General features: G+C 28.6%; 1 protein-coding gene across 1 annotated transcript; it reads right to left on the bottom strand.

Moving 5' to 3' along the window:
- Positions 1–28706: 28706 nt before the first annotated feature.
- On the bottom strand, positions 28707–32525 carry Toll-6 (Toll-like receptor 6). The gene has a single exon (XM_075371408.1). It carries the CDS (start codon positions 32523–32525, stop codon positions 28707–28709), a length of 3819 nt encoding a protein of 1272 aa, XP_075227523.1.
- Between the last annotated feature and the right edge of the window lie 39564 nt (positions 32526–72089).

The following is a 72089-nucleotide window of genomic DNA, read 5'->3' as shown; positions in this document are numbered from 1 at the left end:
AATGCAAAAACTGAGGATCTTACTTCATTATGCGATACAAATATATCAGAATAGCAGACGACTATTTCCTCTAATCTTCCCATGCGGAAGATTGAATGTTTGAGACCCGGGATAAGCACTTATAATTTAACTCGGCTTCTCAATTCTATCTCGATAATCATTTTGTTGTTGAATTAAGATTAATAATTTAAAGTTTCTGATCCATGGTTGTAAAACGCTGCAGGTAAATTCATTTACGCAGAAAATGACCTTAATTGTCTACGAGACCTGAATCAGGAAAACTGCATTACGTTATTTGCGACTTCCAGAATATCATTCAAATCAATCACTTAATTTGAATGCAATTAAAAAATTACATATGTTTGATAATTGCATATCATTCTGTAGAGCATTACCCGCAGATTTTTAGTTATTCATCCAGAAGTTTCGAGATTCGAATAACCTGTAGTTTTGGTATCTTTTAGCAGTTAATAATCTCGTCACGTCGTAACTTTGATTGAGCAATATATACCGCTCAACCTATCCAAGAAAATAAAAAAAGTATATATCAAAAAAGTTTTTATTATAGTTGTTAAATTTCACGTTAATCTAAAATATATTAGTACAGCAAATCAATTTTAATGAACCATAAAGATGGATGATTTTATATTAATCGAGGCTGATATTTTCCTATTTTGTAAATTAATATTTGTAGTAGATCCTTATTTGACGAAAAATAATTTTTTCAACTGATCTATGACTTACGAATTTTCTCAAAATAATCAAAGAAAAAGCTAAAAACCGATCAATTTACCGTAATATTTTCTATGATAAAATTCTGAATGGGATTTTCATATCTTTTATGCGAAATAATTATTGTTTGTTTTAGTCATTGTAACCAAATGTATTTTTCTGAAATAATTTTTTCTTGAAACATTTAAATGTCGTTACAGTTACTCTCCTGGTAAAAGATTTTTGTTTGGGTTTTTTTTATGAAAAAGTACTAGGAAAGTATTTTAATAAACTATTTAAAAGATTATGCACCTAAATTATTAAAAAAACTTGAATTAATAGCAATTAGTAATCGGATAAATACCAATCAGTTAATTTAAACTAAAATATAAAAATGAAAATCTTCAAATTGTAACCACGAAAGAAGTACAAATTAAGTCTTATTTTTTTGTTATGTCCTGCGATTATTATATTGAACTGAAACTTCTTAACGCAGGTTTGGGGTGGGGAGTCAACTGAGAAAAACCGAGCGTCACGAAAAAGCGTCACGCGCTAGCTAATTCCCTCACTATGTCTACCGCGTGTGATGCAATACAACTGACCGTATATTATAGAAAAAATAAGGTCCAACTTATAATAATGATTAAACATTAGTGTTATGTTTATATTTTCTATTATCTAAATAAATATTTTTATATATGTATTTCATTGTTAGTTCATATTTTTTATTATTAAAAAAATTTATCATTTGTGTATATTCCGTATGTTACTTTACACCATTAATAATTCATATTATATTGCGCTTCACTTCCGTCGTAAGTCTACACACCGTCGTACTTGTTTTTATGAAATTCACTCTTGTTCGGAACGAAAATTTAGAAGTCGAAAAATTAATTAACAGTAAAAAAAAATTGTTAATTAGTTCTTTAATGATTAGTAAAATTCATATTTTACCCATTTTACTTTTATTGTATTATAATTTACGTAAACTTACTTTTTGGCATTCTCCCCAGATTAATTTTGAATTTTTCATATATTTTATCAACATGTTTTTAAAAGTTTATTTTGTTTACTTATGCCTATACATCATTTTATTTTAATTTTTTAATCAATTTTACATACATAAAAAAATATTCATATAAGCAGAAAATTTATTATAAATTTTAAAGGTTTTTAAAATAAAATTAAAAATAATTTAATCAAAATTTAATATACCTTATTTTTAACAAAAAAAATCGTGTTTCACACAAATTCTATAAGAAAAACTTTTAGAAAGTTGTTTATTTTAGTTGATGAGAATGCTTTTAGGGTTTATTCTTTAAAGATTTACCAACCTTTGTATATAAAAATATCTTATATACAATGTGTTGGATAGATCAAAGAGTAAGATTCGTAAAAGATTAAATGGATTATAGTTGTTATCAGACAAAACCAGGCTTAGACAGAAAACATTTTTATAAAGAGTGAACTCGGCTGTCACAAGAGAAGGGTAAGTGATATACGCTTCTTATTTGAACCAGTACCATCTCCATCTTACTAAAAAAAAAAAGCTGGGGTAAAAACTCATATCATCACCTTGGGAGGGGGGTAACGAAGTTTGTATAAAATATTGCCTATATCGTTGTCGTACTGTGCTCATAACAACCTTCTACCCTGAATATCCCAGATAAGACTACCATTATCAACTTAAACACTCTGAGCTGTGTGACTTATGACGCACATTCATACCTACACATCTGTTTACCAGATGAGCATGTAAGTAACTAGATATCCGTGACTTTATGTGCTTTTCATTTTCTTGGATTATTAAAAATTATTTAGAAAATATAAAATAAAACCACTACCTTTTTTTCTTCCTTTTTTCTGGCGATTATTTAATTCGTCTTTTACATGAGAATTGCTATAAGGGTTGTATATTAATTTTTTATATTATACTATGTTTCAGTCATTATTATTCCTGTTAGAATGTAAAGCAATTGAGTGAGGTATGCCAGCCAGAGTTTCTTTATCTGAAAGTAAACATATTCTCTAAATGGTCAATTCGTTTGGGTAGTTAAACGAAAGAAAATTTTAGTTTTATTGATGAGTATCAAGTCAAATTTTACTTGGCAAAGCATGTTGATCTACTATAGGATATTAAGCTAAGTTAATTAAACAATGGGAAGTTGTTTCACTTTTGATTTCCTTGATAATACGCGCGTAGTAACTCTTAAATAAAAATGTCGTGTTTTTAAAAATGATTTGTAACTTTTGTCAATTAGCTTAAAATGGTAAGATTATATCATTTACTATCTATAAGTCAGCACAAAATTATAAAATAAGTTAAAGTTCATTAAATTATGTATTTGTCAAATTATGTATAATCATTGATTATTTGATTAGATCTTATGTACTTCATTTTTTTTATTAAGCTTCTCCCGTTCTTCCAGTTTTAGCCTAAGAAATAGGTAAACCTACAAAAACATATGAAAATATTAGTTTTTCAGGTTATAGAGTATTGTCTTACATGTGATAAGTTAAGTTCTTTGGTTTCTTAGTAGAATAAATAAACATTTTATTTTGATATATAAACGTTAGGGAAAGCAGAACTGAAAAGAATATAAGTCTTTAAAGTATGTTGGTACAAAAGGATGTTATTGAGATGTAGATTGATAAAATGAAAAATACAGACGAATAGGGGAGGAAAAATAAAGAAGAATAATAGAAAACAGCATCAAGACAGACAAGTGACTTAAAAACTTAAAAAACTGTAATATTATAAAAAATCTAATGTGGCTACCACATGACTTACTTGTACGCCTGTTAAAGGACATATATATATTTTTTTAAAAATGAAACGTAAAATTTAATTTTATTAACAACTTCTGATATTTTTTCTTATTTTTTTATTGTTATTATTTATTCTAATTTTTTTTTATAATCAAACGTTAATAATTATTAAAAAAAAAAAGTTAAAAAAAGGAGATGAAGTCTGACTGGAACCGGTGTGCCTTCCGATTGTAAGATCGAAATATTACATTAATTAAAATCTTATTTGGCTATAACTCTGAAACCAATGAAAATAAGTACCACTTATTACATATTGTTGAAAAATTCTCAATGAGGCCTTATTACTGCAGTTAAGAAAAAGTCCATTATCTAAATGTTTTGGATTTTGGGCTTTTTTGAACACTTTTGGTCCGCTCGATTACAATAAAAAGGGGAGGTACACAACTAGGTGTTACAACAGTCCTAAATCCAAAATTTTAACATCCTACGGCTAATCGTTTTTGAGTTATGCGAGATACTCACGTACGTAAAGACGTCAAGCCGAAACTAGTCAAAACGGATTTACGGATGGTCAAAATGGATATTTCCGTTGAAATCTGAAAACCGAAATTTTTTGCGATTATAATAGTTCCTTTACTTCATACAAGGAAGTAAAAAGACACTGTTCCTGCATTTTCCTAGAAGAATCAAATAATTCTTTAGGGAAAACTTAACTAAAACAAAAAATACGGAATTAAAAAACAAGAAATTAAACGTACTAAATCCGACATTGTATAAAATAATAAAATTTAATGTAAACTTGATAAATAAATAAAATCAGTGCTAAATAAATACCAATTTGGAACGCGTTAATTGAAATCATTTGTGTAAATACAATCTGTGTATATACGTTAAACGAGATTGCAGAAAATCAGGGATTTTTTAATGGGTATTATTTGAAAACTCATTAACTGAGAAAGTATTACTGGTATTGTATTAAAAAATTTAATTAAATTTTAATTGAATTGGTGAGAATATTTTAAATAGGTCGGTAAGTTCTAAAAATGGCTAAACCAGCATTTTAAGATTTTTTCCGTGGAATAAGTATGAACTGTTACGGTAAAGTAGTTTCTGTTGTTTGGTCTGATAAACTTGAATACAGATTTTTTTTGCGGGGGGGGGGGGGGGATAAATGACAATTTTTTGTAGCAACAGTATATTGTTTTTAATAGTACTTTTTTATGTATATACTCATTTAAAAATTATATATATTTTTTATCTACGATCAACACACTTAAACTAAAATTAAATATCAATTTTGAGAATTTTTTATGTTAGGAGATAAAAAATAAGTTTTACAGTAGCTTTAAAAAATGATTGGCTCGTAAGTAACTTTTCATAACTAAATTGATAATTGAATTGCAGACGTAAATCTATATTTTAAACTCAAATATGCTCCACCAACTTTTCTAAATATAAATTGTAAACTCACAACGGTAAATCGTATTCTGCATTTTGATGAGAGAAATCGTGTTTCAGGATATATGTTTCTTCTAGAAATCCGGGGAGAATATTATATAAATTTTAAAAATTTACATTTATTTTTCTGTGTAGTTGACGATTTGGTCTAAAGTTTACTAATTTGAATATATATTTTTTATTTATTATATTTTTTAGGGATAAGAGTAATATTTTCTATAGTTTTAGATGAAATAAATTTGCTTTTAAAGGTTTTGCTTTTCATAATTAAATTATAAAATCGTTGGGATTTGTTTTTTGATACATAATTTTTTTTTTCTTTTGGAAAATTTTTTATCATGTTTATTAATATTACATGATACTTTTTTTGAAAAGGCATAATTTTGAAAAGTAATTACGATAATGATTCTAATTCCTAATTATAAACTAAAGTGCTGAATTAGAAACATTGTACAGATTAAAGGAAGTACAATTTCACCCGTAAAAAAACTATTATACCATAATAAACTGGAATATTTTATCTAATATTTACTTTATAATGGCCGATATCTTTTTAATTTTTCAAAAATAGCTTTTAAAATATTATTTTTGTTTGTTTATAGGCATATATTATTATTTATAAAACTTGTACTAATTTATTTTAATCAAGATAGTAATAAGGCCTGAAGTTACCTTGTTCAACCGGAATAAACAAAGATTACACTTAAGTAACATCTTTACAAATATGGTATATACTGAATGACCCAGTAAGCAATCGTGAATAATCGGTTAATTACTGGTCAAACAACTATTAGTTCATTTCATAAAACAAACCTAAAGAAAAATAATGTAAAATCAATTTGTATTCTTATATATGGTAAAGTTTGTAACAGTAAAGCTATTAATTAAGAAAAAAATCAATAAATATTTAATATTTAAGGTAATGTTTCATATTAAAAGATTTATCAAAATAAAAATAAAACAGTTTTTATTTCAAAATAAATATATTACAATGTATGAGAAACTATTAAAAAAAACATTTTGTTTTGATCTATAAAAAGATAAACATCGACCGGGGTTAATTTTTTTAAATTAAAACGGTTAACCCAGCCACATACATTTTTATGTAAGCTAGTTTAAAACAGGATATTCATGTAATCATTTCTCACCAAAATATAATAAATCTAAAAAAATGTTTAAACAGTTTATTGTATTATTATTTTTTAAATACTTTAATAGTATTTTTTCTTTGTTCAGCTTTTATCCTGATTATTTTCATCACCTTTGGGAGAAAAATACGGACTTATTTTCAGTTGCATAGTAGGAATCGTGGGTAAAAATTAATCTACTTTTTTTTGTGGCTGAAAAAATTTCCAAAACTACTTGATCAGTTCCATTAAAATTTACTTTTTACTGTACTTTTTTGTTGTAGTAATGTATCTTAAGTTGTGCATGTGAAAATTTTATGAAAATTTTCGAGTTCATCTTCAGTTACGTTCAGTTAAGGATCGTAAAAAAGATTGAGGTTATGTAGACCAAGCAGTGGCATATCTTTTATACGCATTTATGCAGTGAATAAATTGGTGATTGAGTAGAAACTTAATGCTTGCGTGTAGGTTCTAAATGTTAATCGAACGTATGAACTGCGTTCTACTCTGAAAATCAGTGCGTTTCTGACTACGAAATAGTGAAGGGCATCGTAAACGAAAAGTCGGTCTTCTTGCGCATACATGCGCAAGCGATTTTTTTTTTAATATTATAAATAATAAAGAGATATAATAAATTTAAAAAAAGTTACGAATCTTATTACTTCTTTCATGCTAACATTCGAAATCTTAAGAACAAATCTATTTTGTTCTTCCCAGTAAATTTCGGTTTAGGAGAGGAAAAATGATCTATGTGAATTCAACTTAAATGCATTAAAATTAAATCTTTTCCATAGTCTTTATTTACTGTTTGTTTTGAAATGATTATGATGGAATTCTTATTTTAATTATTTGTCTGGTGAAACAGAAAAGTCCTTTACAAAAAAAGTAATTGTTTTTTAAATTAACTAATATTAGATAATAAAATAAATACTCAAAATAAAATATGCTGAAATTTTACTAAAATAAGATAATGAAGAAAGAGTACATTCAAAAATTGTTTATATAAAGAAACAAATTTAAAACAAGATGCCCATTTTTATTCGTAAGAGAAAAATTAAATATAACATTAATGATATGAATTTTATAGATATAAATATTTATAAAGTAAAAAAAAAAAAAATAATAATAAAATTTTTTGTATGGTGCAGGGGTTTTAAAACTAATATTTTGAACTGCTTGGACTGCTCTTAGCGTGTTTGTATTTAGACCTACGATAATAATCTTTTTTATTTCAGATTTTATTTTATTTTATAATTATAAGTAATTATTTTTTTTAATTTTACAAGAATATTTTTTCTTATTTTTTTAAATAATTATTTTTATACTTATTAATTTTTTATTAAAACTGTTAATGATTATTTAAAAATTGAATTATGTACTTAGTTCTTCATTATTATTATAAATATATGTAGTTATTTTATATAAGATCAAACAAAAAATTTTGCGATGTTTTCTAATTTGATTTAGAAGTTTAATTTTGTATGTATCAAGGGCCGTAAACAGTTGAACAACTGTTTATATTATTTTACAAATTATCCTAAAATTGTTTTATTCAATTTTAAACTTTATTAATAAAACAATGTTATAGAGTAAATTATAGCATCCTGTGTATTATAATAATAATTGAAATTTCACTTTGAGAGATTATTTAGAAAGTAAAAATTACAACAAAATTCCAAATGTTATTAAAAGCTATCAAAAAAGAATAACAAAAAACAACCGTTAATTCTGTCTTTTCTACGTGAAAAAACTTTTAATTCAGATGATTAGGTTATTTATGGTCTAATCGTACTGAAATAACCGATATAATTTTTTAAAACATCGTTGTAATTGCAAACTATTACAATAATTTTCCTATTTGAATTAATAGTCGAGTTATTTATCTTTTCTGGAGCATGAAATTTTCACAGAGTATATATTTTTTTAAATTTATTTTTCTGTTAAGGTTTTTCTTTTAAACTATCAAATTCAGTCGTGTGATGGAATTTTTGGTATATTTTAAATAATCATAATGATATTTTATTATTTTTTAAAATTAATTTACGAATTTTAAAGAATAGATAATTTTCAAAACGTAACATAATCACGTAATAATGAATCATAGTAATTAAAACTTTTCCCAAAGTTAAAAAAAAAAAATTGTTTATTTTTCTGATTGATTATTTCCAGTATACTAATGCTACTACTATGAAAATATTAAGGAAAAAAATTGTTTGCATTTTTATGATTTATAATATAGAGAGTTGAACGAGAACACATTTATTATGTAATATTTAAATACTAATTAATTAATCGACATTGATGATACAATCGATATTTCAGTGTTTTTTTTTTTAATTTTATGACTGATGTTTTTAAAATTTGACAACTAATAAAAACAACTTTAGAAAGTCAAAAAGGAATAAAATTCTTTTATACTAATTCTAAAACCTTTTTCTTCTAAGTAAAGTTCTATTTCAACTTTTGAATTATTTAAATTAACTGATCATATAAAATCATACAACAAACTTCCATATTATTTAACCTGATAATTTTAAACAAAGTTCTTTACAACTTATACCTCTAATAATTTCATCCAATTAAATTACCAAATAGAAATTTTAAAATACCTTTCCAAAAAAATAAAATTATTTTTTCCAAATTTACGTAGCTCACTTTGCAGAATCAGAACAAGAATCAATCAACCAAATTAAACAATTGAAAGAATTATCTGAAAAAACAGACTTGAATATCACCTTTTCAAAGACAGAAATGATGAAAAGTGCCGGTAAGTACCCAAAAAAGACAATAGAAAAACTATGGAAAAATTAAGAGCACAAAATATTTTAAATATCTTTGAGAAATAACTAGTACAAACGGAACAGATAAACTATTGATTGTGACCAAAAAGTAAAAATTAGAACAACTAAATTATCACACAAAAAATATTTACAATAAAAACACCTTTCTATAAATGTAAAATTAAGGTATTATAGCAGAGTTGTAAACCACTCATCTTGTGCGGCATGTAAACTGCAAATATAACGAGAATAGAAAATCGACTCGATATTGAAACAAGGATTTTAGAAGGATTTAGGTAAAGAACAACAGAAGAAGGTTACATACTGAGATCAAATAAATAAATATACGATAAAAAATTATATGACCTAGAAGTAACAATAAGAAAACGACGACTAAAATTTTATGGTCACATGGTTCGAATGAACCAATCAAGGCTAAACAAACTAATTTTCAGAAACCTCTGGAACTACAAACGTCAAGTCGGCTATGTTAAACAGATTAAAGAAGAGCCCAAAAAGTTAAACATTAACGAAAAAGACTGTCTAGATTGAAAAAAATATACAGAAAATTTTTATTTTAATTTAGGTTCCTGATGGTGAAAAGAAAAAAGTCAGCAATGGAGAATGGACTGAAGAAAGAAAACCTAAACAGTCCAAAATTATGAGAAATTCTGGAAGAAAAAGAAAAACTATAAAAAATAATATCTGCGAGTCCTTGATGGCCTATCCGCGGTAAAAAAAAAAATACAATTAGATGCGCGTTTTAATAGTTAAATAATTATCTTCAGTAAATGAATTTATAAAAATTTAAAAATCATATAAATGATAGTATAATAAAAAGTAAAATATTTATAACAACACTTGTATGTTTTACAAAGATCAATTTCTTCGTAGTATATATATATAAATACATTATTTTTTTTATGACATTTCTTAACCAATGAGCATATAGTACTTGTTTATAGCGTAGCAAATTTTTTTATATTTAATACAATTGGTTACAAACAAAAACTAAATTCCTTTGATGATATCAGGTTTTTGTAATAATTAGTGCGTAAAATAGTCATTTGTCATGAAGAGAAACTTCTTAAAATAGATTATTTTTTACAGGATGTAAATCTAATCCAATTATTTCAAATATAAACATTTTTATAATGTTGCCATATTTCAATTCTTTTATTTTTAGATATGGAATACTAATATATAGGTTTTATTATAGTTAGGAAGTGGCCTTATCTGTAATAAGGTTAGTCACACCTATGAAGTACCAAATCCAAAACTAAAGTTGAGTCGAATCCCCGGGTTTGAATCCCGGTCAGGCATGGCATTTTCGCACACGCTACGAAAAAGTAAAAGGCGTCAAGACAGGAGTCCCGGTGGGAGAATTTCTACGAGGTCCCCTTATTAGAAGCATGGCGACTAATTAAAGACCGAGTCCCGACTTTCTGGGGGGAACGTCAGTTCTCGACTAGGTAGTTTGAAGCGATGGCACCCCCTGGAGCTGTGTTCATGCTTGGTTTCAGTTCTGGCTCCAGAGGGGGGACGGATAAAAGCTGATAAACTCAAAAAAAAGAAAAGAAGTATCATTAATGAATTAAACACTAATTACTAAAATACGCCGGTTAATGTGTAACATTTAGTAACACAAATCTAATTAATTGCAATGTTATTAAAGCATTTGTATTCTTGGTAATCAATAGGCGTATGCCCATTTGAAGCTATCTTAATATTTTTTTTATTATTATGAAAATTAAGTTCAGAACATTGTAGAAAAGGTCAAGCCTGAGGAAAAGTCGAACCCAAGAATAAAGTTATGACGCTACCACTCCTTCACAGTGGTCGGCAGAATGATTTTCAATATAATAAATAGTTTTCTTAGTATTTAAGATGCGAAAATGATTATCTGTACTTCTTCAGTAATATTTTATAATAACTTAAAAGGGGTTTTAATAATTTTTTTTTTTTTTAATGTTTCATAAAGTGTAATTTATTAGTGCATCGCCGGACATGAACGATCATGATTGAATACCATCTCCGGTCACATAATGCCCAATGATAATTTTTATATTATAGTGGAGATATTACCGTTCTGTGATATGAATATTAATCAGGTTAACGCATCAATTGTTGGTTGGTAATGCAGTCCTCTGATGAAGAAAGTATTAGCTTTTCTAAGCTGTAACTTTTATATTGTTTTGTATTTTTACTGTTTTATATTGTTTTTACCGTGGTCAAAACAGCCTTTAGATCGATTTTAAACCACGCATAATTTTATGTGCGTGTGTGCGCACACATAAAATTAATTGGCGTTATTATAGTATTTAATTTATTATTTTCGTTTGATGAATGGATAGTAAGCGTATTTTATGAAGTAAAATATATTTTTTGTTTTATATTATTTGTCCCAAAAAATACCTGTTAATCATCTGTAAACCTATTCATGTTTGCTTTCTCTGAGAATAACGACGCTACCTTACAGTTTTATCATCATTAGGATTACGAGCTCCTGTAGTGAACTGAATAAAGTGTCATATGTAAAGCCAAATATCATTTGAATTTCGTAATGCTTGACTTTGATGACATTCAGCACAGTAAGAAAAAAACATAACGAAAGACCTAATTTTTCAAAGTAATTTAAGCTTGAGATACATGTTGTTCTTGGAAACAGCATTACGATTTTATGCAATATTTTTCGTCTCTAGTCAAGGTGCCCTATGATCATTATATTATGGCATCCAACACACATGCATATATATATATTTATTTATTATATTAAAAATTGATCAATGTTCTTGGCAATTTTATACAAATAACTTGCTTCTCGATTCAAGGTGTCTATGACTGTTAGGATATGGTATCCGATATACTCACACACACACCCACACACAACTTTTTTCTATTAAAAATGTATTAATGTTGTTTTTTTATTTATTAATCTCGGAATAAAGCCCAAAGAGGGCGAAGTTTATTTGAGTGAAATATCTGTTAATTAATTTTTTTTAAATTTTAATTTAAAAAGTCGATTATAATGTTTCCGATGTCAATTTCATTTGTTTCAACAGTATAACTGATATTCACTATATATACATATCCTTTCAAAAAAAAAAACATTACAAAGTGTAATAAAAAGAGAAGTAGTAAATATTAAATACAATAATTTTTGATATTCAAATCTGAAATAAAAGATTATATTAATTTTGATTTTAAGAGCGTAGTAGTATGTTTAATAATGTACTTTCGTATTACAATTTTTTTTTTAGTTCAGAGTATTACCTGATTCAACATAAACATTTTATTTTTAGCTAACTTACAAAAAAAAATAATATAATTTTATTAGTAGATTTAAGGGATTTAACGTAGAACAGTTTTAAAAGTAGATTAAATGACATAAGGTATACTGTATTACATACAGTATTTCATATTTTGTACCCAGTCAAGCTACCAATATCAAGGATTTTTATTATAGTTTCCAAGTACATGACTTGATTTAAAATATCCTTCATGATGTTATCGTAATATTACCTTATTCCAATCAAATATAATTTCATATTTTATATAGATATATTATATTTATTTTAAAATCCTTTTCTTAAAGGATTATGGTTATAGATTACGTGAGATATATTTTTACATTTTTTTAAAGAATTTTTCATATAGATAAATTTAATAAGTTATTTTTGTTAGATCATGGTTGAATATTTTTATTATTTTAAATAAATTTATAGATTTATTTATAATTATGTAATTTCAATTAGATTAGATAAAATAATGGTTAAAATAGCTTACAGATAAAATTAGGAATAATAAATCAACATAAATCTCTGTAAGTTATTATAACCCACATAGTGTTGGCATATAAGTTTACCGTAAATTAAATTTTGGTTCTTCTTTCATCTTTACTTTACGAGTGGGTTCATTTTTAAAAAATATTTAATCACTTTACGTTTGATTAAACCTATTCAAACAGTGTTTCAGCAATTAATTAAATTTCTGAATCAATCACCGTCATAATATATGCAACATATCTTAAGGAAAAAAAAACTTAAAAAAAATGTTTTTCTATTTTCCCAGCAATTGCCTTAAAGTTGTACCATTCCCTAGTGAAAACAGAAAACATTATTTTACCCTAAAGAGTTTTTATGTTTTCTTATTGTATGTTTTTACTAATATTTTTACTAAAAAAAAAAAATCTGATTGGTGTTATAGCAGAATAAAATTCAACCCTATTTTATTAATGTGATACGTTACAATATGATAAAACATTATTAATTCAACCATATTTTAAAAGGTTGTTCTAATTTATTGTAAGCACAGTTCAAAAGAAAACACCTTACATTTGTTTTGATAAAAATTATTTAGAAAGTAAACTTTTACTTTTGTTTAACAGTAAAAGTTGGTATCATTTGAAAACGGATAATTAAGAAGAAAAAAGTACCGGTTAAAACAATTATAATATATAAAACTACAATTTTTGGTGGTAAATTTATATTAATGTTAACTTTAAGAAATGTTAAAAACTACTATCATTTAAGGAAAAACATTAAAAGAAAGTTAAAGCTGATATGTTAAAAGATTCGAAAGTTTAGAAAAGTACGTTAAATTTTTAATTTTATGATGTAGACGAGGGCTGTGTTTCGTTCAATTTTTTTCAGTTATTAAAAAAATTCCTATATTTTTTGAAGCTTAAACTAATACAAGAGAAGGCTTAATATCCCCACTTCCTAATTTGACATAATATAAAAAAATTCATAATATGTCATCACAATTTCACGAAGATTAAAACCATTCTGGAAAACATTTTGACAGAAATACAAACGCAACCTGTAGGAATGCGTAGAACTTTTAAACCAATGACTTTAATAATTTTCAACATAAATAGCATTAAAACTTATAATTATAAAAATTTAAGAGTAGATAATATTTTGACTGAAAATGAAGCTTTCTTCTTCTAATTTATTGCAATAAGAGGTAGAAGTAAACATTTGTAAATCAAATTATTGAGGTTAGGTTGAGATCTATGAGAGTACAGACGTGTTATTTTTGCTCTGTCTTTGGATGTCCACTGTATCTTCGTTTTCACGATTTTTTTTGTTCATTGTTTCGTTTGTGTTTTGTAATCTTTCGTTCGTGTATCGTGTAGTTATTTTATGTTATTGTATTTTTTTTTTGTTTTTGTTACTTTGTGTTAGTGACGTAGTGGTAATGTTTCTTTACGGGCTAATTAGTGACTGGTATAGTTTGGTTAGTCTGTAATTTCATATTACCTGTGGTTAAATTATGGTTTTGGAGTTATTTGCCATATCGTGGTTTAATTTAGTGCTTTTAGTGATATTAAAATTTATTGTAATACTTTGGCCTAGGGTAACTAAGGCTTGTTGATTAGTAACCCAGGTGGTTAATTTTTTTCGGTTTGTGTACGTTCGAATTATGGAGTTACCTAACTCGAACTTTACGTGTTTTTTACATACAGAAAAATTTTAATCTTTTTTTATCAACTGTTTCAAGCAGGGAAATTTTGAGTAATAAATTCCCTCTCGCAGTGTTCTTTTATTTACTTTTAAATTTGACATTTTCCTTATAGTTAAATAGTTCTATTTTTTTTTTGTTTTCCGACTATTGTTGTTAATCGGACACTTGGTTGATTGAATCAATTTGAATCATTGACTGATTTAAATTAATTAAATGATTTCGTTTATATATATATATTTATTTTTTTTTTTGATGGACTGACTGAACATGATCAGCCCGGGGATGTTCGCCCTTCTGCGAGTGAGGTGTTCCGTCCGGTTTTCAAATGAAGTGAATATTAGTCGAGAGTAAAACCAGAGAGGTTTGAGATAATATTGTAGAATGACAAAACTTTTGAGAGAGTTGAGAAGAATATCTTACAATAGAGTTTAAAGGGAAATTTTTTATGAAAAAAATTCGCAATTTAATTTGATGTAACTGCGTAATTTGTAAAGAATCACACCCAAGTACCTACCGGAGGATGATTGTGCAATAGGTACATTTCTTATGTAAATTGTATGGAAAGTTCTTTACTCTTACATTATAAAAAAAAATGATGAACTTCTAGTATCGGCATAAATCATTTTCTCTTTGTATAAAACAATTTTACGGACATCGCGATAAAGCACAGAGAAACAGGAAAAAGGGCATTTACCGAGAAGAACTGAATCTTCTGCTATATCTTTAATTTACAAATATCATACAAGTTTTAGACAAGAATAAACAAGTGTTACTATTTGATATCAAAGCTATAACAAATCTAAGAAGAATAAGTACCTTTGATGTCTTAACTGAAAGTTACCAACAGGTAGCGCTCAACTTGTCAAGTTGTATTTCAGTGAGATATGCACAATTAACAGTGAAATGCATTCAACTTTCTAAGTATTGAACTGTAATCAAGGAAATTTGTAACTTTTATTTTTAGTATAATTTTTTTTAACCTACAGGAGTGTTTTGGTTATTTAAATAATAAATAGTTGCAATAATTACTGAATTTAGTAAATAAATACTCAAAAAATTACGGTGTTAATTAGTCAAGGTTAGCGAGCGTAGGTTAAGTTTGGTTAAATTATATTTATAAAATAAATAAATATAAAAAACCATTTATTATAATTAATAAAGGGACTGTTCATTTTCCACCGAAATCCGATTGACTACTTTGTTTTTAAATAAAGTTGTAGCTGCGGTGGCGTTAATACGTAAGTAACTATTTTTCGCGAGCCGGTCACATTTTTAACCTCTTCCTTGTCTGGTGGATTAGTCAGTATTCTGTGTTGTGACGCTTAAGTTCATCCTGTATGAATTTTATAAGTATATTACAAATTATTTAAATATTTTTTTTTTGCTTGTATTTTATTTGGGTTGAAATCGATTTAGCAAAATAAATTTGTTGATGTATCATAATTTATATTATATTATACTAACCAGCATTTTAAAAAAATTAGGGTTCAAATACAGAGATAGAAGAACAATTGCTAACATGTACAGGAACCAAACAGCAACAGTAATGATTGAAGAACATAAGAAAGAAGCCGTAATAAGAAAGAGAGTCCGTCAAGGATGTTCCCTATCTCCGTTACTTTTTAATCTTTACATGGATCAAGCAGTTAATGATGTTAAAGAACAATTTAGATTCGGAGTAACAGTACAAGGTGAAAAGATAAAGATGCTACGATTTGCTGATGATATAGTAATTCTAGCCGAGAATAAAAAGCATAGATGAAGTCCTACGCAAGAACTATCGGATGAAAATAAACAAGAAGAAAACAAAAGTAATGAAATGTAGTAGAAATAACAAAGATGGACCACTGAATGTGAAAATAGGAGGAGAAAAGATTATGGAGGTAGAAGAATTTTGTTATTTGGAAAGTAGAATTACTAAAGATGGACGAAGCAGGAGCGATATAAAATGCCGAATAGCACAAGCGAAACGAGCCTTCAGTAAGAAATGTATTTTGTTTACATCAGAATTTAATTTAATGTCAGGAAAAGATTTTTGAAAGTATTTGTTTGGAGTGTCGCTTTATATGGGAGTGAAACTTGGACATCGGAGTATCTGAGAAGAAAAGATTAGAAGCTTTTGAAATGTGGTGCTATAGGAGAATGTTAAAAATCAGATGGGTGGATAAAGTGACAAATGAAGAGGTCTTGCGGCAAATAGATGAAGAAAGAAGCATTTGGAAAAATACAGTTAAAAGAAGAGACAGACTTATAGGCCACATACTAAGGCATCCTGGAATAGTCGCTTTGATATTGGAAGGACAGGTAGAAGGAAAAAATTGTGTTGGCAGGCCACGTTTGTAATATGTAAAACAAATTGTTAGAGATGTAGGATGTAGAGGGTATACTGTAATGAAACGACTAGCACTAGATAGGGAATCTTAGAGAGCTGCATCAAACCAGTCAAATGACTGAAGACAAAAAAAAAAAAATTATACTAAAAATAAAAGTTACAAATTTCCTTGACTACAGTTCAATACTTAGAAAGTTGTACTCGACTACTAGTAGTAATATTGCTGTTTTCAAAACTTTTTAAAGAGCTTTGCAAATAAAAGCTTGTACTTTGTGAAAATACGGAGTTGAGAGACATAATTCAATTATGATTTACTAATTGAAAATTGACAAGAATGTTAATTCTCAGTGCGAGGACTGAAATAGAGACTTATAAAATACTAATATACCAGTAACTGATGTGTATATTTTTAATGCTACGTTGACGAATCAGGAATGAAACCTTATTGTAAGCTACCTACTTCCTCATATGAACCATAATCTCTTTTATTCTAACCCATCAGCCTCCTTGTGAACTGAATAAAACTTTTATACATCAGCAAAAATAAACACTATTTGTTAATTTTCTGATAAATTTTTGGCCACCTTGACTAAAACTGTGTTAAATTTTTGTTGTATTAATTTGTATCTAATTATTTTTTTGTGCTTTGTATATGTTCCAAATTAATCTTTTAATTACAAATAATTAATTTTATTATATCTTATCGTTTTAATCTAAAATCAGTATCAAATTTGGAATATCTGCATATATAATTTTCTGAAGTGTATTATGAAATTTTCTATTCGATTATAATCTCTTTTTACTTCCTTTTACCAAGTAAAGAAGTATTGTGATCGCGAAAAATTTCGATTTTCAGATTTCAACGGAAATATCCATTTTAACCTTCCCTGAATTCATTTTGACTAGTTTCGGCGTAAAACGATTAACCGTAAAATGTTGAAATTTTGCATTTAGGACTTTTGTAACATCTAGTTGTACACCTCCCCTTTTGATTGCAATCAACTAGAACAAAAGTGTCCAAAAAGCCCAAAATAAAAAAAGTTTTGATTTTGGACTTTTTATTAACTGCATTTATAAGCCTTCATTGAGAGATTTTCAAAAATATATCATAAGTGATACTTATTTTCATTGGTTTCAGAGTTATAGCCAAATAAAATTTTAATCCATGAAATATTTTGATCTTACAAAAGGGAAAGCATATCGATTCGAATTCAACTTCATTTCCTCTTTTTTTAATTTAAGTATATTTATTTATTAATTATTATTAACTTACGATTGTATAAGAAGTTTTACAATAAAAAAAAAAACACGAGAAAATAAAGTGAAATAAAATTTATATACTTTTAAAAATGTGTATATGTATTTTAATAGGCGTACGAGGAAGTCATTTAGTGTTCACATCAGATTTGTTCAGTAAAATGTAGTTTTGATTTATTCGAAGCGACCTACTAGGGTCCAATATCATTTCATTTTGGCTTTCTTTTATGTTTCCTTCATTTTGTCGACGTGCACGGGTTTTTTTCCGTCTATCCATTTTTTCTGTTATTCATTCTTCTTTTATCCGTAAGAATCTTTGCGTTTTAAATTATTTATCTAAATCTCATTGCATCCAAACATTCCTCCTCTTTTATGCTTAGGTTTTGTAATTCCTTTTTCATCCACTTTATGTATCCGGTTTGATTTTCTTAAAATTTCGAAAATTTATTTAGTGTATTGAGATTAATTTGGATGTTGTATGTGAGGAATTTGAAACTTCTTATTCTATTTTCGTATCTAAATCTTCATGGGTTTTATAAATTTTCCTTATTTGGTCTTAGACTGTTTCCTTCTTTTGTTATTCCGGAACGGTAGAATCTCCTTAGAATTTTCTCTTCGATTTTGAGGAGATTTTTAAGGGTAGTCTATTCTGTTTTAAATTACGTATATGATCACTGATCTGGCATTGCAGTATTATATTCATTACAGTACTCAGTACAGTTACTCATTACAGTATTAAAATTCCTGAATTTTGCTTTTACAGAAGGATTACTTTTGTTGGAAATTGCTTTGGTTAGGAAATATAATTTTGTAATTTCGGAAGGTATAGTTTTATTTTTATTTATTTTTTTTAAATATGTTGTCTTTCGACAATATTCATATCCAGAACTAAGAATTATGAAACACTTTCAGGTCCTTTCATTTAGAAAAACATAATTAACAGCTAATGATTGATGTATTATTCAGTTAAAAATAATATATATTCACCATGCGTTTTAGTCATTTTGGTATTGACTGGGGTTCAAAAGAAATATACGGATTATACGTCATAAACATAGATAAAGGAAGGAGAATAGCTATCTAAATGATAATAAAGCAATCCAGGAACAAAAGGAAATAAACTGTTAGATATCGGTGGAAATATATTTATAAATTGTTGAGGCTAGGTACATAATAAATCCCTTCAGTGTTTCTAATAGGTTTTCCATAAAGGGCGGCTTTAAGGCCGTTATGGGGGTATTCTACCGCTTTGTTCTGTAGAGAACGCTTCGTTCTATTCGTGCTCTTGCATGCTGCAAGGGCTTCTGTCACCTGCCAGCTCTCCCTTTATACTTATACCACTACTACCACCACCACCACCACCCTTAACTCACCTTATAAAAACTCTCTCTCACCCCTAAAACCCCTCAGCTAAACGACACCCAACGACTGTATACTTTTAGCATTACTACTACCAGTATATTTCTTTTTCATTCTCATTTAATAGTAAATTTCTTTGTGACGAGAAATTAATTTACAAAAGCAAACCTTAATTACACTTTCATTTGTATTATTATAAAATTCTGCAGTAAAATAAATGAATAATATTATTATAAATAAAACGGAAAATATAATTTTTTTTTTTATTCTAAAATAATAATTTTTAAAAGTAAAAGTGGTAAAGAAAAGAAATTATATGCACCATTAGACCTGCGTTAAGCTTCCGACTGTTACATTTTCTTATTCATCTTATCGAAACGGATATACATTTTTTTAAGTTGTAATTTGTAAACCGCGTTAGTTCAAAATAGACCAATATTAGACTATAGGAATACAGTACGACCCCTCTATAACGCGGCCCTCTGGAGAAAACTGTCATAATCGCGTTATAGGCAAAACGCGTTATTTCGAATAACGAAAAAGGCGAAAGAAAAAGCAATGCCAATCCAATTAACATTGTAATACAATTAAAATATTACTAATTGTTATAATTAAAAATGAGAATATTGTAGATGAATTAAAATTAAAAAAATTAAAATATAGTATTGAGTGTATATTTGACAGTACTTATATTTATAGCTGGATTTTATTTTCACATTGTTTTTTTTTTCTGAAACTGTAAACTGTGGTAATTGCAGTATATTAACTACTTTCCCTTTTAGCCTAACTGAAAGTTCTGTAGTATAGCAACTGATTTGAATTCAAAATATCGTAAAGTAGTATAGAGTTTTTCCTTCATTAGAATATTAACATAACACGTCTTTTATTCTTTTTCTGGTTAGCCTCCGGGAATCACCGTCAGGTATTACTTCAGAGAATAAATGAGGATGATATGTATGAGTGTAAATGAAGTGTAGGTCTTGTACATTTTCAGTTCGACCATTCCTGAAATGCGTGGTTAATTGAAACCCAACCACCAAAGAACACCGGTATCCACGATCTAGTATTCAAATCCGTGTAAAAATAACTGGCTTTACTAGGACTTGAACGCTGTAACTCTCGACTTTCCAAATCAGCTGATTTGGGAAGACGCGTTAACCACTAGACCAACCCGATGGGTAAACACAACACATCTGAATGTATATAACCTAACACTTAGATTTAAGAGAGTGATTTGAAAAAATAGGAAGTTATTTTCGTTTGCTTGGAGTTCATAATTTTTTTTTACAGCTAATTGTAATTTTAAAGTGCTAAATGTATTAACGTATTTATTTAGTCTATTCAATTTATTATTAAATACGTTAACGTAGTTAAACACCGTTATATCAACCAAAAAGTAAAAAGTTTTTTTATATCTGTTACTATTATCGGAATATATTAAAATAAAAAAAATAAAATAACTTTCTTTTTTAGGGGATATCCTTATATCCAAGTTAATGTAAACCGCATTATAGCGGGGTCGTATTGTATTTTTGAATATGAAGTGATGAGACTAGATATCGGGAGCTTGTTAGCCCGAATTTTAGACTTTTTTTTTTTTGAGGATTCCAGATAGTTCTAAATCGAGATAATTTAATTTTTTTTTTTTTTTTTTTTGTAAGTACTTTACTTTAGTCTAAACTTTTGTAGATAAATTTCAGTAATGAAGAGAATTTGCTTAGAATAATAGCAAAATTAATGTTAATGCGATTAAGATTCAAACTTATAGGCAAACATATAGTGCGAAAATTGTAAAATATAAAAAAGTAAAAAAAGTCAATTATGAAATTGTAAATAATTTTTTAAAAAAAGTTGTATTTTAATGATTAATTTCACTAGATAATTTGTTTCTTTTATATACATACATTATAACTGTTGCAGTAATTACATTTTATTATTAATATTCGATGAAACAAAAACAAATTATTAGCAAAAAAAAGAATTCATTCCTTTAATATTTTAAGATGTTTATAAGATAAAGCTAAAATGAAGCGATAAAAACAATTAAAAAAACATATCTCCTATTTTATAATTATTTAAAATACAAATATTTAAAAAAAAAAATGGTAGTTATCATCGTCATACTTCAATAATACAAAAAACTGCAGTTGATCGGTTGAAAAAATTTACTTTAATTTAGGTTTTTTCTATAATTGAAATGATTGAACAATAGAATAAGCGACTAGAGAGAGATACGTATAAACAACTTAAAAAATTAATTTCAAAAGTTGCTTGCTCTCACGAGTATAAATGCTCACTAAACGGGATATACATTTGGATAAATTTAAAGAGTTACAGAGTTTTGACGTTAACTTATGATTTATTTTCTTATATAAGGAAATTCCCTGTCCTGGTTACTACATTTATGCGAAAAATATTCTCTTCGATATTATAAAAACTTGTAATTTCATTATCCTTGACCCAGATAAATGAAAAAAAAAATATGGTTAGATATTTTAATTGATATCCTAAAAATGGATTTTAGTAGATTCTAAAATTCTTAAAAAAGTTATTTAATATTTAAATCAATCATGTACATGAATATCTAATAAAAAAAGTGCAAGAAAGTTTATATGAAAGAATTTTTCAAGTCACAAATATTAATTATTTCAGAATAAAAATTACATATTTTCTTTTTTTGTAATTAAAAAAAAAATATTTATGCTTGATTAATAATTATAATTTTTTTTTTTATGGGTAAGGTTACACGAGTAACCAAGGGTTACACCCTTTTACACAGATTACACGAGTGATAAAGGGTATATCTGAAAAATTGACGTGCATAATTTTTTAAAAAAATTTGTTATTTTTTATAGTTTTGTGTATTTATCATAAATAAATATGATAAACTATGTGTTCATAAGTTGTTGTATGTGTTAGCACTAATTTCTTATATCAATTTAATTGTTAATATTTCCGTTATTACTTTTTATTAAAGATAAGAAAAGAAAGAATATATATAAAATTTCAAACAACCCGCTGTTTTCTCTGCTTGAAAATTTCATTGTTTTCCTTTTTTAACTACTGCTAACTTGAATTTTCTTTTATTATTGGAAAATTAAAACTATTAGTATTTTAAAATACTTTTGATTTAAATAAGTCTTTACGTTTCATTTTAGTATAAAAAATATTCAGTGATTTAAGATAGTTAATTTTGTTTTGCAGTTATATAATTTTTTTTATTAGGAATGAATAATTTATCCTAAAAACGTATTTTACACAGAGAAATCAGAAACAGTTTTAATGTGTTATTTAGCTAATAGAAAAATCGACTAAAGCATACGTTAAAAACATAATATAAAATCCATTGTTTTGTATAAAGTGCGGTTTTAGTAAATTTTAGAAAAATAATAAATTTAAACAACCTTTGAACAAAATTATTCTATTATTTAATTATTAATTTTTTGTGTTTTAATTTAAAAAAAAAATACTACTCGGATATAGATAAATAAATCACAAGAAAAGTTAAAACGCTGCAATTTAAACGTTAATAATTTTTTTTTTTATTTTAACTGGATTATTTAAAATACAATTAACTCGTTTCAACATTCAGCTATAGGATCATGGTTATATCAGTTTAAAATATTGACTAGTAACTGAGTTTAATTTTATTTATTTATTTTTTTTATAGCAATACATTTGATAAATATAAAAACAGTTTTTTTAAACTACCACATTATGTTTAAAATGTACAGTATTCTTGTACGAAATAAAGGAAGTATTGTGATCGCGAAAAATGTCGGTTCACAGATTTCAACGGAAATATCCATTTTGACCATCCCTGAATCCATTTTGACTAGTTTCGGCGTGACGTCTGTACGTACGTACGTGTATGTGTATCTCGCATAACTCAAAAAACGATTAACCGTAGGATGTTGAAATTTTGGATTTAGGACTGCTTTAACATCTAGTTGTGCACTTTCCTTTTTGATTGCAATTAACTGAACGTAAAGTGTCCAAAAAAGCTAAAATCCAAAAAAAAAATGTATTTTGGACTTCTTCTTAAATGCAGAAATAAGAGCTCTCATTGAGAATTTTTCAACGATATATCCTAAGTGGTTCTTATTTTCATTGATTCCAGAGTTATATCCAAATAAAATTGTAATTAATGAAATATTTTGATCTTAGGGAAAGGCACATCGGTTCGAATCAGACTTCCTCTCCTTCTTTTTAACTTTTTTTTTTTTTTTAATTTAAATGTATTGATTTATTAATAATTAATTATTAACCTCTCATTGTAAAAAAAATTTACGATGAATAATAATTCAATAACAGGAAAAAAATTTCAGAAGTTTTTAATTAAATAAAATTTAATGTACTTTTTATTTTTTTTAAAAATGTGTAATGTAATGTAATAGGCCTACAAGGAAATCATGTGTTTTCTACATCTGATTTTTTAATAAGTAAATTGGATTTATTTTGAAATTAATTTAAATAAAACGATTTAATATTTATTTTGAACCCACCGGGTTGGCCTAATGATAAACTCATCGCCTAAATCAGCTGATTACGAATTTGATTTTCTCAGGATCAGATCCTAATAAAAGTAGTTGAATTGTGGATACCGGTGTTCTTTCGTGGTTGGGTATCGATTCCATACGTCTCAGGAATGGTCGGTCTGAGTTTGTTTAAGACTACACCTTTACCAGTACAATTATATTCCACTGATAAGTCGCTAATGACCTTACTTGTTCATGTAACTATAAATAAGAGTATTATAAGGAAAACAAAACTCTGATAATTACTTTTTCTACTTTTCCTATGGGTGAAAACAGCTTTTTTATACTATTTTTTTTTTAAATACAAACATATTTATTTCTTAAATGAGTATTTTAATCTTCTGTTTCATATCTTGTATCCGTTTTCACCCATTTAAAGTAAAGTTAAAATTCTGAAAAGAAAAATGTATAATGTATAACTAAATTATACTTAATTTTTTATATGTAAAATATATTTTTACAGATTTAACTCGTAATTTTAAGCTTTCGTTTAAATTGACGAAATCTTGATGATTATAATCATTTATCAGGCCCTGATCTGTTGACAGAAATTAAACAGTAACTATTCAATCTTAAAATTCAAAATTACCGTTTGTTCTCTGTGCTAAAGAAATATAATACTTCTAAAATACATTTGCTTTATGTGAAAATAAATTAAATTACTAACGTTTAAAGATTACCTAATTTTAGAAAAGAAGAAAATTCATTAAAAAAAATTATGGATGATGAACATGGAAATATTATGTCATCAAATTATGAATACATAGAAATCTATACGAATTATCTACTTTTAAGTTTTAATTAGATCTAACCTTATAATAAAATTTTAACTACTTAATAAAAAAATAAAATATCAGATTTTACACCTGTTATGAATCTTCTTTTGTGGTATTCCGAAAATCTTTATAACTCTTCCTTAGGGAGACTCAGCAATTTTACAAAATATAAAATTTCTAATTTTTACGTACTTTGTTCTGTGCTTAGGAAATTATTATTTTTAATGAGTATACTCTAATTAATCAGCGAGATTTTTACTTAATTTTCAACTACGTGAATTTTTTTTTTTTTTTTTTTGAGAAGTTAAATTTCTTTGATTGTGGATGTAAATCAATGAATGTTTTTTTTTCAATTCCACTAAATATAATTTTTTATAATACTTGTAATATATGATTATATAAGCCTACATGTAAAAACAAATTAAATTTTATTTTTACTTGCTATTAGAATTTAACTATTTGATATTGGATTAACGTAGTCTACTTGTACTTTATATACATCATGTTTATAGTTTGATAATCAATGTCGTAATTTCCCAATGGAATAATTTTGGGTAATTATCATGCTCCAAAAACAATTCGTATTGTTTATTATTATTATTATTATTATTATTATTATTATTATATATATATATATATATATATAATAAAATATATTAAATAATTAAACCATTAATAAATACACCATCAAAATGACAAGCACCAAAAAACTAAACTACGTTAATGAATGCATAAAATATACTTAATTTCATAAACATTTAAACAATTTTAATAATATTCTAATAACATGAACATACAATATACAGTATACAAACAAGTGGATATATCTATAAAATCAGAATTAATTCACAAAAGCGAAGCTTGATGTAAGCTAATAATTAAACAAATAATAAATATCAAATTACAACAAATTAGCTGCTTTCAATAACTAAAATTTGTAAGTTTATTTATTATATTAAAAAAATATATATATTTATGCAATTTTTACCAAACTTTCTATTAATGTATTTATATTTATGCATTTCCATTTATAAATAACAAAAGACTGATCACCTAATTACAGCTGCTTATGAGAGATGAATTTTTTTTTACTTCTGAAAAATTCTAAGCTTGTTGGGACTCGACCTCTCGGATGTATGGCAGAGACATTATCACTCCGCTACAAAGGTTGGCAATACGTAGTTATACGCCAACATAGTTTTGAGTTTGTTATTTTTATTGATTTATAAATAACTTTTTTAAATTAATTCTTATATTTTATCTACAATTTTTTGTTTTTTTTATATAGATTTGGTTACAGAAATAATTAATAGTAATTTTGCACTAAACGAATGTATAATTTATTTGTAAAGATCATAAATTATACCAAAAAAACGTAATTGAATTTTATATATTACTTTTCTCAAATATATTACGTTTTTAATTAAATAAAATTTGAGTTTTGAAACTTAACTACTTTGTCCTTAATTGAGAGTATATTTAATTTTTATTTTGTATGGAATTTAATTAATTTTAATTTATACTATATGATACAATTATGAACAATTTCTATAAATCATTTTCACCTAAATTCCAACAAAAATAATATATATAAGAAAAGGCCCATTATGCTCTTGTCACTTTTAATAATTTATTTTCCATTTAAAAATCATACTGCAAGGACATTAAATTTGTATTATAAAAATATTTATAATTACTACAAAAAAATTAAATATAATTCAAAGAAATATATTCTTATTAAATATTTTTATAATGCCCATTCCGATATGTATTTATTAATTTAATTTTCTGTCATTAATAAAAAAAATAAATAAAACTAATTTTTTAATAAAAATCATATAAAAATAATAAACAGTAAGTATATTTTTATTATATTGAAAGAAAACTATTTTAGTTTTATGAATCTATTACGATGCGTTAATTTTAATATTGACCTTGCTGGTAACTGTACTGAAATAAATTCCTTCAGTCACAACTTACCATGAACTTGAAACTAAAACTAAAATAGTTCAGTATTATCGGCAGAAATGCGTACAGCTATAAAACAAAATAAAATATCATAATTTATTTATTTTAGTGAATAACAAATTTTAATTCCACTAAATCTTTGAAATGCATAGTTCGGTCAATTTATTTATCAATAAAATTAGCAATTTTTAATGAAATAAAAAATTGTAAAAATATTAATTTTAGTAATATAAATAATTTTTATGGATATAAAAATTAAATAAATCTATTTTAAGTCCTTTAAAAAATATATGCCTTTTTATTCCTGTATTATTTTTTAAACGCTTTAAATTTCATAAACAGTTTGAAAACGAAGTATAGTAACAATAATGAAATATCTATTATATTTTTAAAGTAATTTATATTACAAAATGATTGCTAAAATTAATTTAGTTTCTATAATTTGTTAAATTAATCTAATTAATTAACATTATTGAATTTGTTGAAAGTTTTTATTTTCTTAAATTAAAAATTTAAAGTACTGTGAATCTTTGTACTGCTGTATTTACAAGGCTGACTATAAGCTAAAATGGTATTTAATATAAGACTAACAAAATTTATCAAATTCTGATATTTTTACCACATATTTCCTTTAAAATATTATATTACTTTACTCCCAATCCTATTTTTTAATGTTTCTTCCATATTTTATCAATATTATATTCTTTTATGAAATTACAAACAAGAATTTTTTTTTTGTAAATAAAATTTGTATATCTATATATTTGCATGGGATAAAATAATAAAAAACAATAGAAAAAAAATATTTAGAGTAGTTTAATCTATAAAACAATTTAATTAAAAATATATTAAGCTTTTAATATGTTTATAAAATATAATAAGCTTAAATAATAAAGATTCTATTACACTTTTTTTGCAAAGGATCGAAAGTAATATTTTTCTTAAATAAAATAATACACTCCAGGTAATTAATTGAGAAGAAATTAAATTTTTAATTAACGAACACTTTATAGGTTAAATTTCAGCATATGCATTCAAGAATTTAATAAACCATTATGAATTAATTAAAACTTTTATATATAACCGTTTAAAACCACTGTTACAACGTTTAATGATAATTTTACTGCGTCATTTTTAACAAAAAAATATATATAGTAAAAAATTTGGTGAAAAATTGTTTAAATAATTTTTGAATATGTGAATTATTACAAGTCAATAAAATGAACTAAATGTAAACATTCTAAAAAATTATTTTAAAATTTAATAAAACTGAATTTAAATTTATTTATTATGAAAATGGATCGGCATAAAGAATTGAAAAAAAAAATAAAGTACCCAACAGTAATTCTAAAGGCTGTTCATTTTAACAATTTTAAATTAATTTATATTTTATAAATTTTCAGTATTGTCTAATTTTTTCAATGCCATATTTGCTTATTAAAAGAAATAATTTATTTATCTTAGAGTAAAATTTTGGAAAAATATAAAATATTATATCAGTGTAGGATATATTAAAGGCTTAAATTTTCGTTAATTTAAAGATATTTAAAATATACAGTTTGTATGTTTATTAAATAAAATGCCTAAAACGTTGTTTCTTGATTTAAAAAAAAAAACAAATTATATTTTTAACTAAAGTTCTACGAGTAATAAAAATAATTCCTTGAAAGAATGAATTTATATTAGGTATTAAGATTATTAAATTTATTTTTAAAAGCTACTAATTTTTTTTCTTTTTTAGATTTAATATAAAAACTTGGCTGTATTTATACAAGTACTCTATTTTTTTATTACGAATCGATTTCATATTCGTATTTTTTTTTTTATTCAAAATTCATCATTAACAGTAGCATATTGTTGTAATATAATCTCAAGAGTAATCGATTAACGAACCAGAACCACACGGTCAAAAGTTCATTTCGTTGGATGTTGTAGTCAAAACGTGGGACGCAATAGATGTACCCTCGGGTTATGTTGCTATTAATTATATACATGCACGATCCGGCAACCAGTCATATAAGTCATCTGTGAAAAATGAACCTGCCAAAACTAAGCGGACACTCTCACGGGTAATTAAGCTAAACTTATTTACGCATTTGAATTTACAATGTAAAAAAAATAATAATACTGAAGAATTTTTCTTACCTGCGGCAAAGTATCCGTTACGCCCAAAGAGGTTGTACCATTCTCCTTGTAGACTCCCGATGTGTAGCGATTTGTAAGTTGTTTGGATGATGAAGGAACTGCGGTAGCAGTTTTCCTGGAGGATGATGAGGCGGTGATGGCAATGCGGGTCCTCTATCGTAAAGCGGTGGAGGTCCAGTTATACTTTTCCTTGCATCAGGCATCGCAAACCGTAATTTTTGCCAAAATAGTCGGTCGCCCCATTCGATCGTTGTATTCGTCTTAAGATATAACCGCAAATCAGGATCGAGATCTCTTTGTGGTATATCTCCTAAAACTATTACAATCATTCGTCTTCTTCTATCTTTTAACACTTCATGTAAGGCCGATTTAAATTCGAAACGACACCATTCCGACTGTAGAAAGTTTTTAGATAATACCACAATCGTTCTTCGCGAAGATTCGACCGCTTCGACGATAGTATCTGCAACATATGCGCTGACATTAAAGTCTCTATAATGAAGACAGAGCCGAAACGGAGGATCACCTTGTTCTAAACCCTGAGCTAGCATTTGACTGACAAAAGCGTCGTCTTTTACGCTGTAACTGACGTAAGCGTCGAATAATCGATCGCGATCCTGTTCATCTTCAAATGCGGTCGACTTGTAACACATTCTTAGACCGCACCTCGAGTATATCCAAACCCTCAACTCGCGTCTGTACATGAATAAACCGCAAACTAAAGCTACTGAAGCCGAAAACGCAAAGATTGTGCACAGAAAAAGAGGAAGATAATCGTTAATAACGTGTCGTCCAACCATACCTCTAGTACCACCAGGAAAAATATCACATATTGTCCCGTTTATGTCTTTTAATGGTGGTCCTAAACTATTAGTAACGTTATTCAGTAGGCAAGCTATTTTATTAGCGTCCAACACTTTACCGTAATTTACCTTTAACCACACTGCAAATTCAGAAATATAAGAACATTCACATGACCAATGATTATTAGCAAGTCCAATTTCAACAAGATAAGGGTTCAAAGACAATTGCCAAACGGAAAATTCTTGTAATCTGTTACCATCCAGTCTTAATACTTCCAATTTTTTTAAACCAATAAATGTTCTATTATCGATGAAATTTATTTTATTATTTTGTAAATAAATTTCTTTCAAATTTTCTAGCGTGTTTAATTCAAAACCGAGCAGTTCTTTAATTTGATTATTTTCCAAATGAAGTATAGCGAGCCTTTTTAAACCGCTAAATGTATCGTTATAAATAGCGGCTATATTCGAATTATTTGCGTATAAAACTTTTAAATTTTTTCTTCCGATAAACGAATGACTTGATAATTCATTAAAATTATTACCGTCGAGATAAACTTCTGTCGCATCCATTGGAATTCGACTGGGCATTTTAGTATAACTAGATGCGGAACAATCGACGACATTAGCCGACCACGATTGATCGTGATAACAGGTACAATTTGATGGACATGTCATTTCACAGTCACAAGCATCAAAGACACAACAAGTACAAAGAGCAAAACAATGTGTTTTATATGAACATAAAAATTGTGAGGATTCTGCTTCGACTAGAGGTACGTATAAACGATCCCGACTATATAATAATTTACAATAAATACTTTCCAGGTCCATAACACGTGGATGTTGCCTTAAATGGTCTAGTTGATTGATTCTTTGAAGCCACTCCATCGTACAATCACACTGGAAAGGATTTCCCCCGATATAAAATTCCGGTAACGGACGTTCTTGATCGACCGGTGTTAACAGTAAAGCGTTCAAGTCCATTTCTACTATTTGATTAGCATAAAGATCTACTCTAGTCAAATTTGATTTTTTCAAAAAAGTATGCGCTTCAACAATAGTGATAAAATTATCGTTTAAAAATAATAGTTCGACACTGTTAGGCAATGATGAAGCCGATACTCGGGTTAATTTATTAAAACTTATATCGAGTGTTTGTAACCGTAATTCGGTTTCAAGAGCATTACGATTTCCGAGTTCAGAAATTGAATTTTTGTGCAAATCAAGCCATTGAAGTCCTTTTGGAATTAAATAATAATCGAACCAATCCAAACGATTATCTGAAATATTAAGCCATAATAAACTGGAAATGTTATTGAATAAACCCTTTATATCCGTTAATAAATTAGCATCGAGCCTAATAGCTTGCAGATTACTATTAGCTTCAAAAGCTCCATTTTCTACGGACTGTATACGATTTCTAGCCAGATTAAGTATCTGAAGTGATGGAAGGTCTGAAAACGCTTTTTTACTGACGTTTGTTAATTGATTCCCAATTAGTCGTAGGCCGTACAAATTTGTCATACCGTGAAAACCGGGTTCATCTAAAGACGCTATAGAATTTTCACCGAGATCGACAGTTTTTAAAAGTCTCATATCTTTTAATGCAAGTGGAACGGATGTCAATTGATTCCCGTTAAGATTTAAATCTTGTAACCCTGTACAATTTCTAAATGCATCCGGATGAACGCCCTCTAATTCGTTGTTATCTAACGATAAAAGACTTAATACATATAATCCATTGAGCGCGTAAGCATCGAGATAAGTTATTTTATTATAAGAAAGGACTAGTGTATGTAGATTATTCATAGGCGTAAATGTATCAGGCGGGATGGTTTCCAAACTATTATGTTCAAGATTAAGGATTTGTAAGGTGTATAAATCGTGAAAAAGTGTCGGATCTAATTTGGATATGCGATTATTTGATAAATTTAAAAGGACTAAACGAATAAGTCCGGAAAATGTACCGCTGTTTATCCACGCACTGGTTAATTGATTTCTTGAAAGATCTAACGCTAATAATTGGTTCAGATTTGCAAACAAACCCGGTGATAATACACTGATCGAATTATTTTGTAAATAAATTTCTTTAACTACATCAGCACATTCACGAAAAAATTCAGACGGTAATGCGACAATTTTATTATTTGATAAGTCTAGAATTAGTAAATTTTTCAATCCGGATAATGCACGATCAGATATCATTGATATTTCGTTGTCATGAATATATAATTCGCGAAGGCGTCTCAAAGCACTAAAACCGTTTCCTGGAATAAGGACGAAGTGATTCCACGATGTGTCTAAAACCTGAATATCCATGGTACAAGGAACATTTAACGGTTTTTCCGGCTGTTCTTGATCGATCGAATCTTCTTGTGTACTGATAAGAGGTTGTGGAGGCGGTGTTTTTTCTCTAAAACCCAAATCACTAACATCTTGTAGTCTATTAAAACTGATGTTGAGCGTTACTAAATTCGTCATTGGACAAAATATATTTTCAGGAAACGACCATATATTATTCGTACTGAGATCTAATCGTTCAAGATGTCGTACAGGTGCAAAACTCTCCGAGGATATTTCTAGGCTCATTGCCGGCCAGTCTGTATTTCTTGTACGAACAGTTAAATTCCGTAATTCCCGAAGTCCCGTAAGAGTCCCTGAAGGCCATTTTCCCAATTTACACGAATCGAGTACGAGTTCCCTTAATCTTGTTAAATGTGCAAAACTTCTATCGTCTAAAGAACTTTTATATTTTTCGTCATTATTACATTCAATTTTAAGTGACGTCGTGTGTTCTGAAGGAATAGCACTGAAATTTGTATTATCCATTTCACTATTAATTGAGCGTAGTTTGCAATTTAATGCTACTTCTTCCCCTGTTGAGCTTCCTGAAGGATTTTCTCGAACCCACCATTGGCAATCGTCCGGTGCGTCGTAAACAAGAGGCGGCTGAGTTTGCTCTTCAGTTTCGGGGGTGGCGAATACCGCCCCCAGCCACAGAGCTGCTAGGGCCACCGATAATAACGACATGGCACATGCATTTAACCTAAGTCACCTGACTTCCATTAGTCGTTCACTAATTAATCCTAGGTTTTTTAAAATCATATCAAAATAATTCAATGTTACTTCTTCAATATTTTTTTAAACTATACACTACACACAGTAATTAAAAAAAAATAATAAAATTTATATTACGGCTGTTTACGTAAACATTGTTATACCGATATTACGAATAAAGTTAATGAAGTGTTTAGAACCTTTTAAAATATTTTTTGCACAGATAATAATCATTGTTAATTATAAGTCAGTAAATAAATATTAAAATTTGAATACTGTATATATATCGATTGAATATGTCCGAAAAACGTTCCCGTAATAATAAAATATTATATAATAAAATACGTAAAATATAATTATTTATTTTAATAAAAATTACCGTTTACGTTAAGTCCCATAGTAGAAGATAATAAAACGACACACGAATTAAAGATACTACATTAATAGTTTACGGTTCGGTAAGAGATAAACGCTGAGACCAGATAAGCTTCCACCTTTGCGTTACGAGGTTCAGCACATAACTGACATGGTGAAGGCTCGCGGCTGACTACTAAACCTTAGCAGGGACTAACCGAGAATCTCCGAACACGACCGGCCACCCCCGATTCGATCCCCACCCTGGAATCGGTTATAACTTGTACCCTTGACTCACCCATCAAAGGCCCTTTTTATGCTGAGAGGGGTTGATTTAGATGGGGGAGTTGGTCTTTTTATTTTCATTTTGATTGTGTGTAAGGGGGAGTAGTTTTTGGCTTGGAACGATTTAATATTTTCACTATAAGAGACAAGTCAGCGGCAGGGAACTGTAAAAATATTTCTAAAGATGAACTGCACGTATCGCTGCTTGGATTTTAAAAGTAATTACTGTTGAAAGCTAAACTCAATAATAACAGTATAATTTTTTTTTTCTTTAGAAAGTTCGGTTTTTATCAAAGAATAAAATAGCATTCAGATGAAAATTTATGCATTACTTTTTTAATTTTGTTAATATAAAAAACTATAAATATTTAATGAAAAATTTTATTATAAATATTAAAATAATAAACTGAATTATAATAAATAAAACTTATTTCATTGTGTATTGAATTCTGTAGTTGTAATAAATATAAACTTCTCATCATTTTTGCAAATGTTTTCATAAATAGTCTTAATTTATCAAGCATTTTTTAGTTACAATAACTATTAACTCATAGTACGAATATTTTGTTGGCTCAAATTTTATAATGTATTTTACATTGTAACTGAAGTATTAAAATATAAAAACTTAGTTAAATTTTTATGTTTTAGTTAATTTATCTTTAAAATTCTACTTACATTAACTCAACTTGTTATAATTCAATTACAAGTCACACATGCACGTTATTGGATAAAAATTGTGATAAAAGATTTACCAAACATTTTTCGGTATTAAGTCTCGAACAGTGTAAAATGTCTCTTATTATAGATATTTATAAATACAGAAAAAATATGTAATATGATAAACATTTGAGAATTTTCTTCCCGGTTATTTTAAGATGCTTGTTTCTTTTGATGTAGGAAAATCTATTTAAATATTCCATAACTTACTGTACATCCTTTTATGATGTTAGTAGGAGTTATATTCTTAGAATAGATTAGAATTGAAAGAAAAATTTGTTTAATAGTGGATTAAGTTTTTGCTTGGTAATATTTGTTTGAGTATCCGCATACCACCATTTCACTCGTACTACACAATGAGTGATTCACTGAAATTGATTGGATTGTGTATCACAATATATTGTATACACACACATAAATTTATTCTTTAAATAAGGAAAAAATATTCAATTATTGGAAAATCTTCTTGTTGGTCATTTTGTAATTTTCTTAGCTTATTCAGTAGTATATTAAAATATACTTATGTTTTAGTTTAAGCTTTTTTTTTCTATCAAAACGTTTTAACTACGGTAAAAACGTAAAAATAATATTCAATTTTCTCTAAATAATTTTAAAGATATATATTTTTTTTTAATTAATAATTATTATACAATAATATTATTACGGTTATTTACTACAAATCTGATCTGACATGGTTTGTATTATTATCAATAATTTCTTTTCTCCAGGGAAAAAATTACTTTTTTGTTAAATTTTCACGGATATTTTTAATTTTAAATAACTTTTTCATGAAAATCAATTTGTTTTTATAACTCGCTACGGGAAAAATGTTTAAATACACAAGGCGCCCGCATTCTTTTTTAACTAATTTTTAATCGTGTAAATATGGGCACAAGAAAAAAGTAAAACATCAGGTTCAAATTTTATATTTTTCAATAAACTTTAATAATCTTATTTCATATTTTTCAAGAGTTTTATTTTATTTTTATTTCATAAAAGTGAGACGCTTTTTGGAACTACGCCATTATCGGAAGAATAAGTTTGTTTTCCATATAGTTTGTTTATATAGTTTTATCAAATTCATTTATTGATAACAATATGTTTTACGCTATACATTATCGAAGAAGAGAATTAAAAAATGTGATCGATGTGGAGTTAAGAAGAAAACTATTTTTTTACGAATTACTTTCATTTTTTCTTTATGAATATATATCACTGCTATATAAAGTTTGTTCTCGGTAACCGCGAAAACTACTGAACCAAACATAATGAAATTTTTACTGTCACTTTATTATGGCCCCGGAATTTTTACCATAGTTCACATCACACAAATCTCACTAATATATAAATTATAAACATAATAATCGTATAAATAAATAACCTAAAACTTCCTTTACTCAAACTCAAAGTCATTGTCTACATCGATCAATGTCAATATCGATATTTTTATACGTTATAATCTACTAAATTTAATGCCTAATTTGCACATAACTACCGAAAACTCATGCTAGTAAATTAGTATTCTAGATCAGGATAAGCCAAATAATTAACATAACTTTCAATTTGGTGTAAATATTTTCATAAAGCTTAAGTTGTTAAAATCACAAATAGGAATTAATTATCCTGTACAACGTAAAAGCCGTCGTATATGTTGCTCTTCAAAGACTTGAAGAGCAACATATACGAACGACTTAAAATCAAGTTTAACTTTCAAGAAATTGAAAATTAGTATCTATTCAGCTATAGAAAATGATAATGGTTAAAACCTATCAATCAAATATAGGTAAGGTTAGTTATTAGTATAGTCAGTGGTTTGATTTCTGAATATCATTATCTTTCAGATTTATTGAATAAATCGTACCTTTGATTACGAAAGAGCAATAATTTTGCCAATAATATAGGGGCAGAAGAAATAATAAATAAAAATTGGATGTATTTTCGATGAATATTTATGAATTCATACAATTTTAACCACTGATGTTGCAGTTCAAAATCCGTAAGAGTTTCTTAATGCTCTCCAACCATCAGGATTTTCCATTCATAAACTAAAATAAAAAGAGTTATTTTTCCAATTTTTTTGTTACGTAATCTTCAACTTCGAAATTATCGTATTGGTATCAGACTACAGATCAGAACTACGCGTAAAAATATCATTGAAGCTATAATTATTACTAAGTAGTTATAATTCTTATTCTTCTTAATTTATTCCTCAAATCTATATGATCTGTTTATTTTCCATTTCAGTTTAAACATCTATAATTTCTCATTACAGTTTCTTTTGTTATTATTTTTAACAAGTCGCAAGGACAAACTTTTAATCACGTTGGAATGGATCTCCGTTCAGAGTATTTTTCTGTATAGGATTTTCCAAAATTAGAAATCTTAACAAAATAATCTTGATACCGATGGGTGACAAAACAAGAAATATAATTTGCAGTGAAGTTTAAGAGTTCTTATATTTTATCATGTTTTATGAAATTCTATTTTACTGAAACGTTGTTATTCGTCTAAATTAGTCTATCCTATCTGGTAAGGTGTGAATAGCGATAACTCTGAAAAAACAACAACTCATACATAATTATTAAAAAATGTATAGAATTTTGAAGATTTATACGCATATAGCACAGGGGCAAAGCCGCAACGAGGATTGCTAGTTTATTTATATTTTAAAGAAAAAGAGAAAAAAAAAATTATTGATAGTTATAATTAAAGAGTAATATTATTGAAATTTCAGCAATTGACCAACAGTAATAATTATTTTAAATAATTATTATGTTTAGGTTTTAGTTTTTAAAAAAAAACTTTAAAAGATTTTCTTAAAAGTTTTCTTCCTTGAATGACTTGAAAATTAAAAATATACCTGTCTACAAAATCTGATCAATCTGATATACTGAGAAAATTCAGGATATTTATTTAACCAGTATTTTAAAAGGTTCCTTTAATCCAGTTTTATCTTTTCAAAGAAAAATAACTTACAATCTGTTGATTACTGAAATGAAAATCAAAATCAAGTTGTCAACTTAAAAAAATTATATACGAGTAATGGTAGTATATAATCAAAATTTTCCTTGATCACTCAAGAGCAATTATCAAACTCTGTTAATGGATAAGTTCCTGAGAGTTGAAAAGTGGAATATAAATGGACTAGCAAGTCGAAGAGAAGAACTGGAAGTTTTATTGATTAGTGATTCCTTAGCATTTGTCTTTGAAAATGCATTTCACTGATCGGAATTTCCTTCATTTTCGAGGTTATTCTATCCACTGTACTAACCATCCCGATGGCAGAGCACACTGTGGTGCCGCGGTTTTAGTTAAAATATATCATAAAACATCATCAGCTATCAGAATACAGAACAGATCACATTCAGATAAGCTAAGTAGAGATTCAGTATTTACTTGGAGCGCTTAGAATGTCTGCAGTATACTGTCCACCTCGAACTTGGCGACGGTTGCCTTTTTCTCCGACATCTTCTCAATTCGGCGACATTTTGAATGCTAAACATCCTAGGTGGGGTTCTCGATTTATTTCACCCAGAATCAGAGCTCTAAATGACTGCATTGCTACCACGCATCTGAATGTGAATTTCGGAATGCAGCTCGTCGTTGGATCCTAGTAAGATACCTTATTTGTTGGACTTTTTCGTCCATCCTGAGGAATTTTCGCGAAGTTTTATAACAAATTCGATTTGACAACTGACCGTACAGCTGTTCTTATAACAAATTCGATTTGACAACTGACCGTACAGCTGTTCTGTTTACTGTCAGCACGTCAGTAATTAAGAAGGCGTTGTCATCAGTACTTCAGAACGACAGGACAGACTGAATCAATATTGTAGCTGAATTGAGGAGTTGGTAGTGCTTGTTCGGTTGAGATCCTCCGAATAGGTAAAGCGACGTTAAATGTGAGGATCAAACGAATACAGGCGATCCGAATAAAGGGCTAGATCCTACTGTTACGAAAAAGAGGCAACGTTACAGGAGCGATGAGGATAGCACATGTCTAAACATGACTACGCGTAAGTTGAAACGACTCTTGCAAGACTGTAAGAATGAGACCTTTAAGTTTATCTTGAAAAATCTGTCGCCTTTACGTAGAGACAATTACTCCTTATGGAGGCCACGAGGATCTTCCGTCTACCTCCATTTTCACATACCCCTTTCTAAACATCTGATAGATCTTGAGGTGCGTGATAAGGAGAAGGCTGAAGTGTTTGCCATTTACTTAAGCAGTGTCTTTCAACCGCTTGAAATACGTAGTCCTTGTGAGGAAGAAATCGTTGGTTTCCTAATTATCCCGATCGTTATGGGTTTTTCTAATAAGCCTTTCTCTACAGTTGAAGTTATTCATGTGCTCAAGGAAAAAAAAGGTTCACTGAAGAGCCCTGGCTTTGATTTAATCACAAACAAAATTCTCTTTATCCAAAATCCCAACATCGAGTATAAAACACACATATTTAATGGCATCCTCCAGAAAATAGACTTTCCAACAGAATGGAAAGCTTCAAAAATAGTCATGATCCAGAGACCGGCGAGACCGGTACATGTGTGGCTTCAAGCAGGCCAATAAGCCTGTTATCTTTATTATCGAAGGTGTTCGAAAGGTTGTTCCTTCGGAGGATGTGGCCTATTTTGGAGCATTGCCTTGTAATTCCTTACTATCAGTTGGGTTTCTGTTTCACTTTCCATTCCACTATCCACTCCCTTCCACTGTCGAACAATTCCTTACTATCTGTTGGGTTTCTGTTTCATTTTCCATTCCACTATCCACTCCATTCCACTGTCGAACAAACACACACGGCTTATAAATGTAATCAGCAGAAACCTTGAAAAAAATACTATTCGGCTTCTTAGACATCCAACAGGCTTTTGACAAGGTCTAGTCTTTAGTAAAAATTGAAGATAAGCCTTCAGGAACCTTATTATCTTATTCAACGTCGCTACCTAAAAGGACTTTTCTCTCAAGTGAAATTTAATCAAGAATTGCCCACGTCTCTCAGGGCTCTGTCTTGGGCCTTGCATTATAGTCCATCTGCACTGCAGACCCTCCGACTACAGACGAGGTTACTGTTACTTCCTTTGCGGATGACACAGCTGTTCTAGCTGATGGTGCCAGCCCAACTATTGCATCGAATAGCCAACAGTTTCAGTTTGAGTTGGATTTAATAAGCAGGTGGTTGAGTACATGGAGAGTACGCGTTAATCAGGAAAAATCGAACCGATTGACATTTACGATGAAGAGAGGTCACGGGTGCACCTTGACGTTGTAATTCCGCAAACTGTGAGTGTGAAGTACCTATTTTTACACCTCGATCGTCGACTAATAAGGAAAGTTCACATAAAGGAAAAATGAAGACAACTTCAGATAAAGTTCAACAAAATGTTCTGGTTGTCGAGCAGACCTTCTCGTTTCTCCTTGTCTAATAAGCTGCTGGTACTCTCAACAATTCTAAAACCTTTTTTTCCTTTTTTAAACACCCCAGGAGAAACCGGAACCACCAATAGGCTTAACGTCAGTCGCTCCCGGGTGCCGTGGTTGTAGTATGCCCCCTATTTTGATCATCTTGGAAACCACCCATCGGAGTCTCTCCTGGATCACACGGACATTCTGACTTCTAAACAGCCGAAATTCCCTTCTTCAGGGAAGCTACCCTTCCCGTCCCTACACTACAAGAATTCGGACATGCATTGCGCATGTTCTTCCTCTTTTCGCGCACCTTCTCATACCGTAAGAGTCCTCCAAGCCATCATCTGAAACCCCTCGCAACTCTCCCACTCTTGCGGGTGAGCCAAGGTGTCCTAGGCAAGGGCTCTCGTCGCCACGATTCTAAAACCTCTCTGGACCTATTTGATCTAACTATCGAGCACCGCGAGCAGAAGCAATGTCGATATCTTTCAGTTATTTCAAAATAAGGTAGCGGGGTGTATAACAGAGGCTCCTTGCTTTACAAGGAACAAGGAGATCCAGGATTATTTAGGATTACAGTCCATGCGGAAGGAGATATGTTTCAGTTCAAAATACGAACAACGGCTTAACTATTACACAAATCGATTAACAGTAAACGTACTAGACAATAGGGACGACATTAGAAGGTTAAATCGATTGCACGTTCTAAACTTAAGTGTCCCTATATTGTATAATGTGTCTAAAATTAACTCGGATGTGAGTATTCTTCATTATCTTTCCGATTTTTAATTTAACATTTTTTCGTACAATTTTCTTTCTTTTTTCATTGATAATTTTTTTACTTCTACTTACTATATCTTGTTTTTACTTTCTGTTGTTCTAGTGGTGTTAAATTACATTTATAACTGATAATTTTATGTGCATGTCATAAAGGGTTTTTGTACTAGTGCGTAATTTCTTAAGAGTTTCAATGAAGATTTCTTACCATGTAATTTGGGATGTGATCAAATTTACTAAAGCTTCATGTAATGTAACCGATTGTAAATAACCTTTGAAACAATAAACAGAATAAAAAAAAAAATTCAGTATTTGTATAATACAGTTAATAACAGTTCATTTATGTATATCTTATTTTTCTTTTTGATCATGTAAAACATTTTTCGAAACATCAGTTTTCAAATTTAGCATTTTCGTCAGATATAAACGAATAAACAATTCTATATTATTACATAAATATCTTATATTTACTGTAATTATCATTCATATAAAATTTTATAGTGAGATAATATTAAAATCTTACAAAGCATTTTGGAGAAGTTAAGTTTTGAATTTTCGTGAAAGCGTCTTTTAGAAATATATGACTTTTTTCTTATTACCATTTACCTGGAAATTAAAGTATAATATATCATTAATCAACTACTAATATATTAATTATTATAATGTATTTTTAATATATTACAATACGTATATTAAAATATAATATGTTTAGTATAATATACTTTTAATCAATGAAGAATGTAATTCAAATATTATACTTTTATTTTTTTTTATTTTAACCTTCGTGTCCACCGTTAGGCATGCATCAGAGGATGAGATTAATGATTTGTAGCGTGTGTGAAAATGCCATGCCTGACAGGGATTCGAACCCGGGACCTCCGGTTGAAAGGCCGAGACGCTACCACTCGCGTCACGGAGGCCGGCTAAATATTATACTTACTTGATAATTTATTTCATCTATACGTAAAATAAAATAATCTCGTTGATTTAATTACTTATTATTTTAATAATATTTTTATTCAAACAATTTGTAACCCAGTACCACCAAATCACTGATATTTTTTTGGTGTGTTCTTTTTTACAAATTATTCAAAGGTAAATTTATAAGAAAATTAATTATTCGATTTATTTTATTTTTATACCTTATTGTAGCTAATAATTTATAATTTACAAAAAAAAAGAAATTACTAAATTTTTGGAGCAGAAAAACTAAAAATTATGTCAATTAAAGAAATGTTTATTTTTACCATTATAAGTACAGAAATATGTTGTATATGCTCGAATAGGATTAATTACCATTAAGAAATAAAACTATGATACTAGTCACCTTACATACAGTGAGCTATTGATAGTTTAAAATACTTACCCTTCCAAAAAAAAAAAAAAAAAAAATTGCAAGATTCCGTATAAATAAGTTGAATTTTTTGTCATGGAATTATATTTGTAAATTTTTATTAACATTTTAAGACATCCACAATATTTTTTTTTTCCTTTTACTTAAAAGGGATTAGAAAGCCCGGCTTTAACCATAAAGGCTTTCGGTAATCAGGCTTATTGTGCAGTCACCGGACTGTGGAAATTCCCAAGTCTATCCGTGAAAGCTGCTCCTACCGGATAAAGGTAATAATTATACTGTCTCTAGAGGTTCCGGTGTTCTCTACTTTAAATGATCTAATGGGGTCATACGTACACAAACAAAACTAATTAGGGATATGAGATCAAAGTTAAAGACCCGAGATGTGTAGTGAGAAAGGCATTCTTCCATTAAAGAAATCGAAATACGAGACACAATGCCCATTAAAGGAAAACTTAAATCCTCTTCCAGACCGCCATCCCGCCATTCCAGTAACCATCCCGCTCGAAAAATTGCGGCGTTTTTCTAGATATCAGTTTAGTATATTATTATTGATATGAGGCATTACGTAATTAAAATAAAATATAATACAAAAAAGGTATCTTCTCTTCTAGGAATTAAATATCTGACTAAGATGAGGTTTAAGGTTCTTAAAGAACGATCTAGTTTATGAAATAGAGTGAAATAAATCTGGAAGTATTTTAGTAAACATTAAGATGTAACATGTAACCAGACACTAAAAAATTAATTTTGATATCTATGTATATGTACATAGATATATACATACACACAAACGTATATATGCATATGTACAGGTATATACAAAGATATATATATATATATACACACGAACTAAATAAGTTAGAAAATTATCCAAATTAATAGAAAATTTAATTTAATTAATTGACAACCTCAAAGGTTGAGGTTTTCTGTTTTTGTTAATGTTTTGTTGTTTTCTTTGTTTGGTTGTTGACCTAATGAATTTTATTAGAAAATGTTCTATTTATTTACATAATTTTCTAACTTATTTAGTTTGTTTATATTTGTCTAACCAAAGAATAGAGTTTATTTATTATTTTGTACACACACACACACACACACACACACACACACACCCACACCCACTAGCGCCCCATTGAAGCTTCAGGTTACTTTTTTTGCGTTGGAGAAGAGAAAATCTGCAGCCTGACGCCCAGCGGCTCGTACTGCTGGAAGTGTGGGGTTGCCTGCGTAAGACGTGGACTCACTAAAAAACTCTCCCCTCCCGCGGTGTGAAACGGAATCACCTAGTGAGGTACAAATCGTCACCACGTGTGCCTTCGGTTACTTCGGGTATGGTCCTTCCACAAGGGCTTCCGGCGTCCCCTGGGGGCATCAAGCGGCGACGATCCTGTTTGACTTCCACCGCTCATCCTCGAATGGCTGGCCTTCGGAACTGCACACTACCTTATTCTTTTCCTTCTTCTTGTAAGAAGTCTATATGGTTACATGCGATTCAATAATTTTATTTGATATTTTTTGGTCAAGTAACCGGAGGCAGATGCATCCAGTCACATATACTGTAACCTTAGCAGTGGCTATGTTGCTTGAGCTACAGCGCCGTATACCTTCGCACTTCTTAAAAAAAAAAAACCGAAATAGTTTTTAAATATTTATTGAAGTGTATTTTCAAGCCCAAATCTACTGAATATCTCGTTTGCTATAATTGGGATTGGGAAAATTTAGAATCATTGTTCAAAATCATTTTTACCTTTCTTCATCCCCTTTCAAGGTCGAATTTAAAAAATCTATGAATTTGTTTATTGAGACGAAGATTACACTGACCAAAAATCAGGTTGATTTCTTAATTTTTGACTGAGAAATTGAAAAAAAACAATGTTTGAAAAAGAATTGAAAAATCACTTTTAACCCTTAAAACTCGGAATTTCAAAAATCTAGAAATTGATTTATAGTGTATATTGGTATATATATATATTTATTCATAATCATTCAATTAAAATCCAACTCACACAGTAATAGACAATCACAGTTCACAATTCATTAAAATTTTTTTTTCGAAATTTTTTGAGATGAAATATATCTAAAGACTTTCTGAGTTATGCCAACAGACATGAGTAAAAATTTGGTTGCGATTGATCGAGTAGCTTTTTTATTTATCCCGAACAAAGAAAATCCCTCTTACTCTTTATATAATAGTACATATATATATATCTAGTAATTACTATATCTGCGAGGTAATATGTTGTAGCATATCTTAAGTGTTGTTAGTTATCATACCACTTTCATGTCTGTGGTTGAGATATTAAAATTCAGTATACATTACACTGCATCATTATTCTTTACAATTTTTTTTTATTAAAATTTTGAGTAAATTAATTTTTTTCCAGCATAAGTTATCATTGATTATTTAAAATTCATTACCTGATTGTAAATTTCAGTATATTAAAATATTTGTGAATAGTAAAAATGTTTTAGGATATATAAAACATTTCCAATTTTTTAAATTTTCAATGACTTTACTGTGTGTGTTTTTTTTTATTGTAATGAAAAAGATATCTTATTTTTCTATTTGGGGTAACAGTTTCAATCAAACAAAACAAAAATTTCTTTATTTAAAAAATAAAAATGACGTTCATATTAACGTAGTAGATGTTCCCAGTCCGTAAAATATTTCATCGTAAAACTGATTTCCATTGAAATAGTACGTTGTTTTTTTTTAAATATTTTTTACCTAAGAAAAGTATACTAGATTTCCCATTAGTAGGTTCATAATTAACTTTTTTATGATGTTTTAATTATATTATATTAATACCTTCTAGCTACTATACTTTCCTTGGTATATTTAATAAATAATATTTAAATAGTGGTATTGTGGATGATATTTTAATTAGCGTACTTAAAATATTATGTATTAAAACACAGACTAACGTTATGTTTCAGTTTGCATGCCTGTCAGTTTATTTCAATAAAGTAGACATCAAATTAAAACGCTGTTTTTGATTAGCTTTTGAATTTTCTGGAAATTTTTTAGTGCATGTCAAAACTAAAAAAGTTTTTAATAAATTTTATTTAATTAATTTATTTTTATAGCAACATCCTATTCCTTATGAAAATTTTAACGAATTCTTTGAATTACAATTAATTTTAACATTTTAAGAAAAAATTTCTTAGAAAATATGAAACAGTTTTGAAAAAAAGAATGTCTAAAACAGATTTTGTTATTCTTGCTCAAGACATTTTTGAACTGCATATTTTTAACTATGTCAGAAAAAATTAAGGCTACTCATAGAAAAATTAGTACTTCTAATAGTAAAAAATTTAAATTTCTACATAATTGTGTTGTAGTTTATATTATACCTCTAATTATGAAGACGGTTTAATAAGTTAATCGATCATTAAAGATTATTTTTGATTGATTAAGAGAAATACCCATAGGTAAAATTTCTGAGAAAATTGCTTTACACGCATATGAAAAATTATAAAATATTAAACTATGTATAGACTTAATAGTGAACATTATTTTCGTTCATATATACATTTTTTAAATAGACAGAGGAATTGATAGCCAAACAAAATTCAACGTTGCAACTAAATTTTATGTGATTTTAAAATAGATTCCTACAGGCTTACATGATAAAGGGACGCATGCTTGTGTAAGTTTACACTTAACAATGTTTGTATGTGGTAATTTTAAATAACACGAGAATCTTCAAACAACGGATGTAATCTTTTAACAATCATAGGGCATCACCTCGTAGTATATCGTATGTTGCATGCGATCTTTAGTCATGAACCTCTTGTCTGCCAAAATCTAATAAGATGTAAACTAAACCCTTGTAAAAATAAAACAAAGTTAAATTATTTACTTGTTGATAAAATTGCTTCGTTATCAACATTACTCGTTTTCCATTATGAAAATTAGAATTTTATATTTAATAAAAAGCAGGTAAATAATTGAATGCGTTTTCGGTTACGCCGGTCAAGTATACATTGACAAAAAAATAACTTCTATAAAACAAAGTTTAAATTTTATGGCAGTAATGAAAATCATTTTACTTATTTATGGTTCGGAATGTAATATAGGTGCCAAAGTTACTTTAATTTTGACAGCCCTTTAGCTGATGAAGAAAAATATAAAAATATTTTTTTTTAATAATAAAAATTATAGCCAAAAAGCAGAAAACACAATAAATATTATTTAAATGTGAGGAATACATTTTAAGAAAAAAAAAATACATATATAGGTTAAGCTTAACAAATTCACTTAAATAAAGTTTTCTCTAAATCTACCATTTCGTTCAATAAAGGCTAAAATAAGAAAAAGAGAATTCTCAGAAACCTTCTCTGCATTTTAAGCCCGGGGTCTATAATTGAAAAAAAAAACTGTAGACATTTCTTGATTGCTCTGTACATAAAGTATAAACTTTCAAAAAATCTTTGAAAAATATTTAAACAGAAGGGTAATAAAGCAAAAGAACAAAAAATAGATATTTCAATTGTACGAGGAAGGGAGATTATTTATATATGAATTGTAGGTAAAATATTTTTCTTTAATAAAAATTTCTCTCAAATGCCTCATTGCCCCGAATTTCTCAAATATTTCTCAAATTGGAGGATGTTTTCGTGATATAACTCCCTACATGAATTTGGAAAAAAGAATATCATCAATATTTATGTAGAAATATTTGAGCTAAATTTTATTAAATTAGTTTAGGTTAATCCTGAGATATAACGCCAAAAGTAGTGCGACGCACATACGTACATACGTACGCACATATATACGTATTTTTTTTGGTTTAGATGAACTAGTTGGACCCTAAAATGTAAGGAATTGCAAAATCCTGATATTCCATTTTTTATATGATTACCATACCTTCCCCTTTAATATAGCTTTATACATATAAAGTATACCTTTTATATATTCGCCGGCAAAGTATAATATAAATTCAGATTTCTACTTAATTTCTATTATATATTCACAAAGTGGAACTGTTTCGCTGTATTCTGATCGTCCTGTTACTTTGATTAGTCAATCGCTGTAATACTACCATAAAGTGCTTGATTTACAAACTCACTTTGTATACAGTTTACTGTAACTATCATTTTGTAACCTTATTTTTTATTCAACAATATATATATTTATTTATATATTAAAATATTACATTAATTGATATAAAACCGTTATTATACATTTATGTCACTTAAAAAAGTAATATATATTTACATTGTAGGTCCTAAATATTGGTTTTGATTTATACCAATCCATTATTAGAGAAAAACTATCATCTACTCTTATAAAATGTTGATGTTAATGTTTTTTTATGGAAATAAAAATTGATTTCTAAATTGAAATCTTTAATCATATTTATTTATTATTATTTTTACTTCCTTTCACGAAGGAAAGGAAGTATTGCGAACCCGAAAAATTTTGGTTTTCAGATTTCAACGGAAATATCCATTTTGACCATCCTTGAATCCATTTATCTAACGGGTGTCCCATATAAAACGCAACCCAACCTTATATTGGTAGGTATTAAAATAATAAAAAGTCATGTGTAAATGTAAATGTAGTTTTTATTATTACCATCCATTACCTTACATTTAAAGTAAATGTTGGAAGTGGCCGCCATCTTCTTGAATACAATCTTCAATTCTTTTTACAGCGTTTCTTGCAACTTTTTTAAAAGTTTGTGGCTAGATATTTAATACAGCTTGTTCAATATTGACTTTCAATTGTTCAAGTGATCGTGGTTTGTTGCTGTAGGCTTTTTCTTTGAGGTAACCCCGTTGAAAAAAATCCGCCGCAGTCAAATCTGGAGATCTTGGTGGCCACAAGCCTCGACCGATAACACGATTACCAAATAATTCCTCAACGAAATCAGAAGTTGAACCTGCGTAGTGCGATGTCGCACCGTCATGTTGTAGCCAGCAGTGTCTGTCTTCCTCTTCCAAGAGTGCGATGAACTGAAATAAAATATCCTGATATCGTTCTGCATTAATGGTGTACTCGAAAAAAATAGGATCGATTAGTTTTTTCCGATATATCGCGCACCACACGCCCAACTTCTGCGGGTGTAATTGTTTTTCGTAATAAACGTGGGGATTTTCAGCACTCCAAATTCTACTGTTTTGGCTGTTTACCTAGCCATCCAAATGAAACCGTGTTTCATCTGTGAAAAATAACGAATCCATAACATTAATTCCCTTGCGCAGAAATCGACGGAACCATTGACAATATTGTAGCCGTTTTTCTTTGTCGGGCTCAAGAAGTTGATGAACCGTTTGAATGCGATAAGGTCGTAATTGTAATTGTTTGGTCGCCCGATGAACAGTTGATTTAGACAAATTAATTTCAGCAGAAAAACGTCCGATCGATTTATTTGGCGAGGCGAGTAATCGGTCTTTGATTTCAGTGACTGTATCTGTATTCAACACTGACGCGGATCTCTCTAAATTTTGCAACTAACCTTAATACTGATGTTTTGTTAGGAGCCGGTTTATCTGGGTACTTCTGGCGAAACAAATCTTGCACTGCAACCACTGATTTCGTACTGAAGTACGACTCAACAATGAAAACACGTTCATCTAGCGAAAACACTATCTTATCTCTAGCAATACCCTGAAAGTTATGATTGCATTGTTGTTACTATCGGTAGTGTTCTACTGCGTCGCCGCGATGTTCAGATGTTGGACGAGTCCATTTCAGTAAGGAGTAAGGGAGTAAGCTTGACTTTTTAAATTTGATGGATGAGTGTTTGATGGGTTGCGTTTTATATCGCACACCCGTATTTTAGACGTGAAGTCTGTACGTACGTATCTCGCATAACTCAAAAATGATTAGCCATAGAATGTTGAAATTTTGGATTTTGTAACATCTGGATATGCTCCTCCCCTTTTGATTGCAATCGACTGGACCAAAAAAAAGCGTCCAAAAAAGCCCAAAATCCATTTTTCAACGATTTTTCAACGATATATCATAATTATATCTTATACATATATCATATACCGATATATCATATACATATTTTCATTGGATCCAGAGTTATAGCCAAATAAAATTATATTTAATGAAATATTTTGCTCTTACAAGAGGAAGGCACATCGGTTCAAATCCGAGTTCATCTCCTTTTTTCTCAACTTTTTTTTTTAACTTAAATATATTGATTTATTATTTATTATTAAACTCTGATTGTAAAAAATATTTAATAAATAATAATTATGAAAAAAAATGTATGAAAAAATATCAGAAGTTATTAATGAAATAAAATTTTATGTTCTTTACATTTAAAAAAAATATGTGTATATGTAATTTAATAGGTGGACAAGTAAGTCATATGGTGTCTACATCAGATTTTTTTAGAAATTTTTAAATGTTTATTTTTCTTAATGTATTTCAAGGACTGGTTTATATTTAAAAAAAAAAAAAAACAATGTTTTCGGCGAGGAAAGGATTTAATATTTGTAGGAAAAAGGAAAGTACTACATGACTTTCCCGGCTACTTGTTTCGGGGGACCGAAACAAGGGGAACATATAATGATTATAAATGTAGTATGTTTTAAAACTGTTAAATACGTATTAACAAATTAAAATTGAAATTCCAAAAAACAAATTTGTTGATATTTTAAATATTTTAAATATATTAAATATTATATACATTAAAGGGAGCATTTTTATGACTTTTTGTGCTTACAAAGGAAGTTTTAGGCATTGATAAATCGAAATTGCAAAAAAAAATTAATTTTTTAATGGGTAAAATTAATGTAATGATTAATTTTAAAAAAATCGCCCCAAAATTGCTATATTAAACTGAAAAAAGAAATTGTTGAATAATATTGAAAAAATAAAAAGATACAACCATAATTTTAAATTAATTCAAATGTGATTTTATAGATGTATATTTTTCCAATTTTTGTTGCTGTAAATGTATGAAAAATATACAAGAGGTTTGGGATTAATGAAATATCAATAATTTTAAATTTTAAACCCAATGGATATTATACGTAAATTGAGATTTTAGACTAAAAAAAGATTTTTTGTTGCATGGAGGAAAATTTTTATAGTCGTTTTATGGTTCATTGCTGTAGAAAATATTCATCAAAAGTCTCCCATTCAAATTCTTTTCTGAAGGAAGAAATAAGTAATGGAAAAAAAAATTTAAAGCCATTTTTTACCGGTGGAGGTGAATATTAAAAATAATTGGCAAAATTTTTATCATGATAAAAAGGGCTTCAACTTTTCTAAGAAAAGTTTTTTGATTAAAATTTCTAAGTAAAATTGTTACAGTTTATTTTGGCCAAAATCTCACCACTCCTTTTTCCAGTTTTTGTGAAAATTTAATATAATAAATGTTCCTGAGGACGGTTTTCTTCCTGCCTAGTTAAAAAAAAATTTACGGATTCTGGAGTTACTAAGTTTCAAACAGGCCAACATACGTATGTAGGTACATAAAGTTCACTTATTACAACGGTTATTTTGGGCTTAGGTATATAACGTTGATTTTTTTTTTCAATTTTAATATAAAATTTAAGATCTTTTTTGGTGAAAAACGTTTTTTTTCTATATGTCCCCTTGTAGCATAATTAAAAAAAGTAGATTAATTTTTTATCATTTTTTGCAATATTATACTTTACTTTAAGATACTATCTATACTTTCCTTTTAGTAGTAGCTACTAAATTAACCGGGAAAGACATAATTATTATTATATAAAGGCTAATTATACATATATATTTATATACACCTAATCAAACTACTATTAAACTCGTTTACAATTTTATTATTTTCCCCTAAAATATTTATTTGGAACGATTCCTTTTGAATAATTAATAAAATAGTTATACACTATAGGGAAATGAAGCATTCATATTTTCATCTATTTGGCATATTTTGCAAATATCTACTTAGTAACATCCAGAAATTTACTTTACCTCAAAAGGTTGAAGCACATCAACTAAAATTAATTAAAAATAAATAAGATTTAATGTAATTTAGATATTTACAGAATAAGTTTCATTAAAATCAAAACATTGTATTATGCTTAAACAGACACAAAAAGGATACAACGAGATATAATCTGCTAATTAGTTTTCACTTTGAATGAAGTACAAAGGTACAATATAATAATATAAATAATGCGAGCAATGAATAAATGAAACTTCCATTTAAATATATAGATAGATAACATTTAACGGATTTAATACCGATTAAATAGCAAACGCTTTGATTAATAACTTAGGTAGAAATATTGCAAAGTGTTATATAGATGAACATCTGTATAAATCAAACCAATTACTGTCATTTTAAATGATAAAATATTATATAACATAGATTCATAATAGACATTTACATTGCTTTGATACTAAATATCGTTTTACGATTCTGAAATTGCTCAGTTAATTAAACACATTAATACATTTATATATACAGCAAAATTATTAACAGTAATCTTTTATATATCTATATTAATAAAAAAAATAGAAAAAAGAAATTTCCTTTAAGTATCGCTGAAAAATTTATCCTTTAAGGTAAAATTTTAAACGTGGGTTTATTTATAGTTTAGATAGGGCCAACAAAAAAACCCTTCTAGGACAGTTTATTTACAAATCCTGCGTAAATGTCATTTTCACTCCTCACTGCTTTCCATAACATACCTCGTTTATTCAAAAAAATAAAAAAATATATATCTCTATCTGTTATTTCGGTATTTCTGTTCTGAATACGATACAATATGTTATTTATGTAAGGTACGAAGTTTAATTTTAAAAATACAACTCTGAAGTTATTTTTAAAATTATTTTTTTTTTTATGATACTTTTTATTCAGTATACAATACAAGAAAAATATGTATGTAGTAGAAGATAACATTTGACTATTGATCCAGTTATTATTTTATTTATTTTTATTACTATTTTATAATTTATTTTTTGTTCTAGATTTATTATTTCCTAGTACAGTATTTCAACCTAACTATTTATTTATATGTGCTTAGTTACTGTTTTGCGTGTTATAATTTTTATCTTTTAGAGAGATTTACTCTATATTACGTATATGTCATTTAACTATTAAATACCCTTAATTACTTACATACTTGATTTTTAACCTAGTATTTCTTACATGATTTTATTATACGCTTCTTTTTTAATCTTTTAATTGTGGAAAAATAAGGATAATATACGATGATGAATGAATGGTATGCTGTGTCTACAATTTTAGAACGTTTAAACCGAGTTTTATTTATTTAATAGAGTTCAAATTATACGTACATCTCAGTCGTGTAAGTTTGTTTTCTTTCAAGAAAATGTTTAAAATTGTAAAATATATTAACACTTTATAAATAAATAATATTAACTATATTTATATATATATATATATATATATATATATATATATAAATATAGTATCTAAATATAGTAAATATAGTATCTAAGGAATCGGTTCAACTTCGGAAACTGATTAAAGCAATGAATAATGAAATCTGACAAACAACGTTTTTATCAAAAATGTTTTATCTCGCTTCGTTAACAATGCCCTTTTAGTCTGCGTTAAAAAAATATGTAACTCAAGAACAGATTGAAATATCTTAATAATATTTGATATATAAATTGTATCACCTTTTTATAATAAGTTTAGAAAAATATTTTTACACCTTTTAATTTTATAAAAGGCAGTCTTTTAAATGTTAAAATCACTTTATTACATTTTTAATTCTAAAATAAAATAATAATGTTTTTATAAGATACTAATTCAAACGTTGTTTTGTGAATGAATTGACAGGTAATCTTTATTTAAAACAATTTCAAATCAAGTTACAAAGGAAAACAATAGCTTAGATATAAATTATTAAATAAATATCTTATGCCTGTTTTTAACTCCTACAGTAAAAAAAAAAAAGTTTTATTTTGGGCAATATTTATATGCACACTTTAACAAGGGATAACAGCTATTATTTTATGTGGTAGCTATGTTCATTAAGTGCTGTTATCTATTTGAGAATTGTGAAACAAATATTTGTTCGTGATTATTATGATCCTTGTTGCAGATTTGGGAGAGAATATATAAAGTTTTTGGTAAGATATACTTATTTGTAAGTCATTTTAGTCTTTCTTTTTAAAATTTTAGTCGGGCTAATCTAGGCCAAAGAGGAATGTAAAACTGGATCAGGTATCAGCTGATTCAAATGACGATGGTGAGACATCGTCTTGCGGGAGTTGTTTACTGATCTCTCGAAAATATTGGTCACTGCTATCCTCAAGAAGAGACCTAAGAAAAATATCTCGTAGGAAGTGATTAGAAATAACATTATCACCAATATAAGCGAGGTATCGGAAAGTGATAATGAAAGTGAAATTATGGAGTCTCAACCAGATTCCTTTCCATGGCAAACTGTTTCTGTTCCTCGAAAATACAATGTACGGCTACTTGGTACCAAACAGTTTCGTATTATCTCACAGCATATCGAGGTGTACAAGAGGATTATAAAGTTGATCCGTGATCAGAAGCTAATTGGATATGCATTCATGAGAAAAGACGAAAGAACTTTTCGAGAGCCGGTCAGGAACCTACATTACTCAGTTCCGGTGGAGATGATCAAGGTAGAAATTGAGAAGCATGGGTATAGAGTCCGAAGCATAGTGAATGCACACCATACAGTAACCAAGGATCATATCAGCGTTCTTTGTAAACTTCGAACCTCAAGAAAATAATAGAGATATTTTTAAATTGAACGATATCGTTAACTGTAGTGTTACGTTAGAAATACTGAGGAAGCCTGGTACAGTATACGCGTTGCTAGCAATACGGCTCAATACCAAAATGACAGCTACTTGTGTTCTCTGTCAATTAATCACCCAGCCAATTCCAGAGGTTGTAGAATACATAAAAAAATCCTAGAGAGAAAACGGAAATTAAAGGTGAGTCGTGGTTCTAAGAATACTACTCGGTTCGATTCCATTGGCTGACGATCGTCTTGCTTTGACCGAAGTAATGACAATTTCCAAGAGTCAAAAAAAGCTTTTGTAACTTTTTCCAAAGCTCCAAAAGCTTTGGAGCGAGGAACGGCTAGGAATCATGGTTCCGATTCCCGTACTCTTCTTCAATCATATACCGCGGCGGTTGGGCGTAGTTGTGGAGATAGTGGGAAAAAACTGCAGAAACTGTTCTCCAATATAGACTTCCTGGTCCAACAGACAGGGAGCGTAAAAGCTTAGTCACCCAAGTCATAGCAAAAATCTATGGCTAGATATTGTTACGTGGAACATAAGTGATCTAGTCAGCGACCTGCAAAAATAATTGGAATCTCGGGCACGTATCGTATCCTTGGACGTCATCCATATAGTGGAAAGATACTTCAAAGATCGGAAGTATCTTTAGCTTCGGAGATTCTCTGTGTTTACGGCAAATTATGTGAAAAGCAGAGCACATGTGGATACTGCGGTGTTAACTTTAAGTTCCTTGAGGCATCACCAACTGTCTGAATTTTGCTCGGAGCAGATTCAAGCGACATCGGTCTAGATTCTGGACTGGCTGGGGCCTATCAGATTAACTGCAGTGTACTGTCCTCCGCACCATATGATAGCGAATGAGGTATTTTTGGAATTCTTTGTAACTCTAGTTTCCCTGTTTATTGCAGGACGAGACTGGAATGCAAAGCATCCTCAGGGGGGGGGGGGGGGTTCTTGGCTTGCAGCAACTGGTGTAAGAACGTTAAGGAGTTGTATTCATTTCAATGTGATCTCAGGGTTACGGCCTGTCGCGTACTACGTATTTGGTCTTATTCAGTGCTTTGTGTATATGTTTGTAATTTATATATATGCTTCATTGAGCGTGTTTGTTAGAAACTCCTTGACATGTACTTTTTTAATACTATTTACTTGTGGTTCCTTACTCGGAACCGATTGTTTATAAATAAGTTGTAAGAAAAAAAATTAAATAGGATATTTAATTAAAAATGATAGTTGTAAAAATGTCAGACCCACATTTGTAATCGAACTCCAAACCAGTTGATCTAAAAACTAGCCTTCAAAACACTATACCAACTGGCTAGATTGTACCATTCCTAGTTGACCTGAGACTGTACAAGACTACACTTCATTTACATTCATACATATCATCCTCATTCATCCCCTGAAGTAATACCTTAAGGTGGTTCCGGAGGTTAAACAGACAAAAGAGAGGTCGAACATTTTTATGTGTCGTTAATTGAAACCCAACTACCAAAGGACACCGTATCCACGATCTAGTATTCAAATCCGTATAAAAGTAACACCTTTGACAAAATCGCTTACTTTATATTAGACGTTATATGTACCACAGATTCACTTTGAAAAAAAGGAAAAATTTTAAAAAAAAAGCCAAGTTGAGGAAAAGTCAACTAAAAATATGTGCCTTTTAACGGTTTAACAAAGAACTGGATCAAATTAATTAGCAGAAGTCTTTGCAAAATCATCTTTGGAATTTGGTGAAACCTATTAAAGCCAATTTAAACTAATTCTTTTATTTTATTTTAACCATTTTATTTTTTTACCTTTTTTCTTAAATTTTAAGAGTCTTTTCTACTGCTTTCTTTATTTTTATTTGTTTTATACATTTTTATGAAATTTTTCCTTTATTATTTTTAGTTTTATAAAACATTCTTATATGTTCTACTAATTAAAAAAATGTACAACGTTTGTTTTAATTGGAATATTACTTTTTTTTTTTATTTAGCAATAATTTTTTTCTTGTCATCATGGCAATAGTGTAATCACCCAAAACAAAGCTGAGCGTATATATCAGGTAATAAGAAAAAATTAATAAAAGCAATTTATCATAACTTGAAATCGAAAAAAGTAATAAATATTTAAATAGATTAATGATACGTTTAGATTTTCACAAATTAAATATTAAATTTAATAAAGTAACAGTGACAAATTACACTAATTAAGTCTATCATAAACTTCAATAATGGCTTAAATTTTAATTAATTAACAATTTGTTGATAAATCTCATGATAATAATTACACTGGTTTTGTTTAATTTGAGTTGATTATTTTCATTTATTTAAAAATTATCTGTAATTATTTTCTCATTATATGTGAATTATTCATACATTAAATTATGAATCAACTATTGACTAAAATTGTTTTAACTAAATTTCATATAAATTTATATATATATATATATATATATATATATATATATATATATATATTTCTTAACAAAATGCTGAAAAAAAAATGTAAATAGAATAATAATAGAGATGCTTTTTAAACAATTATACTCACGAATTCATTAAAAGTCATTTTCTTCCTAAAAATAACAAAAATCCGTAACAATAAAATCGAAAAAAACTGTTATATATCATTCCGTCGACGCAGAAACAAATAAATAGATGTTCCAAAGGTCAAAGAGTAAACAAACTTTGATCTGCTCGATCAGTATAAATATAATTAATTGGAAAAAATATATACGAAAATATAATTAATGCAATACTATCGTTCTAGAATTCATGAACGAATTTTGAATCTGTTTATGAGCAGTTTGTAATTGTTTCTAATTTACTGTGTTACTAGTTAACTAAACATTTTTTTTTTTAATTTAACAATGTAGTATTTACTTTTTAATTAGTAGAGTGAAACATCAAGGAGTTCAGGGTCATACTGTCATTACAAAATAAAGAAGTAACCACCAATTCAACGCACTGTTTGGTAATAATTCTGTGAATAATTAAACAAGTTACGGCTATTTGTAACTAACTTACTCTTTTAAATAAAGTGCTTTGAATTTATTAATTGAGAAATTGAATAAAAAAATTTTATCAGCTTTTTTATATCATAAGAATTTTTTACATTTTGGTCATGAATTTCTGGTGTTTTTTGTGTTTAAAAATATTGTTTCGAGGATGAGCTCTGGTGTTCCACACGATATTTAACTTTGCACCTCTATTTAATTCTCTTCTAAACATATTTTGGATTAACCTATAACCTGGAGAGAAGGTTGAAAATACAACAGATTCCAGTTGTTCTAATTGAAGAGGATTTGGCGACAACTAGTGGTCATTGTCAGATGTCGACTAGAAAGCGTAGATCCTTAGTGCACTCGAAAAGGGATCCAAGAAAACAGTCCCACAGTAATCTCATTAGAGAAAATTTTATGCTTGATGTTGGTGATATCTCCGACAACGAGAATGATGATCTCATCACACACTCACAGATAGCTTCTGTATCATGGAAGATTGTGCCAGTTTTCGTCCTGAGAACGTTTCCCGTTTTCCAATTGCTATCACCGATTTGCCATTATCAAATCATTTTCAATACCTCCCGATGGAGGATAGTAATATCGATGTCTCCAAAAAGATCGTCATTAAGTTCCCGCCAATAGTCCGTGGCATCGCAGATTTTATGAATTAATTGAAACGATGGTTAAAAAGTTTGACTACAGAATAAGAGTATTCAGTCCTAAACGTGTTATCTCAAAAGATCTGAACGTCTACAAGTTATGCAACTTGTCCAACTTATCCAAATTTATTTAGCTTAGCCTACATATATGTATGTATTAAAAAATTATTCTTATATATATATATATATATGTATGAATAATTTTTTTAATTAAAAAAAAATTCCCATCTCTGAAAAATATAACTTATTTTTTGGACTTAAACTCTTTTAATTTCTATTATTAGATTTTTTTTGTCACTTTAAGGACAGTTAAAATTTAAACAGTTCTGTGGCCTCCATAATATTCCCGGGACTCAAAATAAAAAGCTGTTTTTTCCATTACCATCGAAAATCTTATAGTCTATCTTTTTCCATGTTTTTAAATATTTTCTTTTTTAATATTTTTTTTTTGTTGAGGATACAGAGTTAGGGAGCACCAAAAGCAAAAATATTTTTGTTTAAAATTTTGAATTTTGATGTTTAAATCTTAATTTCATAATCAAAAAATCCTATTGATACCTGGGACCCAAAACTTTAATAATCATAAAAATTTTGTTTGTTGTATTTAAACGTTTATTGTGAAATTAAAAATAAGAGTTTTATTGATTGAATTTCAAAGACTTTTCAGCGACGTCAAAAAGGTTATGCATTGAAAAAGCTGTGCAAGTTATTTTGTGATGTGACCGATGTAGCTGGGGAATTCTCTTTAAACTATTAAAATATAATATAGGAAATACGATATTTAAAACAAAAAAGGACATTTTCTAAACTACTTCAACTCAGCGGGGAAAGGATTTACCATTATTATTTTTAATTGATTTTATTTTTTATTTTGGAAGATTCATAACCCATGTTTTGAGTGTGAATATTTCTGATATGATTGTATAAACTCCAATTCGTAGAGTTATTAAAAATTGGTTTACAGTACATAATTATTTGTTTTTAAATATTTAATTTTACTTGAAATGTCAGTGGCTTAAAAAAAAATAAAAGCTGGTTTATTGACACTTCAAACATGCTGTAACTATTGAAATACGGAGTTTGCATGTATTCATTTCAATTATTTTTGCTACAAGTGATTTAGGTAATTCTCTTCTCCCTTATCTTTCTTCCAGTTCCTCGATTACAATTTTTATGGAGTGTTGAGTAGTTTTCTTGTATATGAAGAGTGAAAATCTATGGTTAGGATTAAAATATTTTTCAATCAACAGGAACACTACGTCTGTGATCGAAAATAAAATAACATATCTTCATTATTTATCCCTTATTTATTGAGTAAACTTTTTACAGCTAAACTAGAATTGATTTGCTTTAGAAAATAGTAATATATTTTATTTCACATGTTATAAATAGTTTTGTTACAATAGTTTACTTATAAATACTTTGTTTTGTTGAAAAACGTGTTATTTACAAAGTGAAAGAAATGTAGATAACTACTTTACATCAATTTGATTTGTTTTGTCTGGTAGAGAGAACAGCAATAATTATTTATTTTTGTAGCTTTGTAATGAATACCTAATTTACTTTTCATCAATTTTATTAACATTATTTATAAAATACAAAACTAAATCGATTTTATTTACAAAGTAAATTTGTGTGGTTAAAGTTTATATTTTTATTCTTTTTAAATTTAAATTTAAATTTATTATCGAAAAACTTCAGCTGAAACAGGCACAAACGTTTGATATAAAAATATTGAATTAAAAAAAAACGTTCCTTAATTTTCACATATTATCTTGAGTATCAAGGTATTTTATAGAGCTCACCACGTTGTATCTCCTCAGCTACCTCTTACAACAGATCTACTGAACGGTTTATAGCACAGCTGGATAAATCGACATGTCATACAATTCTGGGAATGGTCAATAGCTATATGTCTTTTCTCCAATGCTCTCTAATTTCTAAGGAAAATTATTGCAGGATATACTTAAATTGGCTTAAAGCAAGATTGTTCATCAGTAACATAATTTCTTATCTAGATAAAGACGTTTTGATATCCTGAAGGATAATCAGCGGGAAAAGAACTCATTGGCTATCGATAATAGACTTTTAATTTAAAACTTGTTTTTTTTTCTCTAACCGCTTTCATCTTACTCATAATTACTTACTTCCTATTTTCGGGTTATTGAATGTGCAATTTATTCTGCCCGATATTTAACTGGGTGCGATTTATTCTGCAAGGTCTACGCTAAGAATTCCAGGACATTGGAACCAGTAATCTTGTGAAAATTTGTCATATTTTCTTTGTTATGGTATAATGGAAAAGCTATTTTTGGATAAATCTGAAGATTTTGTTTCCTCTTTGTTGGCTTCAAAATAATTGTTAACTTAGTATTTTCCCAGTAATACTAAGCAAACGTTCTTATCCATACTGAAGTAAATCATTTCATTTTTACTTCACCTTTACATTTTCCCTAACTGAATGTTCTTTCCCTATTCTGTATTTAAATATATTTGTTTCCGGTGAATTTGAAGGTGAATTCTCATATTTTTAATATCAGCCAAGTCGGACCATAAATACAATTTTTCGAAGTATCGCCACTCTAGCGCCCACCTAACGTATCCAACTTTTTCAAAAATATTTCTTTTCACGTAACTAATATATATACTGAATATGAGCCAAATCGGATCATAAATAAATTTTTTCTAAATATCTTGATCCCAGCGCAACCTAGCGGGTCCAAACTATATCAGAAACCTTCGCGGACGTGCGCACAATTCACCAAAGTTTCATCACAATCGGATGAAAGCTATAGGAACATATACGGGACAAACAAACATTAATTTTGATATATATAAGATTGGGGGTATTATTAAACATAAACAAAGAAGTGAATTGTCATTGGGATAGAAACTTTATACATTATGTAAATTAGATGTTAAAACATTTATTATTATAATAAGTAAAATAAAAATCGTAAATACGGAATTTGTTACGTGCGCTCGAGCGCATGTAAACATTTATCAAAATGTTTATTTTTTAGTTAAACTTTTTTTTTTTTTTTTTTTTTTTTGGTTGTTTTAAAGTATATTTTAATTCAAAAGTGTTCCAATCAAAAGAATAATTTTGCCAAGAAATCATTCAAGGAAGAAAATTTCTGTATATTTAAAAAATCATGATCAGTTCTGAATGAAATTTAAGTCGGTTAAATAAGCTACAACCGGTTTTATCTATTTGCTTTCATTTCCAGATACTTGGAAAAATATTAATTTCATCAGAATTTTCTTATATAAAATTAATATCATTATTAGGTTAATATATTGTAAAATTATAATTTTACTACAATGAGAAATGACATAAAATAAAAAATGTCTTATTTGACTTTTTTTCTAAACTTATTCTTTTTTTAAACTTTTTAATATATCATTTCCTAGTTATGTTTGCTTTCATAAAGTACACAAGTATTAAGAAAAAAGTATAATGTTATTCGATCAATCTTCATTCAAAAGCATTAAAAGTTATACATTTTTAATGTATTCTATTTTACAGACAGCGCAATACAAAATTCTTCAGAAGATAAAAATTCAATATACAAATAATTTCAAAGCTCAAAATGTAACTTAACAATGTATCTTTTCAGAGATTTTCAAAGAAAATATAATCAATAAAAACACAAAAACGTATGTATATTTCTAAAGATGTAATGGAAAATTTTTAAGAATTTAATTTTAAAAATGTTTAAGAATTTAATATTATTTTTAATTTGAAACTAGCTGTTAGGGGCTCATCCTTCTAAACCATCGGGGTCCAGGTTGGCCCAGGCTAACCCCGCAGCAAGCCAAGGGTCTTCCCCGGGCCTAGCCCAAGCCGCATAGCTCGTTTTGCTCACCGTTTTCGTCTAGCAAGATGGTCCCGCCCCTAGACTCCCGCAATTTTTGTTATCCTCATCGTAGTAAGAATAACAATGATAAATATCAATTAAAGTATTCTTTTTTTATAGAAACCTAAGAAGAAACTAAATTACAAGAGACAGAACACTAGTAACTAAAGTATATATAACACACCTTTGACGTTGAAAAATTCATTGCTTATTTCTGTTCCATGGCGACAGAAATATGGTAATGAAGTTAAAGGATTAATCTTCTTTTCTTTTAATGAATATCATTACTTCACAACTTCACTCCCAAGAGAGCTAAGTCCTCGTTATACGGCTTAAAAACCTTCCTTGGGATAACACGAAAGTGTCCTGAGAATTTGGAAGTAATCGAACGGTTAGTTCTCGTAAGTTACAAGTTTTCGAATAACCGAGATCTGGTTGATCGAGAGTGAACCTGATGCGTATAATAATAGTTAGCCTTCAGCTTAATAACATTCTCCATTTAAATCGTGAAAATTGGACAAACGGTTTGGGATCCACTATATTGTACTCACTTAAGTGGCTCTATTGAAGCGAGCCAAATGGCCGAAAACCATGGCTGAAAACAACTGTGCCCTGAATGATAACCTCATAAATAACTACTACCAAAAAATGAACCCCAAAAAGCTCTCAGATCTCTAAGATATCAACTCCCACAATAAACTCGGCAGTTTTACTATAATCTAAATTTCATAAAAGGTGAAAATTAATTTAGAGAAGACAGGTAGACCAATGACCAATGTAAATTAAAAAAAAAAAATAACGGTAAACATAATAATTCAAACGTACAATTTATTTGGATATTATATTGTTTTTAAATTTAGATTTGATTTTAGAATTTACTTTTTCATTTTTATTTTTTGTTGTACAATTTGTACTTAAACAACTTATTCATGTTGCGGTTTATTTTAGACCTCAAAAGGATTTGAATATTAGATTGTGGATACCGGTGTTCTTTGGTGGTTGGGTTTCAATTAACTATATATCTCAGGAATAGTCGACCAGAGACTGTACAAGACTACACTACATTTACATTCACACATATCCTCATGCATCCTCGTAGGTAATACCTTACGGTGTTTTCGAAGGTTAAACAGAAAGAGAGAGAGAGAGAGAGAGAGAGAGACCTTAGTAAGTTAAATGATAGAGGAATCGATTTTCTGCCATGCATGTTCCTCCGTACGATTTTGAAAAATTACTATAAAAGTGAAGGTCAATTTTATAATTATGCCGTTTTTGCTTTTCCTCAGCTTTTAAATTTTACGTCATTTCCTTTTTCTTTAGGTATGACGTAATTTTTCAATTTTCTATTTAAAAAAAAATTTTTTTTAATTTATTTTATGGTTATTACAAGTATAAACAGATAATGTTACTATTCTAATTTCGTAATAAAGAATGATTAAAAAAAATATACACGTATAGTTTTGTAAATTTTTATGTTTATGCATGATGGTAGTCGTAACCTAACCTTTGTATGATTTCACACGAGTCAAAAATCATTTTTAAAAAAATATTAAAGACAATGGCTTACAAAGGAGTGATGAGCGAGTCAAATTATTTTCGTAACTTTCAATACATTATAACTGATGAATATAATGTTATATATCTGTATAATTAAGTGTATCATATTTTTCATTATCGTATTTACACAGGGGTGATGAGTATTATACACAGTTTCTTTCAGAAAACCGACCGGGTTGGTCTAGTGGTGAATGCGTTTTCGCAAATCAGCTGATTTCGAAGTCGATAGTTCCAATGTTCAAATTTTAGTAAAGGCAGTTACTTTTATACGGATTTGAATACTAGATCGTGGTTACCGGTGTTATTTGGTGGTTGGGTTTCAATTAACCACACATCTCAGAAATGGTCGACCTGAGACTGTACAAGACTACACTTCAGTTACACCAATACATATCTTCCTCATTCATCCTCTGAAGTAATTCCTGACGATGATTTCCGGAGGGTAAACAAGAAAAAAACACGTTTCTTTCAGACATATCAATTTTTGCACTTTACAAATTTACATTAATTACTTAGATTAAGTATGTCAAAAGTAAAAAATTCGAGATTAATAGTACAAAATAATAAATTAATGTACCTTTTTCTTGAAGTTTATGATGAGTAAATCATAAACTTACGGTATAAGTAATTTCATTACTTATACCGTAATGAAATCTATATACTTTTTTTTTTGCATACCATTTTAGAAAGGATTATTAGGCCCGCTTAATCAATAAGCAGCTCAGAACAGGATGGGATTTTTCACAGCCACTGTTTACTTGACAGATATACCATCTACGTAAAATAAGACTGAAGTAAATCAAATAATTTCCATAAACTCTTAAACACTAATACAGCACACGTTTAAAAAGAATTTACAGAAAACCACCAGAAATGAAAAGATCAAATTAAAAAAAAAATAAAAAGTATTTCCTTAGGAGATCGGAGTATAGTTAACCAGGCAAAATCATTACATTATTTATCAATGATTTTATGTAGGTAAGCTTAAAAATATATTACATTTTTTTTTTATTTTAGATTCTAAAAGGTCACCTGATTTAAAAGTTAAGTTCTTTTCAAGAAAACCTACGCCCATCCGATAGTTGTTTGGTATACGTAAATATTTCAAACTAATTGACGTATGAGAACTAGTTTGTGTGTTCCCCCTAGAGGTTAATTCATATGTACTTGTTTATATATGAATACACAAGTTAAGGAAAAATTATTGGAAAATTAATAACATTTTTTTTACTTGACACGTATTTCCCTGCCTTTTTTTCTTAGATTTCCTCTTGTATTGCATAAAACGCCTCACCCCTCCACCCAACCAGAACTCGCTATTGATTCTTGTATAGATCCGTAGACATTATTCACTTCTACAGAGTATCGCATACGATACAGAAATTTTCCGATAAAAGATAGGAATAACGATACTAATATTATTATTGTTATTACTTATAACTTTTCTATAGTAGAGGTGTTATAATTTATTTAAATTATCTTTTATATACTCTAATAATATTGCCGTGAAATTTTTAACATTTATATTTTATCATCCGTTAAAATAAACGAATGGACATTTAATGGCAGTGTCTGTATAGAGTTTAATTAATTGCACGTCATTATAGAACAGAAGTTTGTTCAAACGTCAACACAGTTCTCGTGCTAATGACTACTGATGTATATATACATACATACATCTATATATGTTTATCAATGTAAAATAACAGACGTTTGTGATTTTCCAGAGTTACGTGCTTTTTAGGTAATTAGGAATGTATGTCTGTTTGCACTTCCAAGCGAATTTATCAAATAGATATGGTTAAATATTACAGAGTTTTCACAAAAAGAACAAACTAGAATGTCAAGCTTTATTAGAGACTATGTATATTTTTTTTTCATGCAGAATAATTAATTTATATCATGACCTTTTTCCTCATTACATTTTTGTTATTATTGGATAAATTTCTCATTACTGTTATTATTCAATAAAATTAAGTCTGATTAATCACAACAAAAGGTTACTTTTTATATGCATAAATATTTTAACTCATATTTTTATATAATTAATTAGTATTAAACGTGTAATCAACAAGATTCTAATTATACGTAGTCATGTTTTACAATTTACAAAAAAAATATTTATTTTACTTTTTTTAATACATACATATATATATATATATAGAAGCATATACAATTATGTACACACGCCACACGCAATATATTTTCAAGTAAACATTCATCAGTCGTTAGTTGATTTTTTTTTAAATAAAACTTATTAAAGTTTTAGTTTTTTATTGAAAATATTTTTGTTTGAAAAATATGGTACTGATCTGTGAAAAAAAATTGTATTGTGAACTACTTGAAATGATATTATTTTTAAGATTACTTTCGATAAAAAATGTTTAAGAATGAAGGTAAAATACAGTTCGTTTAGAGATTTATTGTAGTGAAAAATCCAAAATTTCATGTTTACACAAATCCAAATTTTATTTTTACATTGCTTAAAAGCGTGTAAAATTAGAATGATATTTTTCTAATAATTCACAGCTTAGGTGTTTTATAAATCGGTCAAATCTTTATTTATGTTCCCAAAGAATATCTTCTATGATTTTACTCACAGAATTACACGATATTTTAGGTGTTTTTCATGGTGTTTATTTTTCCCAGTTTACGTACCTTTGCTCACTAAGAGTCTTTACGATAAACGTTGATCAATTTTTTATAAAATTGTATGGATACCATTGCACGGTAAAATGGTATGGAATGACATTTTTGAAATGACATCAAAACAACCGTTCTGCAGCCAGTTTCAATTTTTTGTGGAATTCTTTAATCCTAGAAATATTCAGTTCACTCGTCCAACGTTCAGTAGTTACTAAATTCTATAGAAATAAGAGTCAATTAATTTTAATTGAATCTACCAAATATATCTGAAAATTATCGAAAAACAACATATATAATGTCCATTTCCTGATTCCCTCAACATACAATGCATATAAAAAAGAATGAACGGATTACAAACAGATGTATTTCATGAGAAAAATCTGTTACCATTAGAAGATAAATTAAATATTATTCAAAAATGTTTAAAATTTCACTTACCAAATTATACATGTTACATATTCCCTTCATCTGTTGCACGGATAATAGCAAAGTTATAACTGAATTCCTACGCTACGTTTGCAAACAGTCTTCTGTTACAAAATTTATTACAGTTGTGTTGCTGTTTATAAACTCATTCAAATCAGCAGATAACGGTGGAACGTAAACACTTTGTTTCACATATCCCCATAAAAAAAAGTCACAAGGATTAATGTCTGGAGTTCTTGGGGGCCATGAGTGTATTATCAATTCTTGGGATTCCATTTGCCCTATTTAGGGTTGAGCAATATTATGTTTAAAAACCGAAGAATTTTTGCCAATATGGCGGGGCCCAATTTGCTGAAAAAACGATTACTTCATAGTCTACACTTGGTTGTATAAAAAGTCCTGCAGGATCTCAAGGTAAAAATTCCCTGTTACTGTTTCTGTAAAAAAAAGGAAAGGGGCATAAATATTAATTAACTAAACCGTAAAAAATATATATTAACGTTTGGTGAATATCGCACTTGCTGTACAATCTTGTACGAATTCTCAAGTCCCCATATGCAAACATTGTGACCTGGAACTTTACCGCTTAAATAAAACGTCGCTTCATCACAAAATGTTAAACGAGGTAAACTTATTGTCCTCCACAACCACTAAAAGCATATCAAGAAATCTTTACGTTTTTTTTTACCGCATTAACATCTTGCACCATTTGTAGTCAGTATAATCTGAAAAACAAGCGTTGTCTTCACACGCGCCAACAGACATTCATATGTTTTGGCTAGCGGGAAAGGTAAAATTTTTCGGTATTTGCTGAAAATTCTCTTGAATTCGTTGTACATTTTCTTCTGAAGTGCCTGGTCACATTCCCTTACATAAAGACCTGGATTTTTCGAATTGTTTATATTAGCGATGAATATACTTAGCCGATGGTGGACCGATTCTAAAACGCTTAGTGAATCGTTATTACGGACTCTGTCTTGCTAAATCGTAAAATACAAAACACCTTCTATTGCATAAACGCTATGTTGTTTATCACTGAGGTTAGTGTACGTTTCCCAGGGCTAGTATTGCAATCTGGTAGCCGGTATTTGAAACTCTAAAAAGACTTTTTCAAACGGTGCAAATTGCATTCACTACCATGCGTGGTTGCATACGTGTATGATTTTACATTCGGATAATTTTTTTTTAATACACTTTGTATTTATTGTCATAATTAAATTGAGTATAAGATTCATATAAATATTGCAGCCTGTATTAAAAATTTAATATACATTAAAAAAAATTAGGGATACAGTATATTGTTAATTCCCCCAACCACACACACGCACACACACACACACACACACACGCGCGCACAAACACACAAAAAGCGCATGTCCACACACATAAACATGTATATAATTAAAATTACATGTATATTAAATTAAAACATGTATATTTAATTTCAATTAAAATTACTAATTAGTAATTAAAGTTAAAATGAGTTGCTAGTTAGTAACGTTATAATTTATTGAAAAATACGTTTTTTTATTTTTAAAATAAAATTATTTGTTTTTTCTATATTTGTTAAAAGTTTATTATCAGAATTTCACTTAAAAATATTATATAATAATATTTTAATACATATTTGTAAAAAAAAGTTTAAGATTTGTGATTTTGTGATCACGATTGCTATGGATAAAGTAGAGAATACAACTTTTTTAATGTTTAATCTTGTATTTAAAGAAAGGATTACGTATCTTTTAAACCTGTATCTGGAAACTACAAAAATATCCATTTTACCATTCTTTCTTTAAATCCATTTTCATATGTTTTTATCGCATATTTGAGATTATATATTACGTACAAAAAAACTATCTGTGCTGTATTTTTATTTTTTATTAATGATGTTTCGATTTTTTCAAACCATAATCGGGCAATTTTTAAGCATGTTAAAAATTTCACCTTTCTAGGAGGCATGTTTTTAATGTAAGTACAATTTTGAAATTCCGCAATTTTGTAAGTACAGTTTTGCTGCTACGCTGCGAACGGCATTCCACAAATGCGCACTGTGTACCCTCATCTGTTGCCAAGCCACAGACGCATTACGGAAATATTCGACTGCGTTTACGTTTGTTTGTGAGTATTTAAAATACCTCCGCTGATCGAGAATCCCGCCGACTGTGAAATACATGGTGTGATTCGTTTTCTTAGTGCTAAAGACGTGAAAGCGGCTGAAATTCATCGCCAGATCAGTAAATTGTATGCAGAAAATATTATGAGCTGTGGAACGGTACGAAAGTAGGTAGAGCATTTAAATATGGGTAACAGAATGTTCATGATGAGGAACGGATTGGTGACCTTCTGTCATTACTGAAGATTTGGTGTAGAAAGTTGATGAAAAAGTGAGCGAGAACAGACGGTTTACGATTTCTTTGCTACCTGAAGGCCGATTTGAATACTAAATCGTGGATACCTGTCTTCTTTGGTGGTTTGTTTTCAATTAAATACACATATCATGGAATGGTCGACCTGAGACTGTACAAGACTACACTTCATTTACATTCACACATATCATCCTAATTCATCCTCTGTAATACCTTACGGTGGTTCCGGATGCTAAACAGAAAAACAGAGAATACAGTTACAAGCCGGACTCCGTGGCGCAAGTGTAGCGTCTCGGCCTCTCATCCGGGAGTTCCGGGTTCGGTACCCCGGTCAGACATGGCATTTTTACATGCTAAAAAAATTGCCATTTCATCTCTAAGGCAATACTCTGGAGACTAAAAAAAAATTAAGATAACTTAAAGGTTAGGTTAAGTAGAAATTCCACCTTGAAAAGGGTGAAGAATTTAAAAAATGATTGAACTTGAACTTGAGGAATCAAGTTTCAAGAAGTGTTGTCTTTGAAATTGTGACCGAACGCTTAAATTATCGACGATGATGTTGTCAAAGCGACCGTGTTTCAATGGTTATTAAATCAGGCGGCAGACTTCTATAACGACGGTGTTCAAAAGCTGATTACACGATACAAGTGCCTTAATATTGGAGGCAATTATGTAGAAAAATAGATAAAAATACACACTTTCACGTAAAATTAAAATTGTTAAGAATAGTGTACTTTTTTGTTTTTAATTTCAAAACGGTACTTACTTGAAAAACATGCCTGTATATATTGATATATAGTTTTTCAAAAATCATGAAATTAATGTGGTAGCTTTTTTTAAGGGTATTTCCTAATCGTAATTATTATTTAAAATAATAATTTACATTTTTTTATTTTATTTTTATAATCTGTTTATTTAAAAAAATATATGTAAATACGTAGAAGGAAATTTAAATGTAAAAGAAAATACCTCTAGCTGTATTGTTTTCAACAGACAAACCTATTTTACAAATTTTTAAATTATAATATTATCTATGAGTAATAGTTTATGTATAAGAAATAAATACAATAAAATATTAAAAATGTACCTGCTGGAAATTCAAATATAATGACGAGAAAAACAAAAAATTATTTCATTATATCTTAACGAAAAAATCAAGTAACTTCACTCTTTTTTATCTGGGAAAATCTCACATTATTTTCTAATAAAAAGTTCTAAAGACTTTCTAGTTGAATAAAAAGGAATAGTTTGGTTTTGATATTTCATGCTTTAGTGTTGAATTCTTTTTTCTTTTATTGTTTATCCATGAACGTTGTATATACTAACTACGAGTATTCATTCCAGCTTTCAATAGATATCTGGAACTAGTTTTGAATTTGGTTTATAAAAATTTAAATACTTCAGTTATTAACTGATTTCCGAAGGTATACCTTATAAACAATATGGTTTCAATACGGCTTGTTCTACAGATCCTAATGATTTTTTGCCATGATCCATTAGTTAGATTCAAACTCAGATACTTCTAAATCAGTTAAGTATTTAGGAAACTGTAGTGATTGCGAAGTACATCCCACCACTATGAATTTAAACATTATTATAGGATTTTGTAATTTTTTTAATTAATTTTTGTTTTGAAAAGTAAGATGGTAAAAATAAAATAAATTTTCTGGAGCGTAAAATAGCTTTATTAAACTGCCCCCTCAACCCAAAAAAAGTTACATTTTATGCTCTACTTTAATGCGGGGAAGGTTAATCAATATTACTATCAGCTTTTTTGGTAAATTCCAGATAAACAGAATAATTAATCTGATAAAATAATTCTAAATGAAATTAAGAGTTTTAAAGGGTATATTTAAAAAAAAATGTTTTCTTAAAAACACATATATGTTTTTATTCGCCAAATGTAAATAAATAATACTAATTGAATTTTTCATAACGAAAATATAATAATAATAATTTTTAATTGTTTGAATAATTTTCCAAATATACTTTACAGAGGATATACTGTCCCTTGAGGGAAATATGTTTGTTAACAAAACAATGTAAGTATAATTTATTCATAAAATGTGTTTTGTTTTATACAGAATGAAGTCAAAAATACTTATGCAAGAACGAGGAAGTAAACTTTCTGGTCCTTATGTCAAGGGGTTATTAACATTTACAACTCAGCAGGCCGTAAGTGAAACTCATTTCCATTAAAACATTACTACTTTTTTAAAATGAGATACATGTGAGCTTCTGTGTTTTTAAGTTAAAGCAGTAATATTAACGTTATTTTTAAGGAGAAGAGAAGTTGGTGTAAGGGGTTTGTTTTAGTATACACGAGAGTAAAATGAACTTTTATATTTTTAAGTCTTACTTTTATGTCTCAAATTTAGACCTCACCGCAAAATTATCCAGTTTTCCTTTTATGTCTGTAAATGTGTTATGCATACTTTTAAAATGGACATGATGCTACGGACACTGTAAATGTATTCTTTTAATACGATCGTAAATGCGTACTGCTATATTAGGTAATAATGTGTAGTCTTTAATAATTGTTTTCAAGGTTTTAAACGGACTTTATTAACACCTTAGTTTTTATAATAAATTGTATATTTTTAAAGGTTTAAATTTGGGAATAATTAAGTTATCATGAAATATAACTCGATGCTGTATTTTCTGAACTCCCCGTCTTCGAAAATTTATACTTGTCTGAGAAAAATCTTAGGTTCAAAGTTTTTTATAAAAAAAATTTACTCTCGTAGGGTAAGAGAAAGATATAACTATCACAAAAACAAAAATTTAATATTTTAACAAAATTTTAATTGATAAACTGCCTCTTTTTTTAATTATCTCATTCTTCACGTTAAAATCTCAATTACAAAATTTTTGAGTTCGTTAAATATTAAAATTTAACATAGTTTTTAACAAACTTCAAAAAAGAAGGTTATGTATTTGACAGTATATTTTTTTATGTTCGCGCATAACGCTTTTCCTATTAATCCGATTGAAATAAAATCTTATTGCAATCGACACAGCTGCTTTTCGCAGTTATATCATAATGCTGAAAAACATTTTTTAGAACAAAAAATCGGTCTGAAAATTGATAAAAAAAAGTTTTTCACTATCCTACGGGGTGTTAGGGATAGTGTGAATTCTGATATTCTACAAGTAGCATCACGTTAGATGATTTTATATGATCTTCTGTACGACAGGTAATGTGATTCTCTGTACAAGATATGTTGTAGCACTGTTAATAAAACCATCAAAAATCGATATATATCGTCTTAAACCTTTTAGACGCAGTATATATTTTATAATAACATACAGCATCAGTAGGGACTGTGGGAATGCTATAATTCTGTATACGCGCATCACATTACATGGCCTTGATATCGGTTCCATTTTTTTTTTAAATAATTATTTTTATCAAGAAATATTAAGAAAAATAATCTTTCAAAATGAAAAAAGTCACTTTCAGCACGCCGGAAGACGGAAGTAGATTTTACCGGTGCTAAGTAGGGGATAAACCGCAGGTTCGCCGGGGAGGTCCTGCGGGCCAAAGAGGATGAAGGCAGAAGAATGGGAGTATAAACAGTAGGGTAGGGCGGACAGTCACTCCATGGAGGGCCTGTACGCCTTGGTGTGCGGGTACCTGAGAAGGGGGTGAACTCCAGGGGAGTTTGAGTTTGGGTTAAAATAAAAGACCAAGTCCCGGTCGGCGGGGTCGTCCCTGCGGGAGCCTAGGCTCTTTGTGGGGTCGGCGCTGTCGAGTAGAGGCCAAAGGCGTAAAGACCGAGTCCCGGTTCCCTGCTGAAGCGCTGGGGGACGGCATAGCCGGACCTTGGCTCTGAAGCGGGGGATTAGAGGCAGGCAATGTAAAACAAAAGATCCGAGACCGGGGAGGCCAACCTGCCTTGCCGGACGTATAGCCGGCGGGTGGGGGATGCCTCCTTTGAGAGTAAAAGGACACTCTCCCCGACTGAGTATACTTAATTGGATATCTGGTCGGGGAGAGTAGAAAAAAAAAGTAGGGGATAAAAAACATTTCCACCTTAAAGTTAAGAAAAACTTCAAATTTACTGAACACGACAATGGTTCCTTGTGAAAAAAGTTTCACATGTTTAGTATACGAAAAGCCCCATCTTACAATTCCAGCAACATTTTGACCATTTCTGTAAGGGTTCGATATATTAATTGTTTCAGACAGAGGTATTAGGAAATGTTTAGAGGACTAACCACCACTTTAAAATGATCCGATACTGTGCCTATTAAGAGAGGTATGAAAACCATTTTTTTCATAGTTAGTGCCCCTGGGCCAATAGTTAGTGATATCAAAAAGCTTTACTTACATAATTTTTAATCCCTAATCGAAAGAATAGTAGGAACTTTAAACGAATTCGTTATTTTATTTAATAAGAAAATTTTACCGATAA

This window comes from Lycorma delicatula, chromosome 7, assembly GCF_047948215.1.
Source record: "Lycorma delicatula isolate Av1 chromosome 7, ASM4794821v1, whole genome shotgun sequence".
NCBI classification, from domain to species: domain Eukaryota; kingdom Metazoa; phylum Arthropoda; class Insecta; order Hemiptera; family Fulgoridae; genus Lycorma; species Lycorma delicatula.
The sequence above is the reverse complement of the archived record's forward strand: the minus strand, read 5'-3'. Positions and strand labels throughout refer to the sequence as shown.

Bases quoted from the DNA above. Each gene is read 5' to 3' on its own strand.
- Toll-6 (XM_075371408.1), bottom strand. From the start codon at position 32,525: ATGTCGTTATTATCGGTGGCCCTAGCAGCTCTGTGGCTGGGGGCGGTA.